Source organism: Bubalus kerabau, chromosome X (assembly GCF_029407905.1).
Source record: "Bubalus kerabau isolate K-KA32 ecotype Philippines breed swamp buffalo chromosome X, PCC_UOA_SB_1v2, whole genome shotgun sequence".
Lineage (NCBI taxonomy): Eukaryota > Metazoa > Chordata > Mammalia > Artiodactyla > Bovidae > Bubalus > Bubalus kerabau.
The window spans coordinates 18,194,121-18,266,209 of record NC_073647.1 but is presented as its reverse complement, the minus strand read 5'-3'; the positions used below and the strand labels follow the sequence as shown (position 1 = coordinate 18,266,209).

Genomic DNA, 72,089 nt, shown 5'->3' with positions numbered 1-72,089 from the left:
TGTTAACAATCTCCCCGTATCTATTTAATTTATAAAAGAGTAAGATACTATTGACTTAAAATGTAAAAACTTTCAGATTGGATGACAAAACAAAATTCAAATAATATAATCTGTACAGGAGACACACTGAGAACAAGATGACAAAGAAAGGTTAAAAATTAAAAGTTAGAAAAAGATATATCAAGAACACCTAATTTAAAAAATGGGTGGTAGTATTAAGATCAAAGATGAATTCAAGGCCAACTAAAGAAAACATTTAAATGTGACTAAGAGGGCTCTTTTACACAGGAAAAAGGTCCTAATACATAAGTCATGAAATTTTATACACAAATTAACACATCCAAAATTTTAATTAAAAATACAAAGAGCAACTAAGAGTGAAAGTTATTAGAGATTTTAACACACCACTGTGAGTTCACAACACATAAAATTGAGAAAAATAAGTCAGAGGAATTAATATAAAATTATATAACTACAAATAAACATATACTTAATAATATAACAATTACATTGTTAAAAATATTAACATCAGACTAGTAGATATACAGATATATTCGATTGTACAAAGAGTTTCTTCTCAAGAATCCATGAAACACATATTAAAATTGACTGTAGACTAGATCTCAAAGTAAACCTCAATCATCTCCAAAAACAGCACAGATCATGTTCTCCAATCATAATGTGAAACAGCTGGGAACAATAATTTCAAAACAAAAAATGCCCTAACTAGAACTTGAAACCTATTCTCCAGGCTAACTACTGGATGAAAGAGAAAGTGAAATAAAATAAAGAAATCATGGTAGAGTATTTAGAAAACAACAAAAATGGGAATATATACCAAAACTTAGTGTGTGTTAGTCGCTCAGTCTTGTCCGACTCTTTGCGACCCCATGCACTATAGTCCACCAGGCTCCTCTGTCCATGGAATTCTCTAGGCAAGAATACTGGAGTGGTTTGCCATTTCTTTCTCCAGGGGATCTTCCTGAACCAGGAATCGAACCCAGGCCTCCTGCATTGCAGGCAGATCCTTTACCATCTGAGCTACTAGGGAAGCCCACCAAAACTTACAGGATGTGGCTAAAACCACACACACTCAGGAAAATCTGTAACATTAAAGAATTTTATTGTTAAAAAGGAAAGGGGAAATCCCTGACAGTCACAGTGGTCAGGACTTGGTGCTTTCACTGCCAGGGTCTAGGTTCAAACACCGGTCAGGGAACTAAGATCCCACAAGCCACAGGGGAGCAGGGGAGAGTAAATCTAAGGAAGGTACGTGGAAGTTAATAAAGACATAATTTAATGAAAAAGAAAACAGAAAAAATTCTACCTTACTCATTATATAAAAATTAATTCCAGAAAAGTTAAAGCTTCATAAATTTAAAACTACAGTCATAAAAATACAATAGTAACTGATGGAAATGTCATAACATGATCACATACATATACTTCAGACCAAAATCTAGAATCTTACTTAAAAGAAAACACTAGAAATGATTCAACTATGGTATTCAGCTATTTAACACTATTTAATATTGTAGGTATTGGCCCATGCGATTAGACAGGAGAAAACAGATATAAAAAAAGAGTAAATGTATGTGTACGTATAACTGACTCATTTTGCTGCACAGCAGAAACAAATACAACACTGTAAATCAACTATACTCTAATTTTAAAAATTAATTAAAAAAGTAAAGCTATCTCTGTATGAAGATTATATATGATGATATATATATAGAAAACCCAAGAGAAGCAATGATAAACAATGATAAAAACAAACTATATAACAAATCTGTAGGATAACAAGATATAAAGACAACAAAAATAAACCACCCTCTTACAAACAATGATCATAAAATATAAGGAAAGAGGAGCCCCATTTGTAACAGCAACAACAAAAAGATAAAATACTTAAAAATAAATATAACAACAAGCAACGTACAAGGTCTATGCAAAGAAAACTCTTAAAAACTACTGAAAGACACAAACACAGTTTTCAATAAAGACACCTCTTTTTCTTGCATAAATCACCTCCCAAGTTAATACTTCTGTATAAGGGTGACACTCCAATTTGCTGGGGGAAATATGGAGTTTTAAATAAATGCTGTTGGGACAACTAGATAGCCATTTGAAAAAATATGAAATTGGGTCCATATTTCACACTATACATCAGAATAAGTCTAAATGGATCAGAGATTTCAATGCATAAAACTGAAACTATACAAGTATTAGAAGAGAACGTGGATGGGTGGGGAGAAATACTTTCTAATTATGACTCAAATCCAGAAGCTTAAAAGACTGATAAATTTGATCACTGCTGCTGCTACTGCTTAGTTACTTCAGTCGTGTCCGACTCTGTGCGACCCCATAGACAGCAGCCCACCAGGCTCCCCTGTCCCTGGGATTCTCCAGGCAAGAACACTGGAGTGGGTTGCCATTTCCTTCTCCAATGCATGAAAGTGAAAAGTGAAAGTGAAGTCGCTCAGTCGTGTCTGGCTCTCAGCGACCCCATGGACTGCAGCCTACCAGGCTCCTCCATCCATGGGATTCTCCAGGCAAGAGTACTGGAGTGGGGTGCCATTGCCTTCTCCAGCAATTAGAGGACAGATTTTACAGGGGCAGCATGAGGGAGTCTGGGGGATGATGGAATTGTCCTTCATCCTAATTGTAAGGGTGATTACACAAATCTATTCAAGTATCAAAAAAAAAAATCTCATAGGACTGTACATCCCCTAAAAAGTCAATGTTACCATAAGATCATTTAAACATATGAATAAATGAACACATAAAAATTTAAAAATAATAATTTTGCAAAGAAAAAAATTCACAATAAACAAAGTCAAATGACAAACCAGGAGAAAACATCTGCAATTTACATCACAGATTAAGGCTAGAAAGCCATTTTTTTTCCTTTTGCTATAAAGGACATTATCAGGACAACTGGAAGTCAAATAAAGTCTATAGATTATATAACAGTGTAACAGTGTTGATTTCCTGAATTTGATCACTATCCTGAAGTTAAATGTCCCGGTATTTTGGGAAATACACACTGAAGAATTTAGGGGTAAATGTGCATCATGTCTGCAATTGACCCCCAGATGGTTCAGAAAAAAAATAATATGCGTATAGGTGGAGAGAAATAATAAAGCAAATGTGATAAAATGCTAACATCTGGGGACTCTGAGTAAAGGGGATATAGGTATTCTTCATTCTATTTCATAACTTTCCTGTTTTAACCCAGAAATTATTTCAAGTATTTCAAAATAAAAAGTAAAAGAAAAAAGAATACATGAGCTGGCTTGACAGGATAACTACAGACCAAACTGGGACAGTTTGAGCATCAAGAAATAATAATAATGGCAATGTAGTATAACACATCAAATTAAAAAAATAAGTCCACAGCAATACAATACATGATAAAGTGTTAAAAACAATAAGTTAATATCCTTGATACATGAAGGGCTCTTTTAAAATCAGTAAGAAAATAAGGAACACACTAACAGGGAAAAAATAGGCAAATGATCTTAATAGACAATTTACAAAGACAAATAATAAGGGCCTATAAATCTATGAAGAGATGTTCAACCTCCCTGATGATGAAATAAAGGCAAAGTAAAATAATAATGAGAAGTCATATGGCAATATTTTCTTAAAATAATCATTACTGATTAGGATTCAGGAAAATGAGCATTCCAGTCAGAGTGAAAACTGACAACCTTTTCAGAGAGTAATTTGACAATGTTTATAAATTAATTTCATGAAGGAAACCATCAGGGAGGCATACAAAGATGCATATATCACAATGTACACTGCAGTATAATTCATAACAGCAAAATATTGGAAATAATGCCCAACATTGAAAAGAAGACAATAAATACACAAAGATGTTAACATTTTTTTCTTAAAGTACATTCTTATTTTATTCTTCGTACTTTTTTCTTTTTCCCAAATGTTCTACAACAACTATACATTACTCTGATAATCAGAAAACAAAATATTTTTTGAAAGCCACTGTTATCAGTGACACAGGCAATCATCACGGAGAGCAATGTGTGGAGCCAAAACAGAGAACTGGAATAAACACACACACTAGTGATCATCACTCAATGCAAATAAGACAAAAACAGCTCCCAGGTGGGAGACTGGACTAGGCAGAGCTACCACAAAGGCGTGGAAGTTACAGGCTGTACCTACTGTGAACTTCCCAATACCCAAGAGTTGGAAAAAGCAGCCTCAGGCCCTACCAGGGCCCTCTACCATGGCCTTTTTCTTGCCCAATTTCTTTCCCACAGCCTTCTGTCTTGTATATGGCCCAACCAATCAGCCAGGGACCTCTGCCCACTGGATGGTCCAACAATTCCCTGCCGTGGCAATGCCTCTGCTAGGGTGTGCCAGCCACTGTCTGCTTGCCCAACCTCTTTTATCATGGTTCTCTGCCTGAGGACTCCACAGTCCAGGGGTCATGGCTCTCTGCTGCTCTGAGCTGCCAAGGCCTTCTGGCACCTATGGACTAACTACCCTGTGTAGCTTTGAGGTTGTACCCAACCCCTTTACTACCTACTACCAGCTGCCACTACTAATGTGAGCTACCAAGACTCTCTCCCACCTAGTGCTGCTGCTATCATCCCGTAGCAGAATGAAGAATATAAGATTCTCCTATTCATCTTATCCCTCATCAGCCTGTGATTCTCAGTCTCCAGTTAAAGAGACTGGCTCTGCTCACTAACCTTATACTCAACTAGAAACAAACAACAACAACGAAAAAAACTACTGCCTAAACCTTTTGCTTTTTTCCCAGTTCCTCTGTGCTTTGCCCTAATCCTACAGTGCCACACAGGTGTGGGCCCAGAATGGCCCCATGATCATGAGTTACCCCTAGTTTGTAAGAGCCCAAGGGGATGGGCCAACAGAGTACCTTCCTAGGAGTTCCAGTCTGTTCCAGTGTAGGCTTCAGTGAAAAGACAATAAAAATAGACCAGAATCTCCAAGACAGGCTCCTATATCAACCAACTTCTTGGATTTGGCACATTGGAGAGTTCCAGAACCATGTCCTGGGACTGATCCAGACCAGAACAGAAGCTTCAGGCCCCCCCATTGCAGGGATGCCAGTCAGTCTACAGTTAAAATAAATGGACTTTTGTGATGCCATAAAATGCATTACAACTTCCTGATGTTCAAGCTGGTTTTAGAAAAGGCAGAGGAACCAGAGATCAAATTGCCAACATCTGCTGGATCATGGAAAAAGCAAGAGAGTTCCAGAAAAACATCTATTTCTGCTTTATTGACTATGCCAAAGCCTTTGACTGTGTGGATCACAATAAACTGTGGGAAATTCTGAAAGAGATGGGAATACCAGACCACCTGACCTGCCTCTTGAGAAATCTGTATGCAGGTCAGGAAGCAACAGTTAGAACTGGACATGGAACAACAGACTGGTTCCAAATAGGAAAAGGAGTATGTCAAGGCTATATATTGTCACCCTGCTTATTTAACTTATATGCAGAGTACATCATGAGAAACGCTGGGCTGGAAGAAACACAAGCTGGAATCAAGATTGCCGGGAGACATATCAATAACCTCAGATATGCAGATGACACCACCCTTAGGGCAGAAAGTGAAGACGAACTCAAAAGCCTCTTGATGAAAGTGAAAGAGGAGAGTGAAAAAGTTGGCTTAAAGCTCAACATTCAGAAAACGAAGATCATGGCATCTGGTCCCATCACTTCATGGGAAATAGATGGGGAAACAGTGGAAACAGTGGCAGACTTTATTTTTGGGGGCTCCAAAATCACTGCAGATGGTGACTGCAGCCATGAAATTAAAAGCCGCTTACTCCTTGGAAGGAAAGTTATGACCAACCTAGATAGCATATTCAAAAGCACAGACATTACTTTGCCAACAAAGGTCCGTCTAGTCAAGGCTATGGTTTTTCCTGTGGTCATGTATGGATGTGAGAGTTGGACTGTGAAGAAGGCTGAGCGCCAAAGAATTGATGCTTTTGAACTGTGGTGTTGGAGAAGACTCTTGAGAGTTCCTTGGACTGCAAGGAGATCCAACCAGTCCATTCTGAAGGAGATCAGCCCTGGGATTTCTTTGGAAGGAATGATGCTAAAGCTGAAACTCCAGTACTTTGGCCACCTCATGCGAAGAGTTGACTCACTGGAAAAGACTGTGATGCTGGGAGGGATTGGGGGCAGGAGGAGAAGGGGACAACAGAGGATGAGATGGCTGGATGGCATCACTGACTCGATGGACGTGAGTCTGAGTGAACTCCGGGAATTGGTGATGGACAGGGAGGCCTGGCATGCTGCGATTCATGGGGTCACAAAGAGTCGGACACGACTGAGTGACTGAACTGAACTGAAAATGCATTACGGAAGCAAACTACTCTGATGACCCAGAAGGTAAGAAATAAAAAAGTGACTTACTAAAAAGAAGGAAAAAAAGGTGACTTACTGTGAGAACACACAAATGATATCCCCTTCAGTCAATTCATAAGGAAGTCCCCCTCAAAAAGAAAAACACATTTCAGTTCAGCAAACACTTACCAAGTGTCTACTATGTACCATGCATGCACTAGGCCAGGCACTGGGATGCAAATCAGAATAAGCAACAGGGCCTTTCCTCAAAGAACCTAGTCTAATGCAATGACAGAAGCACACAGAAAATGCAGCAGTAATACAGAAAAAGGAGTGATTAACTTTGAGTGGAAAAGCTGGGGTCACCCCTAACCAAACTAACCCCCCTCACATCCAAAATCTTCTGGACAAAGCAGATAGTTTCCAGCACAAAACTTGGCTTCCAAAAACATATCTTGAACTCATGTGCTCTCTATCTGCAAATTCACAGCTAAGGTCCAAAATCAGTTTAAATATGCAAATATTAACCCCATCTCACAAAGACTATGGATTTATAAAGTCAATTGTTAAGCATTTCATAGGAAATAAATTTCCCTGCAAATGTTTCCTTCCTCATCAATAGAATGGGGATATTACAGTTCTAACTTCACAGAATTGTTATAATGGTTAAATAAATGGAAATAAAATGCTTAACACAATGTCTGGTCCAATAACCTCTTTGAATAAACTGTCAAATTACCGCATATGACACAAAGTGAATATAGAGATGGTGATATGGCCACGGATAGCAGGCAGGACATAATTAGATGAGGAAAATAAACTCTGAGGGAAGGAGAATGAGGAGGGGAGGGAGTTGGGAGTAATATGAGATAGGGGCTAAGACCATGAGTTCTAGAGTGCCATAGTTCTGGCTGTTCCACTTCCTAAGCTATGTGACCTGAAGTCATTAACTTCTCTGCACCTGTTTCTTTAGTTGTATAAATGGGGAGGGACAGGGGGATGGTAGTAACGGTATCTGAGAAACCAAGTGGCACGATTCTCAGCACAGTGAATGGCCGGCAGTACCTATTATGAGCATTGACTTGGCAGGGAGAGCAAACTAGAAATGGGGAGAAAACAGACAAGGAAAACGTATTTACAGAGACACAGCGGAAGGGAATAGATGTGGGTGGTGAATGTCGGGAGGAATCAAAGGCGGGAACGCTGAAATGTTAGGAAGCAGGGCGGGAGGGAAAGAGGAGCCCTACGAGAGGAAAACGTGGGCCTCACCCAGGAAGATCCAAGCGCTGTCCTTGTACTCGTTGTGCCAAGACACCTTCTCCGCCACCCCCAGTTCGACCTCACGCTCATTCAGCTCATTAATCAGCTTCACTTTAGTTAAAGGGCTAAACCGAAAGGAAAAGCGGGCATGTAAGCGCGCCCCGGCCTGAGGTAGAACAGAACAAAACCGAGAGACTAATTTTCTAGACTCCCCGCCTCTCCCGCCCGTCAGCCCCGCAGATGCTCTACCACCTCAGCCCCGGTGGGCTGCCCCCGGGCACCAGTTCCCCCGACCCCTCCTCAGAGGACAGTCGAGGCCTTACTTCATCTCCGTGGGGTCAGGCGCAGAACCTAGGAAGCAAAGTCCCAGAGAAGCTGCAAGACGCATGCGCGGTCCCGGCGCCTCGCGCCCATTGATTGCCGCGGAGCTTGCGCCGCGCCGGAAGAGCGCTGACGCGCCGGGGGCGTAGCGCTTGAGCACTAGAGCTAGCAGCGGCTTTCCCTGTTCGGCGGTGCTCGCTCTTTAATCGGAGAGTTTTTCTCTGGTCCATTTGTACGTTCCTCCGAAAAACTGGGCAAGGGTGCGAGCCTGGTCTGTTCAGGACTCCTAGCTTCTGGACGACACCTGGCATTGATTAGCTTAGCTACAAATGTTTGCTGAATTAAGACTGAAAAAGTGCCTGATACGGCGACTTAAGTCGTAGCCTTCGCTCCCAAATTCCGCCTCCATCCTTCACTCCCAGTCAGTAACTCACAGGCGCACCCCCAACAAAGCATCCTTGTTCAAGAGTGACGGCAGAAAAGTAAAGATATCTGAGAGGGTGAATGTTTTTTTTTTCTCTCTCTCTCTCAAATCCCAATGCATAGGCAACTGACAAGTATACCGCCATAAGCTGAATTGCATACCCAGATTTGTGTGAAAAGCTGCTACCCCTTTTCCACAGTCTCCTAGGGGAGGTAGAAATTCGTATTGTTAAATTAATAGCTAACAGTTGAGCAGACAATACTAAATCGTGTGCTAATCAATTCATATGCATTGGCTTTCTATCCTCACAACAGCCCTGTGATGTCTGTGATACAATTATTCTCTCCATTTTATAAAAGAAACTGAGGTTCAAAGGAGTTAAATATTAATGGTTTGAAAGGTACTCTGTCTACCCATCAGGTCTGGTTGATTTATGAATCCATACTGAGCATCTATATATGTTTTGTACAGCAAGTCTGTAGACAATTGTAAGGTTGGGTTCTTTGTCTTCAAAGAGCTGATAATATTGAGCATACAGGATATATCTGCTTTATAGATTTCACTGCAGAAATAATCAGGAACCTATAGAAGAGGTGGTGACATATAGTGTGTAAATAAACCATATTGAGGATTTAATCCATCTTGCACATGTTCACATCACTATCTGGTCTTAGACCATGCATGGTCTAAAAGTGAAATTCCAGAGCTGTGTAGTTCTCTGTGTAGGCCTAGCTCAGAACCCCTGAAACAGGCACTTCGTAAAAGTACTTTGATGATGACGGTGATGATGACAACTGTACCCTCAATGGTTCACCATGTACCCAATGTCTCGCTAAGAAGCAGAACAGAATCTGCCCATAAATGACAGTTTCTCTTCATTCATTCTGTGTCTCTTCCCTTCCCCCACTCCAACCCAGCTATTCATTAACTTGGTAGAATTACATTGGCAATGAAAACTAAACAGTGACAGATTGCATAGGGGTTTTATCTGCTCCTAGAAACCTTAGGTTGCCTAGTTGTAGGGTTGAAGTAGTCACTGCAAAGTGGTAAACTAGCTTGCAGCATTATCTGGCTGAATTCTTCCAGCAACTATGAAATGAGAGAATTGGAGCAAACCTAGGCCTTGGTCATCAGAGTTCAAAGGGAAGCTGAAGCAAAAGAGGAGAGTAAAACCAACCAAATAATAGACATCTGGGATGGCAAACTCTGGTCCTCCTGTCAGACATTAAATTCAGAAGGTCCTCTGGATTCTCATCTCCTTTCCACTCAGACTTATGGAAATCTCTAGGCATCATCTTACCTACCAATTCCTACCAATTGGAAGTATATCCGTGGAGATGTCCCAGGCAAACTGGGAAGGTTTTCAGCTCTCCCAGCTTCTACTCCTTTCTTCACCAATAACATTCATTTAGCACCCATTGTATGCAGAGCTCATTTCTAGGTTCAGTGGGTAATGCTAAGGAAATTGACGGCAGTCCCCACGTTCAAGGAAAGGCTCAACAATATGGCTAGTCAAATTCATCTCTCCACTTCTGACCACCGCACCACATCTGCATACACTTTCCCTCCTGACTTCTCTGTTTCAGGGAATGTTATCACCATTTTCCTTGTTATCCATGTTCAAAAACAGGGATGTCATGCTTGTATTCCCTATTCCTATTTACCCAAGGATATCTATCCAATCACCAATTCCTAATAATTGCGCCACTTCAGTGTCTGTCAAACACATCCTGTCTACTCTCAGTGATGTTCTGAGTCATCATCACATGCCTTCTAGCTCTTTCAGTACTCTTATAGCTGCCCCAGCCCCTATTCTTCAGTCTTTTCTCCAACTGCTCCCCCGTCTCATGAAGCCTCAGTTTCAGCCAGGCTCCACTTCTATCTGTTATCTCAAGGGCCCCTTTCATTATCCAACCTAGATACCTCTTCTGAGAGATCCATATATCCCTGGGCCACTCACCTCTCTCTGACTGAAACCTGCCCGAGCTCCAAACTCCAATCAAGGCATTTCTCGTTCAGGAAACTTTTCCTGACCTCACCAGCCTGCAGTGATGGCCCCCGCTTCTGAACTCTGCAGTTCTTTACGGCTCTTTTATGTTCTCCCCCTAGAAAGACTGTGAGGTCCTAGAAGGTAAAGACTGCATCTTTAAGCTCTCAGTACCTCAAACCTCAAACACATAGCAAGTACACAATACAATTATTGGTTAATGAAACTGAAAATACAGCTATGGTTACCTTTATGGAAACAGATGAGGGTAAAGGGAAAGAGGCTTTTATTTTCCCTTTGTCCCTTTCTACACCGTTATCATTTTCTTACCTTTACCCAGGTATCTTTTCTTTATCACATTTTCATTGCCATGTTACCTTGGCAGAAAGAGCATGAACTTAATTTTCTTGCTTTTGTCTTTTATTCACCCATTCAACAAATATTTATTGAGAAATTATTATATGCTAGACACTGGTATAAGTGCTGGAGATATAACAGCAATCAAGGGAAGTGGAATTCCTGTCCTTATGGAGTTTACACTCTTATTGAAGAGAAGGAAAATTACATGAAAATACATCCAATCTTGATAAATACTATAAAGGAAAAATAAAGCAGCACTGGTGACAGAGAGCAGGAGAGTGTTGCTATTTTATAAATGATGTCAGTCAAAGAAGCCCCTTCCCCAGTAAAGTGACATGAAGGCAGAGATCTACAAGAAGATGAGGAGCAACAATTGGAGATATCTGGGAGAAGAGTGTTGTAGGCAGCAGGAACAGTACGTGCAAAGGTCCTGAGACAGGAGTGTGTTTTAGAAACAAGCATGCCAGACTGGCTGGAGAGGAGCAGGCAAGGGGATGACAGATTTTTGTTTATTTAACAAAATCTGATTTAGTACCCACCACATGCTAGACACTTTTATAGGTACTTTATACATATTAATTCATTTACTTCTCACAGCAACCCTATGAAGGAGATACTATTGTCCCCATTTTGGTGATGAGGAAACTGAGGCACAGAGAGGTTAAGTCACTTGCCCTAGGTCACATAACTGATAAATGGGGGAACCAGGATAGTGTGGCTCCAAAGTCTGTATCTTTAGCCTCTATTCACAGGATAAATGGGGGTCAGGGGAGCAGATCAGGCATGAACATATTGGGTGGCAACTTTGGATTTTACTCAATGTGAGGTGAGAAGCCACCAAAGGATGTTAGTCTGACTTATATTTTAGCAGGATCACCTTAGCCGCAGACTGGAGGTGGCCAAGGGTGGGGAAGTCAGGGGTGGGGAGGATGCGTGGAAATGCCCAGGATAGAAGCAGGAAGACAAGTTGGGAAGCTCCACAATAATTCAGGCAAGAGATGATGGTGGTTTGCCTCAGGGAGATAGCAAAGGAGGTGATATTCCATGCTGGTATCTTTTTACACTAAAAAAAAAATAAGAACACGTCTAACCAACATAAATCATATCCTGTGTTAGTGTTAAGGTGCTGGTCTAGATGCTGGGGATACTACAGTGAACAAAACTACATGATTCCATCTCACAGTGTTGGCAGACACTTACATATGTGAATAAATATACAAAAGGATGAGTGTTGCAGTGAAGACATGAGTGAAATGCTATTGGAACTATATAAGGCATCAATTCATTCTGACTGCTTGGGGTCAGAGGAAACTGGGGATGGAAAGCAGATTGTTGTGTACTACAGAAAGGCAGGTAACAGTTGAACTGGACCTTGAAGGTAGTCACCTTGTAGATGGAAGATAGGGAATGGGCAAGAGCATCTCAAGCAGAGGAACCAGCAGAAGAACTACCAAAGGCAAAAGATTTGCATTTTTACAAAGTTGTCAGGTCATACCAATGTTCTTGATCTGTTTCACCCTTTGATGCACAAGAGACTAGAAGACAAGGCTTCCCTAGTGGCTCAAACAGTAAAGAATCTGACTGTAATGCAGGAGACCTGGGTTAGATCCCTGAGTGGGGAATATTCCTTTGAGTAGGAAATGGCAACCCACTCCAGTATTCTTGCCTGGAGAATGCCATGGACAGAGGAAGCTGGCAGGCTACAGTCCATGGAGTCACAAAGAGTTGGACACAATTAGCTGCTTTTGGAGAAGGCAATGGCACCCCACTCCAGTATTCTTGCCTGGAAAATCCCATGGACGGAGGAGCCTGGTGGGCTGCAGTCCATGGGGTTGCTAAGAGTCGGACACGACTGAGTGACTTCACTTTCACTTTTCACTTTCATGCACTGGAGAAGGAAATGGCAACCCACTCCAGTGTTCTTGCCTGGAGAATCCCAGGGACGGAGGAGCCTGGTGGGCTGCCCTCTATGGGGTCACATAGAGTTGGACATGACTGAAGTGACTTAGCAGCAGCAGCTGCTTTATTTTTCCTCCATGTGCTGTGCTTAGTTGCTCGGTCGTGTCTGACTCTTTGCGACCCCATGGACTGGAGCCCGCTAGGCTCCTCTGTCCATGGGGGTTCTCCAGGAAAGACTATTGGAGTGGGTTGCCATGCCCTCCTCCAGGAGATATTCCCAACCCAGGGATCGAACTCAGGTCTCCCACATTGTGATCAAACCCAGGTGTCCCACATTGCAGGCAGATTCTTTACCATCTGAGCCACCAGGGAAGCCCTTTTCCTTCATTGTATTTATCAACATTGGATGGATATTCATGTCATTTTCCTTCTCCTCAATAAGAATGTAAACTCAACGAAAGCCTTTCCATGGACTTCCTGGTGGTCCAGTGGTTAAGAATCCTCCTGCTAATGCAGGAGTCATAGGTTCGATCCTTGCTTCAGGAAGATCCCACATGCAGCAGGGCAATTAAGACCATGTGTCACAACTACTGAAGCCCACAGGCCCTAGAGCCTATGTTCCACAACAAGAGAAGCCACTGCAATGAGAAGCCTGCACATCGCAATGAAGAGTAGCCCCCTGCTCATCCCTACTAGAGAAAGCCCTCATGGAGCAACAAAGACCCATTGTAGCCATGCTGCTGCTGCTGCTAAGTTGCTTCAGTCGTGTCCGACTCTGTGCGGTCCCATAAATGGCAGCCCACCAGGCTTCCTCGTCCCTGGGATTCTCCAGGCAAGAACACTGGAGTGGGTTGCCATTTCCTTCTCCAATGCATGAAAGTGAAAAGTGAAAGTGAAGTTGCTCAGTTGTGTCCGACTCTAGTGACCCCATGGACTGCAGCCTACCAGGCTCCTCTGTCCATGGGATTTTCCAGGCAAGAGTACTGGAGTGGGGTGCCATTGCCTTCTCCATTGCAGCCATAAATAAATACAATCTTTTAAAAAGCCTTTTCATATCCATCATAATCTCGTTTTCATCATCCCCACAACACTGAGATGTAGGTATTATCGTCCCCATGTCACACATGAGGAAGCCAAAGCTAAGTCAGAGAAGTGAAGTCATTTGTCCACACAAAAGCACAGGAATTAATGTAGGGGTAGCCTCCAAGTGTCCTGAATTCAGAGCCTGTGCTTTTGCCATTGGACAGTGGTCCCCACCCCTGGCTGTATATTAGAATCACTTGTGGATCTTTTAAAATTCCAGATGCAGAAGTCACATCTCAGACTAAGGACATAAGAATCCCTTGGTGTGTGACCCAAATGTCAGTACTTTGGGAATCAACAAATGTTTCTACTGCACAATTAAAGTTAAGAACCATTTCCCTGGAGCATTTCACTAGAGGAACATAAACATCACCTGGGAGCTTGTTAGAAATGCAGGTTCTTGGGAACACCTCAGAACTAATGAATCCGAAACTCTGGCAGTGAGCCTCAAGAATCTGGGTGTTAACCAGCCCTCCAGGGGACTCTGATACACTCTTGAATTTTAGCATGGCCTTGAAACAGCCATCTTGACTTTGCACATAGAGTCAAGGGGCTGGGGAAACAAAAGCATGTCTTAGATCCAAGTATAAAATTAAACCAAGTGCTAAGCGACTGAAACCAGCCTCCTAATGGATGTACCAAAGAATAAGAACTGTTCAGGTTGGCAACCGGAATACCACCCCACAGGTTTTCTGATCCTTGCAAGAGAGACATCTGCCAAAGGCCCTCTCAGACTGTCAAAACATCCTGGAATATAATATTTGCTTCCAATTCTGCACCCTGCTTTCCACGCTCTCACTTAAAACACTAACCTTTCCCATTTGTGCTCTGACCTGAATTGAGTAAATAAGCTTCTAATCACTCTTCTCCCCACCCCTCTCTTCTTGGTATCCAAGATGAGAGTAGCATGCAAAAGGTTAGTTCTAATGTACCCGAGTAAATGGATATACAATCTAAAATAAGAATGAGCTACACAGCCACTCTCCCTGGCCCCATCTCACCTACCTCAGCAACACTGCTGTCCTTTGGTCTAACTCTATCGCTGGAAAATGGAAAATTCCACAACCAAACATTAGAGCAGACACTTTGCAGAGTACAGCTCACCTCGTCTCCTGTCCCAGAGATAGCTCAAGTCAATAGGATCAAGAAAAACAAGGCTAATGTGATCCTGCAATCCCACTTCTGGGCATATATCTGGAGAAAACTATAATTCAAAAAGATACATGGACCCCAATGTTCATTGCAGCACTATTTACAATAGCCAAGACATGGAAACAACCTAAATGCCCATCAGCAGATGAATGGATAAAGAAGATGTGGCATATATAGACAATGGAATATTATTCAGCCATAAAAAGGAATGAAACTGTGCCATTTACAGCAACATAGACGGACCTAAAGATTATCACACCAAGTGAAGTAAGTCAGAAAGAGACACATAAATATCATATGATATCCCTTATATGTGGAATCTAAAATATGACACAAATGAGCCTATCTATGAAACAGAAACAGACTCACAGACACAGAAAACATACTTGTGGTTGCTAACAGGGAGCGGGGAGGAGGAGGGAGGGATTGGGAGTTTGGGATTAGTAAGTGCAAACTATTATATGTAGGATGGATAAACAACAGGGTCCTACTGTATAGCACAGGGAACTATATTCAATATCCTATGATAAACCATAATGGAAAAGAACATGAAAAAGAATGTGTGTGTATATATATGTAAAACTGAATCAATTTGCTGTACAGCAGAAATTAACACAACGTTGTAAATCAGCTATACTTCAATAAAATAAAATTCTTTTAATTTTATTTTATTTTTAAACTTTACATAATTGTATTAGTTTTGCCAAATAAATAAAATTTTTTAAAAAGAGAGGCAAGGTCACAGGATCAAGAAAGTACAAGGCAGGCACTTTCCTGGCAGTCTGGTGGTTGGGACTCCACACTTCCACTGAAGGGGACACAGGTTCAATCCCTAGTCAGGGAACTTAAGATCCCACATGCCACTTGGCACAGCCAAAAAGAAGAAAGTACAAGGCTGGCAGCCACAACTCTTGACCAGAGACAGGGTCCAACATAAGGCAGAAATTTTCTCAATGAGTATACCCAACAGACAGCAGCTTTCAATAGGGAGTGGGCTCTCTTCTAAACTGAATGACAGCTAGTAACAATTCTCTTTTGCTTCTCTGGCCTTTCTGAATCCTCAACTAATCAAGCTTTAAGGGACGAGAAATAGGGGACCAGCACACCCTATTTGAAAGAATTAGAATCTGAGGTGTTAGGAAATGAAAGATAAGAAACCACCAACATGTGTATAACTCTCCTGAAAGTATGCTGGACCCTAAAACAGCTTGCCTGACCCACTTCCCACTTCAATGGATTATGGTCATCTTGCTTGATTAAAAGCAGTCATAATAGTAACAGAATTCGTTATCCAGAAAATGCTTAATTCAGCTGAGATTAGTTGTCAAGCTAGTATTTGAGGTTTAGGAAGAAAAGAAGTGGACATTTAAGATCAAGTTATGGAGGAAAAAATGTATGATTAGAGTCAATTATATCTTCTGCGAGACAGGAGACCTGATGAATGCCCTGGTCTCTCCAAACAAAGTCCTTGAAACATTAGTGAAGGGAGAGAGCCTGGCGAGACAACAGGAGGCAGGTACTTGGGAGTTGTCTAGTAACTTGGTTGTTGGAGGAGGGACTAGCTCAGGGCCGAGGGATACATCTGCGCTGGGGTTGCTTCCTTCAGATCACTGGAGAGGCAAGAGGCTGAGGACTGAAAACCAGAGAGGGAGTGATTCTCCATGACCAGCAGGATCCCAAAGACAGCCAGCCGCCAGCCTGGACTGCCAGCTCTGAACACACAGCTCCGTCTCACCCAGCCCGTGAGAATTTGAGCTAGAGGGCCAGTATCCCCTGGTGAGTGGAAATCCTGCCACTTCAAGACATGGAATCATCTGTCTCATTTGGAGTGATCCTTGCTGTCCTGGCCTCCCTCATTATTGCTGCTAATGCCCTCGTGGCCATGGCGGTACTGTCGTTGATCCTCAAGAATGATAGCATCAGTCTCTGTTTCACCTTGAATCTGGCTGTGGCTGATGCCTTGCTTGGCCTGGCCATCTCTGGCCTAGTCACAGACCAGCTCTCCAGCCCGGCTCGGCCCACAGAGAAGACGCTGTGCAGACTTCGGATGGCATTTGTCACTTCTTCTGCAGCCGCCTCTGTCCTCACGGTCATGCTGATTGCCTTCGACAGGTACCTTGCCATCAAGCAGCCCCTCCGCTATTTCCAAATCATGAATGGGTTCATGGTCGGGGCCTGCCTTGCCGGGCTGTGGTTGGTGTCTAACCTCATTGGCTTCCTTCCCCTCGGGATCCGTGGATTCCAGCAGACCACCTACAAGGGGTCCTGCAGCTTCTTCGCTGTGTTTCACCCACGCTTCGTGCTGACCCTCTCCTGCGTCGGCTTCTTTCCAGCCCTACTGCTCTTTGTCTTTTTCTACTGTGACATACTCAAGATTGCCTCCACGCACAGCCAGCAGATCCGCAACACGGAGTATGCGGGAGCCCTGGCCAGGGCTCACCGGCCCCCACGGACCCCCAGTGACTTCAAAGCTGTGCGCACGGTGGCCATTCTCATTGGCAGCTTCACTCTGTCCTGGTCGCCATTCCTTATCACGAGCATTGTGCAGGTGGCCTGCCAGGAGTGCCACCTCTACCTGGTGCTGGAACAGTACCTGTGGCTGCTCGGTGTGGGCAACTCCCTGCTCAACCCACTCATCTATGCCTATTGGCAGAAGGAGGTGCGGCAACAGTTCTCCCAGATGGCCCTGGCTATGAAGAAGGGGCTCGCCGCATGCCTTCTTCTTCTCTCGGCCAGGGATGGGGGTCCAGAGGGGCGCAGGGAAAGTGTGCGTTACATCACCACCATGTCCCACTCAGAGCTTGAAGGCTAAGATGGTAAAGGCAGACCAGTTTCAAAGTGCCTCTCCCTCGCTTTGCAGAGCCCCAACTAGGAGATCAGATGGAGCTATAGGGGAAAGAGAGCACTTGCTTCTGGCAACTGACCACCCACTGTACCCCTGCATCCCCTCACCCTCTATAATCAGCTTCCCCATTTGCAAATTTCCATTCCTCCCTGCCCTTCTTTTGCAATGAGTGTGTTTCTCCTATACAGGTATACTTACTTAAAGCAACAAGTGTACTACTGGAAAGATGCTTAAACTCAAATCTTATTTTTGAATGCACTAAAACAGCATTGTCTAATAGAAATCTATTGCAAGCCACCTATGTAATTTTAAATGTTCTTGTAGTCATGTTAAAAAGGTAAAAATAGAAAGAGACAAAATTAATGTTTCATTTGCCTCAATATACCTCAAACTTTATTATTTCAACCTGTAATCAATATAAAATATCATACTTTTTTTCATGCTAGATCTTTGAAGTCTACTGTGTATCTTACCTTTACAGAACATCTCAATTCAAACTAGCCATGTTCCAAATGCTGAAGAGCTACACATGGACAGTGGCTATCAGATTAGACAGCACAGTATTAGAAAAATGAGGTTCTGTTCTTTGTAACTGCTTACTATAGTGATTGCTTTGATAAAATGAGGAGTCCTGCCCTCCCTGATATAATCAGACATTTTATGTAGTGAGGTTGTATAAATGTAGGAACCTGAAATAGATACTAAAGCTGGTCTTTTCCCACTCTTCATGGTGTTCAAAAGAGTGTTTCTTTGACAAATAGCCAGTCTTGTGATTAGTTCTTCTGTTAACCCCCTACCCACCCAGCCCACCACCTTCTTAACTCTGTGGTGCCCCTTCCTCTCAGTTGGCCTCTTACATCACTTGTAGCTTCTTGCTGGTGATGATGCTGAACCACAGATTCCAAGACACTTAAAGGGAAGAAAAGGGCAGGTACCAAAACACGGCACTGCCAAGCTCTCCACACTGGGCCCACTTTGCTCCTCAAAGCTTGACCTTCTGCCATTTACTCCCAAATTTGCATTTCCCTAAGAAATTCAGTTGCATAAGAGGATGCCTCCAAAATGGCCCAGGAGACTAGCCTCATCCTGCTCTCTTGTGGGTACAGAAAATGACAGTTGGCAACTGGGAATTATGCTCAGGCTACCTCTGGGCAACCCTGGCAGCAGAAATTATAAGAGCATAGTGGGGAAGAAATCTAGGAACCATGTTCAGCCATCTTGAGTTTCCTATAACCCTTTATCCAACCTCCTAGTCTCCACAATACATTCCTCGGAAGTTTGCCGCCTAAGGCTCTAAACTAGATTATTTCCCTAGAAAGCTGCCAAGTGGACAACAAAAATGGGAAAGGAAGAAACCAAAACAGTACAGATTGATTTGTCTGGGACTTGGTGCCAAACAACCTTGGAAGGTTAACCCCTCAATATCTCTAAAAATGATGACTTGGGGATACATCTGAACCTAATGTGTAATGCCTAACTCTAAGAGGCCTCTGACAATTTTCATTCCAATCTCAAACTATGATGCTCAGAACCTGGATGGAATTGGCCTCTCAGAAGGATGCTTCGCACTTGGGTTTTCATTCCCCTTCAGTCTTAGATTAACCCCCAGTTTGCTCTCCTCAGTTGTTCTGAAGTTAGCGGTCATCCCTTTTCATGTCCATGTTCTTGAAAGTTCCCTTCTCCCTTTCTTCTCTTACCTTCAGACCAAATGGCACATTTTTCTCTGATCTCTTCTAATACACATCAAGCCTCCTCTGGTAGATCATTTTGCAAGTTGTTCTGTTTGCTACTCTGACCTAGAGAAGGGCCGTGCTTGCCTTTGCCAGAGTAACCTTTATGTTCCTACAACTGAAGAACTTTCTGGCTCTCGAGTGGACGATGGAGTCCAATATGCCTTGAAAGGCTGAGCACCCAGCAAGTACCAGTTATGCCAGCTTGGACTGGGTTATGAGTTACTGGGAATGAGGTAAAACACAAAGAGTAACTGGGTTTGAGGACAAAATTGAAAGCAGGCTCAAATCAATGGTCTCCTTATTAGTGGTTCAAAGCTTAATTTTCTGGCCTTGCTGCAAAGGCCTGATTTTGCCAAGGTAATACAAGCAAAGTGGAATGGAGTTTAGTTACAGGAGAAAGGCGGAGGCCAGCTGATTGTTGTGCTATGAGGTTCAGCCTAAAAAATTCCTGCTATTCCTGGGAGTCAGTGTGTCCAATGGGAAAATCACAGGTTTTGAAATCCAACTGACCAGTATTCAAATTATGATTCAGTCGTTTAAGTTTTCAAAGCCACAGCTTTCTCATTTGTAACGTTGGGGGTAATTATACCTACCTTATTTGGTTATTAGTGAGGATTAACTCAGACACTGTATGTGAAAATGCCTAGTAAACCACAGCACACTGTTAGTGCTCAGAAAATATTCTCTTCCTCTTCCTTAAAAATCCTGAGGAATAAAATATCCAGCTAATCGATTCAAGGGAATCAGTCATGTTTGCAGGCATTGTGACCTCTAGGACAAGGACTATCAGGCTCCAAACCATGAATTCCTCAATCCCTGAATAAAGGTTTTGAAAAATGAGTGATGAGAGGTGACTCAGGCTGGAAAAGACAAACATAAATCTAATACCTTAGCAGGATCAAGACAGAGGAGATATAAACAGGGCACTGTTACCATATACTTGGGTTTAAGAGTAACCGCAATCAAGATCCCTGTGTTTGATAAGCCACCAAGAGCAGAGATACAGAAAGCTCTGTACTAGTCTAATGGCTTTCTTTGATGCAAGTTCCTGTACAGAAAAGGGAATGCACTGGCGTGGAAATATTTAGATTTCATTCATGCATCCAATGTTGTCTCCCGATGCACTTGCAGAGAAGCCAGATCCTGTTCAGCAATTTGATCAAAATAGCCAAAAGATATTAATACCTTGTAGGACAGAATGTAGATCAATTGGGCTCATAAATCATTTCCATGAACAGCTTACTATGAATCTGTTTAAAAAAAAACACTGTGACATGGCTAAGTTTTATACTAATTCCTTGGGTAGCTCATGTTATGCATAGCACACCTCTGTTTCAGACGACAACCCTCAAAAACAGAACACACAGCCCTCTGGACATGGGCATTTTGAGTTGTCTCACAAATGTTAGAGGCAGGTTTCCATGATCCATCACCACCCCTCTGCTTGTCCACATGACCAACAGCCATCTCTGAGAGCTGGCTAGCCAGACTTGGCCTTGGGATACTGTCGCCCTGTATGAAGAAGTGTTTGCAGGTTCACACGGGAAATGAACTTGTGACTTTGATTTCATCTGTACTTGCTCAGTCACTGGCCAAAGTGAACAGAGACCAGTGAAAACAGCAGGCTCGAGAGATACTTCGAGGATGCACAGAACGAGAAGAAAGATGGTGCTGACAGCTGGGCGACAAGAACAGCAACTGGCCCCACACCTTAGCTGCCTTCAGCCACTCATTTTGTGATTCCTTCAGTACCTTCTATGTCATCCTTCAACCTGCTGGCTGGTCTGAAATTCTTCTCCTTTTAATTAATAAATCTTCACTTGTTACTTCTTGCAATCATATAAACTCAATGATGGTACCTATAAGTGTCAACTGCCATTTATTCATTCATCTGTCTACATACCCCATGAATGTTTATTGAGAGCTAGGTGCTAAAACTACCCCAGATTTCCTGGATTTCTTTTAGAGATATATTCATGCATACATGATGGTCATTACTCTTTTCTGATTATAATTTTTATTCATTTTAGAAGTTTTTAAAAATATAGAAAATTATAAAGGTACCTATAATTATACCATCCAGAGATATTCACTGTTACTTTCCTTTATCTGTTTTCTTCACTTAATATTATATTGTGCTATTTTCCTGTCATTAAACTTTCTTCAAAAACACGAGTTGTAAAGGTTGCATGTTTTTCAACATGAGTATATAATATTTTAACCATTTTTCTATAGTTGTACATCTGTTATTTCTAATTTCTCACTGTTATAATACCACTTCAAACACCCTTGTGTATAAATCCTTGTCAGGCTTCCCAGGTGGCTCAGTGGTAAAGAATGCACCTGCCAATGCAGGAGACATAGGAGATGTGGGTTCAGTCACTAGGTTGTGAAGATCCCCTGGAGGAGATAATGGCTACCCACTCCAGTATTCTTCCCAGGATAATCCCATAAATGGAGGAACCTGGTGGGCTACAGTCCATGTGGTTGCAAAGAGTTGGACATGACTGAATGACTGAGCACGCATACAGCCATAAATCTTTGACATGTCTGTTTAATCCCTCAGGATAAAATTCTCCAAAGTAGTATTACTAGGTCAAGGAGCATTAAACACTTATGAGAATTTTGATTCACACTTTTGCTGGCATTTCTTGGAGGGTAATGTTTCCCTGGGGGCTTACCAGGTGCCTCAGTGGTAAAGAATCCGCCTGCCAATGCAGGGGACGTGCGTTCAATCCCTGGGTCAAGATCCCCTGGAAAAGGAAATGGCAACCCACTCTAGTATTCTTGGCTGGGAAATCACATAAACAGAGAAGCCTGGTAGGCTACAGTACATGGCATCACAAAGAGTCTGACATGACTTAGCGAGTAAACAACTAAAACAACAAAATGTTTCCCTAAGATATTTGCTACAAGAAGTCAAAAGTGAGCCATAAATGAACAGGTCACACTGATATGAATATCTCAAAGAAATGAATGTGCATGGCTTCCTGAAAGCATAATCCATACCAAGAGGGCTCGTCAGTTATTTTGTGTTTACAAAAGAAAACCTGTCGGTATGTTCTGCCACGGGGTTAATCTGCAAATCCAGAAATCTGGACTAATGAGACACAGCAGTTTAACAACCCCCCTCACAGGACAAAGGCATCTTTGATACAGCGCCATGTGATATAGATACTAATTTCGGTGTGTTTTCACTCTTAAAACCTTCTGAGGGAGTTGCTTTATGCAATACCATAAAATGCTAAGCAGGCATGAGAATGAGAAAATGCGATCACATGGAGCCAGGAGTCAGCTCCCGATGCAGCTGAAGCCTCGAAGCCATAGTCTCGCAGCCTGGCTGACCGGGAAATATGTGTTCCACCTAACAGATCCACGGTGGCAGGCTAAAGTGCGGGAGGGCTTCACAGGCAACTAGACGGCTGTATGTTCACTGGATTTCCAAGCTGTTGGGACCATAAGCCGCCATTGAGCTCAAAGAGCCCTCTCATGAGGAGTCCTAGAAATGACTGATGCAGCTGCTAAGGGTCTCAGAGTCTGTTTTAATGCACAAAGCAGTGCCTGTTTCTTTCAAATGCCTTCCACACAATGGGGCGAGCAGCATTCATTTGCTCCAAAGCACCAGAGGGACTAAAATCACACTAAGAACCTGGGGGATGGCGGGGGAGGGGGGCGGTCTCTATTTTTTTAGGTTTGCTTTCATTTGGTGCATGTTACCCAATAGTTTCATGATTGAATTATATTTCCCATTTACTATAATAAATCCATATTGGTTCCAGTTCTGTCTTGATTGTGTTAACATTACAGCACTAAAACGATGGGGACTTCCCTGGGTCCAGTGGTTAAGACTCCGCACTTCCACTGCAGAGGGTGTGGATTCAATCCCTGGTTGGGGAGCTAAGATGCTGCATGCTACACGGTGCAGCCAAAAAAAAAATCAGTAAAATTAATTTTTTAAAAGATGATGAACATGCTGAGATAACAGTCACTGGCCCAATAAAATGCCATGCTGTCTTACAAATGTGCTTTTATGATTCATAAAATTTGCAGATTTTCCCACTGAGCCATTATACAAATACTAAAACACATCACATGGAAAAGCAAACTGATGTCATCTCAGAGGTGGTTTAAATGGTTAAGAAAATTGAACCAAGAAATTAGAGCTGAAGGCTATGAGGTTATTTCAAATGTGGAAAACAGGCTCATAATCCAAAATTCCAACTACCACCTTAAAATTATCAGGTCCCCTAGAAATCTTATGCAATGATGTGTTAAATTGTTTTTCTTATTTACTAAATAAATGGGAGAGCCAAGGATGTATGAAGACTGCTTATAATGAGTTAGGCACAGCCCCAAATGCAACTGAATTCTGATGCTGAGACACTGAATAGAGAGAAGAAATACTCTTTACTGAAACCTCAGGAATTAAGATTAATGCGAGTAGCCATTCTCACTGAGAAGATATGATGGTATTTTTAAAAAGCAACTTTATCACTCTGACTTACATGCAATATTTTGATTGTGCTAGGCTAACGAAAACATTAGTGGATACAGTAACAGGCAAATTTGGCCTTGGAATATGGAATGAAGCAGGGCAAAGACTAATAGAGTTTTGCCAAGAGAACCCACTGGTCATAGCAAACACCCTCTTCCAACAACGCAAGAGAAGACTCTACACATGGACATCACCAGATGGTCAATAGCCAAATCAGATTTACTATATTCTTTGCAGCCAAAGATGGGGAAGCTCTATACAGTCAGCAAAAACAAGACCAGGAGCTGACTGTGGCTCAGACCATGAACTCCTTATTGCCAAACTCAGACTTAAATTGAAGAAAGTGGGGAAAACCACTAGACCATTCAGGTATGACCTAAATCAAATCCCTTATGATTTTACAGTGGAAGTGAGAAATAGATTTAAGGGCCTAGATCTGATAGATAGAGTGCCTGATGAACTATGGACGGAGGTTCGTGACACTGTACAGGAGACAGGGATCAAGACCATCCCCATGGAAAAGAAATGCAAAAAAGCAAAATGGCTGTCTGGGGAGGCCTTGCAAATAGCTGTGAAAAGAAGAGAAGCAAAAAGCAAAGGAGAAAAGGAAAGATATAAGCATCTGAATGCAGAGTTCCAAAGAATAGCAAGGAGAGATAAGAAAGCCTTCCTCAGCAATCAATGCAAAGAAATAGAGGAAAACTACAGAATGGGAAAGACTAGAGATCTCTTCAAGAAAATTAGAGGTACCAAGGGAACATTTCATGCAAAGATGGGCTCAATAAAGGACAGAAATGGTATAGACCTAAGAAGCAGAAGATATTAACAAGAAGTGGCAAGAATACACAGAAGAACTGTACAAAAAAGATCTTCATGACCAAGATAATCACGATGGTGTGATCACTCCCCTAGAGCCAGACATCCTGGAATGTGAAGTCAAGTGGGCCTTAGAAAGCATCACTACAAACAAAGCTAGTGGAGGTGATGGAATTCCAGTGGAGCTATTTCAAATCCTGAAAGATGATCCTGTGAAAGTGCTGCACTCAACATGCCAGCAAATTTGGAAAACTCAGCAGTGGCCACAGGACTGGAAAAGGTCAGTTTTCATTCCAATCCCAAGGAAAGGCAATGCCAAAGAATGCTCCAACTACTGCACAATTGCACTCACACACTAGTAAAGTAATGCTCAAAATTCTCCAAGCCAGGCTTCAGCAATACATGAACCGTGAACTTCCAGATGTTCAAGCTGGTTTTAGAAAAGGCAGAGGAACCAGAGATCAAATTGCCAACATCCGCTGGATCATGGAAAAAGCAAAAGAGTTCCAGAAAAACATCTATTTCTGCTTTATTGACTATGCCAAAGCCTTTGACTGTGTGGATCACAATAAACTGTGGGAAATTCTGAAAGATATGGGAATACCAGACCACCTGACCTGCCTCTTGAGAAACCTATATGCAGGTCAGGAAGCAACAGTTAGAACTGGACACGGAACGGACTGGTTCCAAATAGGAAAAGGAGTACGTCAAGGCTGTATATTGTCACCCTGCTTATTTAACTTATGTGCAGAGTACATCATGAGAAACACTGGACTGGAAGAAGCACAAGCTGGAATCAAGATTGCCGGGAGAAATATCAATCACCTCAGATATGCAGATGACACCACCCTTATGGTAGAAAGTGAAGAGGAACTCAAAAGCCTCTTGATGAAAGTGAAAGTGGAGAGTGAAAAAGTTGGCTTAAAGCTCAACATTCAGAAAACGAAGATCATGGCATTCGGTTCCATCACTTCATGGGAAATAGATGGGGAAACAGTGGAAACAGTGGCAGACTTTATTTTTGGGGGCTCCAAAATCACTGCAGATGGTGATTGCAGCCAGAAATTAAAAGACGCTTACTCCTTGGAAGGAAAATTATGACCAAGCTAGATAGCATATTCAAAAGCAGAGACATTACTTTGCCAACAAAGGTCCATCTAGTCAAGGAAATGGTTTTTCCAGTAGTCATGTATGGATGTGAGAATTGGACTGTGAAGAAAGCTGAGTGCCGAAGAATTGATGCTTTTGAACTGTGGTGTTGGAGAAGACTCTTGCGAGTCCCTGGACTGCAAGGAGATCCAACCAATCCATTCTAAAGGAGATCAGTCCTGGGTGTTCTTTGGAAGGAATGATGCTAAAGCTGAAACTCCAGTACTCTGGCCACCTCATGCGAAGACTTGACTCATTGGAAAAGACTCTGATGCTGGGAGGGATTGGGGGCAGGAGAAGAAGGGGACGACAGAGGATGAGATGGCTGCATGGCATCACCGACTTGATGGACATGAGTTTGAGTGAACTCTGGGAGTTGGTGATGGACAGGGAGGCCTGGCGTGCTGCAATTCATGGGGTCGCAAAGATTCGGACACAACTGAGTGACTGAATGAACTGAACTGAGAGAAGTATTGATAAGCAGGTTCTTAGAAGTTTTATCACTCCTCCCATAAATTTGTTTACAAGCCTAACAGCATACTTCTTTGCATGGGAGAAGAGAGGGTGAGAAGTCTAGTCATATGTCCAGATTGTTAAATTTGAAACTCGTGACATACATCTTTATCAATAACTCCAAGTTCTTCAATCAGTAGTATAACATACAAACAACAACACACCCCTGTGTGTATGGTGTGCTCACTTAGACTGGGGAAGAAGAGTGGGTTAGTGATGAAGCAGGTCATGGAGAAGAAAGGTCAACAAAGGAAAGATGAAGAAAAATAAAGTAGAAAGCAGATAATAAGAGGAAAATGATATATTTGCAGCCCCAGTTCTCCTGGGAAGATTTTAAAATCTAGTATTACAGTCAAGTGCCCAAGAGTGACCAACCACAACAACTACTTCTCTCTCCAGAGGTGCTATAAAGACACGGAATGAAATCTGTATTCTTTGCTGCTCACCTGCCATAAACTTTAAGTGACCATGGATAAGGCTGAGTCAGTACACCTCTAGCATGGTACCATAAGCATGGGCTCATGAGCCAGACCGCCTAGGTTAGAACCCCAGCTCTGCCATTTTCTAGGATCAAACTGTTTTACCTTTCTGTGCCTGAGTTTGTCACCTGAAAAATAAGAATAGTACCTATCTTATAGGGTGACTGAAAGGATGTAAATAGTTTTATAAACATAATACACTTAAAACGGTGTCTGGCACATAATAAAAGCTGTAAGAGTTAGCTATTACTATTATTATCTGAGTTGTCTCACGCTCTACCTTCTCAAAAAAACGGGGGGTAGAAGTTGAAAATTTGTTCATCTTACACCATGCAGATTTTGATCATCATTTTATCCCCTCAAACCTGAGGTTTCCTGATCAGAAATTTCAGTTGTTTGAAGTTTCACATTACTGGTAACATCATAGATTTGCTTATTCCAGAGGAAAATATCCGTGTGGTCATCTGGAGTTAACATGAAATCAGTCTGTAGTTTGTTACCAAGCAGCTTCATTGAAACCCTTCACTAGTCATCCTAATCAAGATAAACCACATGATGGATTTTTTTAAGAGTTTTACTGAAATATAATCTACATACTATAAATATCACCTGTTTAAAACATACAATTCAATGTTTCTTAGTATATCTACAGCATTGTACAACCATCACCATAATCTAATTCAGAATATTTTCATCCCCAAACAAAACCTTATACCCATTAAGCAGTGCCTCCCTCTTTCCCCCCACCCCTAGGCAGTCATTACTTTATCAATACTTTCTGTAAAGAAATACTTTCTGTCTTTATAGATTTGCCTATCCTGAACATTTAACTGGAAACATATAATATGTGGCCTTTTGAGTCTGACTTCCTGCATTTAGTATGTTTTTGAGGTTCATCCATGTTGCAGTAATGTGTCAGCACTTCATACTCTTTATGGCTGAATAATATTCCACTGTATGGATGTACATCTGTTTATTCATCCATCTGTCAGTGGACACCTGGGTTGTTTCCATCTTTTAATTATTGTGAATAATGCTGCAAAGAACACTGGTGTACAAGTGTCTGTTTGAGTCTCTGTCTTCAATTCCTTTTAGTATGTATATAGGAGGAATTGAAGACAGAGACTCAAACAGTTAGAACTGGACATGGAACAACAGACTGGTTCCAAATAGGAAAAGGAGTATGTCAAGGCTGTCTATTGTCACCCTGCTTATTTAACTTATATGCAGAGTACATCATGATGAACGCTGGGCTGGATGAAGCACAAGCTGGAATCAAGATTGCTGGGGGAAATACCAATAATCTTAGATATGCAGATGACACCACCCTTATGGCAGAAAGCGAAGAAGAACTAAAGAGCCTCCTGATGAAAGTGAAAGAGGAGAGTGAAAAAGTTGGGTTAAAACTCAACATTCAGAAAATGAAGATCATGGCATCTGGTCCCATCACTTCATGGCAAATAGATGGGGAAACAGTGGCTGACTTTATTTTTGGGGGCCCCAAAATCACTGCAGATGGTGACTGCAGCCATGAAATTAAAAGATGCTTGCTCCTTGGAAGAAAAGTTATGACCAACCTAAACAGCATATTAAAAAGCAGAGTCATTACTTTGCCAACAAAGGTTCGTCTAGTCAAGGCTATGGTTTTTCCAATGGTCATGTATGCATGTGAGAATTGGACTATAAAGAAATCTGAGCACCGAAGAATTGATGCCTTTGAAGTTTGGTGTTGGAGAAGACTCTTGAGAGTCCCTTGGACTACACTGCCAGATCCAACCAGTCCATCCTAAGGGAAATCAGTCCTGAATAGTCATTGGAAGGACTAATGCTGAAGCTGAAACTCCAATTCTTTGGCTACCTGATGCAAAGAACTGACTCATTTGAAAAGACCCTGATGCTGGGAGGAGAAGGGGATGACAGAGGATGAGATGGCTGGATGGCATCACCAACTCAATGGACATGAGTTTGAGTAAATTCCAGGAGTTGGTGATGGACAGGGAGGCCTGGTGTGCTGCAGTCCATGGGGTGACAAATAGTCGGACAAGACTGAGCAACTGAACTGAACTGAATTGAACTGATGGCAATTCTATGTTTAGCTTTATAGAGGACTCATCCAAGTGTCTTCCAAAGAGAGCTGCACCATTTTACAACCTCTCTAGCAATTTGTAAAAGTTCTGACTTCTTCATATCCTTGCCAACTCTTGTCATTGTCTCTTTTTGATATGTTGGACTTTTTACCTGGGAAAATAATTATTTCTCTTCTGAACCAGTGGTGCCTGGTCATCTTTGTGTTGCCCTTTCATTAAGAGCATTTAAAAATTAATAGGCTTTATTTTTTAGAACAGTTTAGGTTTATAGATAAATTGAGCAGACAGTACAGTTTAGTCTTGTTTTGTTCCTTGACATACAAGATTTCAACTGAGGTCCTTAGTCTCTTTAAAGACGGTTTCCTTGTACTCATTGACTCCAAAGATTTCCTTCTCAGTCTACCTTCAGAAGACCCTGGGTGGATCTAGTTCACATCTGACATACCCTTGTAAGTTTTTTTTCCAATCAAAAGTTGCAATTCAAAAATACAACGGGGAGCCTCTACTTATAAGAATTCTATGGTGAATATTTTTGTGAAACATTGAGTTCTTCAGGCATGTGAAATAATCCCCTTCAAATGTGATATGGCCAGAGGCAGACTCTGACTCACTGAGGTGCCCTCACTGTAACCTATTTCACTATAGAAATGGGTTAGCCCTTAAGTGTGGAGAAGGCAATGGCAACCCACTCCAGTATTCTTGCCTGGAGAATCCCATGGACGGAGAAGCCTGGTAGGCTGCAGTCCATGGGGTCGCACAGAGTCGGACACGACTGAAGCGACTTAGCAGCAGCAGCAGCAGCAGCCCTTAAGTGTTCAATCAAAATGCTCTATTCATCATACTGGTTACCTGGGGGGATACTGTATTTACCCATGACTATGATAAGATAGGAATACTACACCAAAAATTAAAAAAGCAAGTCAAATTCTTGAATTTGAACTATCTGCTCATGATATGGCTACTTAAAGGCAACAATCATTAAAGCTTTGGCAATTTGGCTAAAGATCTCATTAGCTTCAAACTCTGTTTCTTCAAATTTCATGTTGAAAATAATTTACCTCCTTGCCTCCTTCACTCTTTTTCTATCACCAGAATATTGTTCTTTTTTAGACAACTGTTTTATGAAGGACTGCCCCAGGTTCAGTTCTTGAACCTCATCTATTGACGCTTACTCCCTTAGTGATCTCATTCATTATCACAGCTTTAAGTACCATCTACACATACTGATGATTTCCAAATATACATCTCCAGCCCATATCCCCCCTGAACACACTTCAATGTCTCACTGCCTAAACCACATCTCTCCAAAAGTCTAACTGGCTCTTCAAACTTAACATGTACAAAATTATTGCCCCCCACCCCTGCCAAAAAAGCCTTGTACCTTCCAGTCTTTTCCACTTCTATGACAATACTGCCCTTCTCGTGGCCCAGGCCTTGGAGTTAAAACTCCAATCTCTGCTCTTTTTCTCTTTTAAAGCCCAAATCCTATCCCTTAGCAAGTCATTATTCACTCTTCTCCAACATACAGAATTTCAACCACTTTTCACAGCCTCCACTGCTACTACTCTCATCAAAGCCACCATTAGTTCTTGCTTGAATTATCACATTAGATTCCAGGCACAGTCTCACCTGAGGGGTCTTACGTTTGCTTTAACCTTAGATTGGCTTCTTCTCTCAACCTATAGACTTCAATCCCATTTGGCTTTCTTAGTGTGCAACCCCACTCCTATATTCCCCATATCTCTCCCCCAATTTATTTTTCTATAAACCTTTTACTGGCATCTAATATACTATGTATTACTCATTTATCTTTTTATGATGTCTCCCTTTGTAAACTATAAGCTCCATGAGGCGTAGATATTTGTTGAATGAATGAAGGAACAGATAATCAGTTTAAAAGGTGACATGCATCTCCCCAAGCACCTCTATTATCTCTTAAATAACCTATCACCCACCATTATCTATAATTCCAAATTTAGTTTCATTTCATTTAAATCCCACAGCATTTGCGAACCTTTGCTATGCTTTAGACATTTTATCAGGTCTTTGGATACAGATCAATTTATTTAACAAATACTTGCTGAGTATATATAACTGTACTCAGGACTGAGAACACAGCAGCAAATGAAACTGACAGAATCCTTATTTTTGTGGAGTTTGCAGACTAATGGGAGATATAGATATTATTAATTAAATAATCACATAAATATAATGTGTAGTTATAAATTCATGGTCTAAGGAATTACAATGATGAAAGTGATTTAGATTAGTGGAGAGGAAATCAATGGAAGGTTTCTCTGAAGGAATAACATTTAAACTGAGCTGAAAGTCAATTTCCAATATATACACACCCTACAAGAAATTATACTGTGAAATTATACTGTGAAAAAAATTATACTGTGAAAAAATTATACTGTGAAAAAAAGTGGCTTCCTTTTCGTTCACCTATTTGGAAAGGAGTAGAGTATCTGACTGGTGTAGTAGTCTTAAAAATAAACAATGATAGCTAGTGGGGAGCTGCTGTATAATACTCACTCAGTGCTCTATGATGACCTAGAGAGGTGGGATCGGGGGAGGGAGGTTCAAAGGGGAAGGGATATATGTATACTTATGGCTGATTTACTCTGTTGTATGGCAGAAAGTAACACAATGTTGTAAAGTGATTATACTCAAATTAAAAATACAAAATACTATGCATCTAACCTGGACTGGCGATTCGTTTCATATATGATGCTCGGGGCTGGTGCACTGGGACGACCCAGAGGGATGGTACGGGGAGGGAGGAGGGAGGGGGGTTCAGGATGGGGAACACGTGTACACCTGTGGAGGATTCATGTTGATGTATGGCAAAACCAATACAATATTGTAAAGTAATTAACCTCCAATTAAAATAAATAAATTTATATTAAAAAAATAAAAAATAAACAATGAGATATCATTACACACCTATAAGAATGACCAAAATCCAAAACACTAACACCAAAAGCTGGCAAGGATGTGGAGAAATAGGAACTCTCATTTATTGCTGGTGGGAATGCAAAACGGTATGGCCACTTTGGAAGATAGTTTGGCAGTTTCTTACAAAACTAAACAGACTCTTCCCATACCATCCAGCAATTTCACTTCTTGATATTTAACCAAATGAGCTGAAAACTTGTGTCCACATAAAAGCCTGCACATGAATATTTATAACAGCTTTGCTCGTAATTGCCAAAACTTGGAAGAAGCAACCAGGAGTTCTTCCATAGGTGAATGGATAGATACATTGTGGTATGTGCAGAAAGAAAAAAAGAGAAAATGAGCTGTAAGCCCATGAAAAGACATGGAGGAATCTTAAGTATATATTACTAAGTTAAAGAAGCCAATCTAAGAAGGCTATATACAGTATGATTCCAACTATATGACACTCTGGAAAAAGCAAAATCACAGAGACAGTAAAAAGATCAGTGGATTCTGGGGGTTTGGGGGAGAAGGAAGAATCAATAGACAGAGCACAAAGGATTTTTCGGACAGTGACTCTCTACCGTATGATACTATAATGGTGGATACATCTCATTATACATTTGTCAAAACCCACAGGATGTATGACACTTACGGTGAACCCTAATATAAATGATGGATGTGAGGTGATAATGATGTGCCAATGTAGATTCACTGACTCTAACAAATGAATCACCCTGGTGAGGAATTTTGACGAGGGGGAAGCTGCACATTTGTGGGGGTAAGAGGTATGCAGGAAATCTCCACCCCTTCCACAGGACTTTGCTATTAACCAAAAACTTCTCTAAAAAAATAGTCTGTTAAAGTTTATTTTGAAAAGGCAGTACTTTAACAAATAAGAAGGCACTGTGGGGTGGTAGAATGAGACAGAGAAGGAATCTGACAACTATGTGCTAGCCTCAAACCTGCCACAATCAGACTATGTGACTTAGGACACATTTTCTTAGCTTTTCTGGACCTTGTACATAAAGGGGAGTAGATCTCAGTGGATCCTAACCTGGTTTCGGTTGCTTCCTTCCAGGCTACCCTCCACACCAGGGTTATTATCCTAAAAATCACAAGCTGGTTATATTATCCCCTATTTTCAGCTTCCTTTGCCTGCCTCCTCCAGGATAAAAGCCAAACTCTTTCTTAGGGATATATAGAGAGCCTTCATAATTTGACCCTTTTGGCCACACTATAATTTCCTTTCATTCTAGCCCATATTTCTTTACAAATGCTTCTCAAAGTGTAATCTAAGGATCACCCACCATCGAATGCCTGTGACAAAAGCAAATACCTCTTCCCCACATAAGGTTAGAATCTCAGGTGATAGGACACAAGAATCTACAGTTTTTGCAAGATCTTCAGGTGATTCTGTGTCACATGGTATTTGAAAACCAAAACCCTGTATTTTAGCCATGCTGAACGTCCCCCCACCCCTCCTGCAATTCCCCTGCCTGGAATGTCCTTCCCTGCCTTAATCTACATAGTAACATCCGCTTTTTAACACAAATATCACCTATACTGTGAAGCCTTTAGCCCGGCCCCTAGGCAATGGACTGTTCCCTCCTCTGTGCTTCTACAGCACTTAGTTCATTTGTCAGACAGTACTTAGTACCTATTGTACTCAGAATCTATTTATGTGTCTGTTTCTCCTTGGATGTGACCTCTAAAATAGTGATTATGTCTTAATATATTTTTACACCCCCAGCATCTAGGACATACTAGACATACAATAAATGTTTGCTTAACAAATAAATGGATGGATAAAGATGAAGAACTAAACTATTCCGGATGGATAAAGATGAAGAACTAAACTATTCCTTTCACAAGTATTTGAGTGCCTACAATGTGGTAGATACTATTCTAGTGTAAGAAAGTAGCCAGAAATTTTTGCCTATAAGGCAATTAGAACCTTAGACACAGGGTTCTATTTTAAGCCTCTTTCAGCATTTTATCTGTGGAAACTGTCCAAATGAGCCCCTTGTTTGCTTATTCACTCTTTAGGTTAGAACCACGTGTCTGATGTTTACAAGCGAGTGGCATGATGAGAATGAATGGCAGTGGGAAAGCACAATGCACTTAGTCTGTTCCCATAAATGTGCTTTAAGAGTCCAGACTCAATTTCATAGTCACCTTATCTTTATCAATTTCCAGAGAATATAACCTAAAGAGTTGGCAGATGAGAGAACAGTAAATAAAGACAAAGTCAAAGTGATTCTGTGAATAAATACTTTAATGAGAACTGAGGTCTGTAACATACATAGCAGTAACTGCCCTGGCCTATGCCTTTTGCTCTAGCCCAAGTCTGGGGCTAACAAGCTACATTTAACCCACATTTGAAGAGAAGGCCATTTTGAGTATCATCCATCAGTATCCATCTTCACAGAAGATACCAATCTGGGGCCAGAGTCTCAATGTTAATACTTCCTCTCAGGGAACAGTTCACATGGCAACACAAACACATGAGCAATTTTGAACCATCCTATCATTCTTCCACCAGAAGGGCCTTGGGAGACCAATGGTTCAGTAAACACTTACAACTTGATCAAAATACATCAGAACACAGGAAAAAGGGGAAAGAGAGTAGAAAGGTTGGCAGGGTTTGGCTCACATCCTTAGATTTGAAGCCTCTTGAGCTGCTCATATGTAATAAAAAACTGAAGAGTAAGTCATGGAAGATCACTGGAATGATACTGAAAGTCAAACCTGGTTATAAATTGTACACTGCATTCTCTTACTGGGATACTTAGGCTCTGCTATTCTAAGTTGTACCTGCTTAAAAGTCTTTTTTCAAACTACATCTGGCAAATCAAGCATGTGTTGAGTGCCCATCAAGCACCCATTTTGATTGTTGGCATTTAGCAATATAAGCATATTAAAAGTCTAACATACTTCTATTCTTTAGGGGCAAATAGGCCACAGACATACACACACACACACACACACACACACACACACACATATCCAAGAACATCAACAACATAAAATTCAGTGCTAGAGTAACTGTCACAGACATTAGATGATCAGGAAGAGGAATGGAGACACTATCTCCCTCAACCTCCACAAGGACAGGGAATGACTTTTCAACCCTGCAGTGCTCACCACAATACAAACACCACCACACACACCATCCAACTCATGGCTCTGCACACAGGAGGCACTCAAGCACAGCTAAAGGAAGGAAAGTTACCCAGGAGGAAAGAGTCCCCCTTGGCTCTGGAGTCCTTTGTCCTATGAGTATTTTCTGTCTTATTATTTCCCCAGCTACTCTGGTCCTATACTTAGGGGTAGGAAATGTGGACTCCATAGACCTTCCTGTGGATACCTCATAGCAGGGTTTTCAAAACCTTCCTAGCCCCTTCCAGATTTGGTTGTGCTTGTTGTTGACCAACACAATATTGTAAAGTTAAAAAATAAAATTAAAAAAAATTAAAAAATAAAGAGGAAAGAAACTTTGGCATTTCTTTTCTAATCCCTTTAGTTTGTATTAGACTCCAACTGAAAGCCATTTCTGTACTTAGTTCCATCTGCAATGGTCATCACTAGAATAGATTCTCATTTGCCTAAAAGGCTCCAATAATCAAAATTGTCCTTCCCATAGCCTCGAATTACCTGGGAGCTTGAACCATGTGCTTTCACTCTCATGTTCTAAAAGGATACAATGATGTTCCAGGGTCCAAGTCGAAGCCAGTTTGGCCAAAATCCTTTATAGAGTGCAAAAAAGCCCTCATGTTTCCACATCTGAGGGAAAGATATAAAAAAATAAGAGTGAATTCTCCTTGCACTTTACATCTGACAATTACTGTTATTATAGAACTCATCGTCCACGCCCCTCCCCAACAACTTAGGATCCATGAATGGTCCTTTTTGCTATAGACATACATTTTTAATTAGTATGGTATTGTAAATCCATCCACCCACTCATTCAACAAATATTTACTAAGCACCTACAATATGCAAGATACTCTTCTCAGTGTTGGGATAATAGTAATAATAGTAAACAAGAGAGAAAGTAGCTGTGGTAGCTAGCCTCCAAGATGGCCCCCGATGATAACCATCTCCAGTTATTCATACCATTGTGTAGTCCCTCCCACAACATATCAGGATCGGTCTGTGTCACCAATAGCACATGGCAGTAGTTAACAATGCTATGCTATGCTATAAAAGATAGTTTGCATTTAAGAACGTTTTGCCTTGTTCTCTCTTGGATCATTTGCTCTGGAGGAAGCCAGCTGCCATATCATGAAGAGAAGCCACGTGAGGGGAAACTAAGGCCTCTGGCCAACAGCCAAAGAGGAACAGAGCCTTCCTGCTGACAATAACATGAGTGATCTTTGAAGTAGATGTCCCAGCACCAGTCAAGCCTTCAGATGATTATAGCCCTAGCTGACATCTGGACAATTACCTCATGAGAGAGCCTAAAGCTGAAATCATTCAGCTAAGCTGCTTCTTAATTCCGAATCCACAGAAATTGTGGGATAATAAATGTATGATGTATTAAGGCACTGAGCTTTGGAGTCATTTATTACACAGCCATAGATAACTTATACAGAGAAGGCAATGGCACCCCACTCCAGTACTCTTGCCTGGAAAATCCCATGGATGGAGGAGCCTGGTAGGCTGCAGTCCATGGGGTCACTACAAGTCAGATACGACTGAGCGACTTCCCTTTCACTTTTCACTTTCATGCATTGGAGAAGGAAATGGCAACCCACTCCAGTGTTCTTGCCTGGAGAATCCCAGGGATGGGGGAGCCTGGTGGGCTGCCATCTACAGGGTCACACAGAGTCAGACACGACTGAAGCAACTTAGCAGCAGCAGCAGATAACTTATACATTCTCTGCCCTCATAGAATGCACACGTGCATGTGTGTGCTCAGTAGCTTCAGTCATGTCCAACTCTTTGTGACTCTATGGACTGTAGCCCACCAGGCTCCTCTGTCCATGGGATTCTCCAGGCAAGAATATTGGAGTGGGTTGCCATGCCCTCCTCCAGGGAATCTTCCCGACATAGGGAATGAACCAGCATATCCTGTGTCTCCTTCACTGCAGGTGGATTCTTTACCACTGAGCTACCAGGGAAGTCCCATAGAATGTATACTCTAGTGGAACTGATGAACAAATATACAAATTAATAACATTATATTAAGAAATTATAAGTACTAATATGAAAACTAAAGCAAGGTAGAGGAATAGGGAATTGGGCAAGTCACTATCCTTTCTGAGTCTGTTTCATCATTGCAAATTCTGCGTATGTAATGCCATGGCTGACTTTATAGGAATGGCTAGAGGATTAGGTGAGGGACAACGTGAAATGTTTTGAATTTAAGTTTTCTGTTTTATACGATGGAGGTCCTACATCTACCAACTGAATGGTTATTAGAATTAAATGACAAATAATGCATACCAAAGGTCATAAACTGATGATGTGTGTTAAATTCAGTCAACAGAAACAGTTCCTGTTTAATGGATAAATATTAAGTTACTCCTGTGTGTAAGCTATCATGTTCTACATTGAAAAATGTTATTTTGCCCTCTCACTGGTGAAGTAATACCCACCACTATACTAAAAAATGAATATATTTGGATAAAATAACAATATGAGAATCCAGACTTCTAAATATCCCTTATCCTATACTATAAATTAATAAGACTTGATATGATTATCCTTACTAATCATTTTTGAAGCAAATAGTAACATAAAGGCACTATTTATGAAAACATAGTGGTAATATGCTTGTCCCAATGGATCATCAGCAAATGCTAAAGGTCTCAGACCAAAATTGATGTTGGAAAATTGTGAAAATCAACCAAAATAAATCCTGGATGCAGATAACCTAGAATCAAAGACTGCTAAGACAAGGGACCTTAGAGATTCAAGCCAATCTCATCACCTCTCACTTGGAACACCACAACAAGCCTCCTAACTGGTCTATGATCTCCACCTAGGAAGCCAGGCAATCTTTCAATATTATAAATCAGTAGTGTCCCTTTCCTGCTTAAAGCTGTCCAATGACGTCCCAGTGGATTTGATTCTAATTATAAACTTTCTTCAGTGACCTGCATGATCCTACATGATTTAGCCCTGCCTCTCTCCAGTTTCATTTTCTACTACTTTTCCCTTCATTCATCACACAGTCACACCAGCACAGCCTTGTTTTTAACCCTTTAAAGTGTCCAGCTCATTCCAAACTCAGAGCCCTTGTACCCATTCCCTCTTCCTGAAATGCTTTTCTCTCAGATTTTCTAGTGACCACCCTCTTCTCATCATTCAGACCCCTGCTCAAATAAATGTCACCCCCTCACACCCTTTTCCTCACCATCCTAGCTGAAGTAGTTCCCCACCACCATCACAGAGTCACTATCTCATTACGCTGTGTTAGCTTTTTCATAGCATTTACTTCTTTATGAAATTACACCATTTATTATCTGCATGTTTATTCTCTGTCTCCCTCAACTAGAATGTAATCTCCAGGAAAGCAAGAGAGCAGGGACCATGTTGGTCTTCTTTACCATTCTACTCCACTACTGAACACTCTCTGGCATAGTGAAGTCTCCACTAAATATCTGAATAAATATTTGTTGAGTAAATGAACACACAAACTTCACACACACACAGTCACTAACAATCTTGTGAGCTTAATGATTCCTTGCTGAGTTCCAAAACAGGGACCAACGTCCAAACATTAGAACTGGGATGCACCACTCTTTGGCTTGAGGCAGTTGAGTAAAAACAAACAAGAACTTCTGTAGATACACAGAGACAAGAGGCTACTTTATGAAGTTATACATTCATTCAATAAATAATTTGCTGTGGATAGAGAGATAAATAAGATATGCCCCTGCCTTCATGGAACTTATGTCTACTGGGCAGACAGACATTAAAAGCAACTACAATTGACTCTTGAACAACACAGTTGTCAGGGACACCGACCCTCCGTGCAGTCAACACTCCTGGTATAACTTTTTGTCAGCCCTCCGCAACCACAGATTCAACCAACCACAGGTCGTGTAGTACTGTAGTAGTTACTACTGAAAAAAATCTGCATATAAGTGGACCTGTGCAGGTCAAACTTGAGTTGCTCAAGGGTCAACTGTACAATAAAATGTAACAAAAGTCAATAAATGTGATACAGCCATACAACAGAATGTTACCCAACCATTAAAAGGAACAAAGTACAGGCATACTTCATTTTATTGCACTTTACTACACTTTGCAGATAATGGATTTTTCACAAACTGAAAGTTTGTGGCAACCCTGAGTTGAGTGAATCTATGGGCACCATTTTTCCAACAGCAGTTGCCCATTTTGTATCTCTCTGTCACTTTTGGTTATTCTCATCATATTTCAAACTTTTTCATTATATTACCTTTGTTATGGTGATCTGTGGTCTGTGATCTTTGATATTACTATTGTAAAGAGATTATGACTCACTGAAGGCTCAGATGATGGTTAACATTTTGAGGTATGTACATTGTTTTATTCAGACAATACTATTGCACATTTCATATGCTATTATGTAATGTAAAAATAATTTTTACATGTGCTGGGAAACCAAAAAGTTCCTGTGGCTCACTTTGTTTCAGTATGGCTTTATTGTGGTGGTCTGGAAGCACATCTCCTCCAGAGCTATGCCTGGATTGACACATGCTACAGCATGGATGAACCTTGAAACATATTAAGTGAAAGGAGCTGGTCAAAACCCTCACATATTGTATGATTCCATTTATATAAGATACCCAACAATAGGCAAATCTACAGAAATAAAAGTACATTAGTGGTTGCTTAGGGCTGGGAGGATAGTGGGATAATAGCCAAAAAGTACAGGATTTCTCTTGGAGGTCAAGAAAGTGTTCTAAAATTGACTGTGGGGTTGATGGTTGCACATAGCTCGGAACATACCAAAGGCCACACAAATAGATGAATTTTATGAATTAGTGAGTTGACCCTCAAAACGATGTTTTTCAAAATATAATAAATGCTATGAGAGAACAAGAACATAAAACTACACACATATATAGTTTAATGGTCAGGGAAGGCACTTATGAAAATAACGCAATCTTATGGCGGAAACCAACACAACATTGTAAAGCAATTATCCTCCAATTAAAAATTTTAAAATAATTTCTTTACAGTATTATCCTTCAATTAAAAATAAATAAATTTTAAAAAAACAAAGCAAAGAGAGAAAAGATCCCACATGCCATGTGGCACAGCCAAAAAAAAAAAAAAACTGTTCAAAAATGTTTTTAAAAAAATAAAAAGGAAGAGAATTCTCACACATGCTAAAAAATATTAAAAAATAATGCAATCTGAAGAATGATAGGAGCTAGCCATCTAACAAAGTACATGGCATGGGTGAAACTTGGCAATGAAACAAAGTCTAGTACTAGAACCTGTTCAGTCTGTCTGGAATATAGAATAAAGGTAGCAAAGATAAGGCTGTAAGAAGTAAAAAGGGATCGAATAATATGAGCTTTGTGTCAATGAGAAGCAATTCAAGTGTTTGCAGATAGAGGTTAAGAGGATGAGATGTACAGCTGCTCATTTCTAAATCAAAGAGGAATGCATCATTCCATTCACCCAAGTGTACTCTTACAGATAAAATAATAAAGTATGATGACAATATAGAGCAAAGTTGTTTTAATAGCAAATAAATGAATGGCTGGTAAATATAAGTACATAAAGGTTACTGTCAACACGAAAATATGTTTCTGACGATACCATACGGCATAGTAGTTACGAGTATAAACCTTGGAATCAGACGAACCCTGATTTAAATCCCAGATCTGCTACTTACTAGGTATGTAATCTTGGGTAAATACTTAGCTACTCAGAACCTAAGTTCTCTCATTTCTAAAATGGCAAAGATATTATCTACTCTACATGGTTGCTGATAGTTAAAGGATATACTCTAGTGTGTGGTACATAATAAGCACTCAATAAATGCTAACTATTACTATATTACCGTACCCTCTATCTCCTCTTAGCCAACCTTCTTGAAAGAGTATTTTACACTTGTCTACTTATCCTCACTTCCTATGTGTTTATCTGTCTCTTCCTATTAGAATTAAAATGTCACGAAGGCCGGGACTTTTTTGTTCACCAACCTAGAACAGTACCTAGCACAAAAGACACTTGAACAATTTTGAAAAAAATGAATGAAGGATTAAACACACTCTCCAGTGGACAGCAATCTGGCTTTTGCAAACACCAATCCAGCAAACCTCCTCTAGAAAACATGAAACCCAACAGACTTTGCAGCCCTTATACTGGATCTCTCTATCCCAGTTATTTAGTATTAAATAACTTCTCATCCATTCTTGAAACTCATTTCTCCTTTGGCTTCTATGACAATAGTATCTCTTGTAAGTTCCCTCATATCTTTTAACTGTTATCTTTTGGTGTCTTTCCTGAGTTCCTCATCTGTCAAGCCCTTAAAAATTGGGAGTTCTTTATTTGGCCCTACTCTTCTCTCTCTATACCAGTGATTGGCAAGTGGAAGGGTGAGCATGTTAGAAATAGAAAGGAGAGCTTTTGCCAAATTCTACTCTTCAGAGTATGAGAATCATTGCTTCTGTGAATCACTAGTAATGAAAGGAGCTTTACAATACTCCAGTGTGTGATGAAAGCAACAAACTTGTGAACTCTTCTTCCTGCTCTCCTTGGTCTCCCCCTCCAGTTATGTAACACCTGTACACTACTGTTTCCTCAAGTTCTTACCTCCACCCCTGAACCTCCAAGTTAAGACTAGGATATCCAAATATATTCACTGGGTATTCCTCACGCACCTCAAACTAAGTATCTCAGAACTGTGATGTCTCCCACAAAACCTGCTCCTTTTCCTGTGATATCTCTGTCAATAAAAGTCACCACATGGTCACCAAAACCAAAAACTGGGAAGTTATCTCTGACACCTTCTTTCTCCCCCACCTCTCCACACCAAGTCAACCAAATCCTGTTGACTTTATCAATTAAATTATTCTCAGCTCTATCCCTACTATTCATGCCAAGTTCAGCCTCTCATCACCTCTTGCTCAGCCCACTCTAAGAGCCTTCCACTAAGTTTCCCTATCCCTAGGTCAGCAGTTCTCTAAGTGTGGTCCCAAACTAGCAGCATCAGTATTGCCTGGGAAATGGTTAGAAATGCAAATTCTCAGGTCCTACTCCAAACTTGCTAAATCACAATCTGGTGATGGGGCCTAGCCATCTGCATTTTAACAAGCCCTCCAGGTGGGCTTCCCTGGTGGCTCAGAGGTTAAAGCATCTGCCTCCAATGCGGGAGACCCGGTTTGATCCCTGGGTCGGGAAGATCCCCTGGAGAAGGAAATGGCAACCCACTCCAGTGTTCTTGCCTGGAGAATCCCATGGACGGAGAAGCCTGGTAGGCTACAGTCCACAGGGTCGCAAAGAGTTGGACATGACTGAGTGACTTCACTTTCACTTTCCAGGTGGTACAGATGCATGTTAAAGTTTTCAGGCTTATTCCCTTGGTTTTATGGTTTTCAACTTTGGGTGAACATTGCAATCACCTGAGGAGTTTTGAAAATACTGACAACCTGGCTCCTACTCCAGACATTCTGAGCAGTGGTCACCATCGTTTTTGGCACCAGAGATCAGTTTTGTAGAAGACAATTTTCCCATGGACTGGGAGAGCAAGATGGTTTTGAGATAATTCAAGTGTACTACATTTGTTGTGCACTTTATTTCCATTACTATTACATCAGCTCCATTTAAGATCATCAGGCATTAAACCCCAGAGGGTGGGGACCTCTATTCTGATGTCAGTAGTCTAAGGTGAGCACAGAAGCTGAGAACATTCCCCAGGTGATTCCAATGTGCACTTAAGATTGAGAACCACTGTCTTAGATCCACTCTCCACAAAGCCAGCATGATCTATTTAAAACATAAATCTGACCTGATTAAATCTACAGCTCCTCATCAACTAAAAAAAATAAGCCCAAGCATCTCAACATAGCATTTAATATCCTTTATAACTTAACTAACCCTCAGCCACCAACATAGGGAAGGCACCACAGTGTAGTTAAAAATGTTGGTTTGAAACCAATGGTCTGAGTTGAAATCCCAGCTCTCCCACCTATTAGCTGTGAAACCTTGGGCAGGTTAGTTAACCTCTTAGTGCTTCAGTGTGCTGTAATTGTGAGGATTAAATGAATGAATACATGTAAGTCTCGTTAGAACAGTCTCTGGTACATAGTAAAGCACTCAACAGATGTAAGTTATTATATTCAGTATTCTTCCATCTACAGGAAACCTATCCCAAATTTCCAAACTAGACTACAATTTCCTCCCATAGAGCCCTGAGTTTATCACTTAACAAGATGTGTTGATTATCTGTTTGTATACCTGCTGCTGCTGCTAAGTCGCTTCAGTCGTGTCTGACTCTGTGCGACCCCAGAGAAGGCAGCCCACCAGGCTCCCCCGTCTCTGGGATTCTCCAGGCAAGAACACTGGAGTGGGTTGCCATTTCCTTCTCCAATGCATGAAAGGGAAAAGTGAAAGGGAAGTCACTCAGTCGTGTCCGACTCCTAGTGACCCCATGGACTACAGCCTACCAGGCTCCTCCATCCATGGGATTTTCCAGGCAAGAGTACTGGAGTGGGTTGCCATTGCCTTCTCCGTTTTATACCTGCAGTACACTGTGGTACATTGTAATTTCTCTGTTTCTACTAAAATGGTCCCTGGGGACTTCCCTGGTGGTAGTGAATAAGAATCAGCCTGCCAATACAGGGGACATGGGTCTGATCCCTGATCCAGGAGGATGAAGACCCAGCACAACCAATACCTAATTAATTAAAAATAAAATATTAATAAAATAAAATGTGTATACCTGTGGCGGATTCATGTTGATATATGGCAAAACCAATACAATATTGTAAAGTTAAAAAAATGATATTAATAATTTTTTGAAATAAAGATGAAAAAGGGACATTCTCAGTTGGAGGAAAACTAAAATATTTAATTGCCAATGTACCTGCACTAAAGTAAGTGCTAAAATAAATTTCACAGGTGGAAGAGAAATGATACCAAAGTAATTAGAAATTCAAGATAGAAGGAAGAGCAACAGAAATGGTAAATATATGGACAAATGTAATAAACTGGCTTTTCCCCTTTAAATTTTTGATATGAGATGTGCATGACTGAAAATAAAAACTGTAACATTGTCTAAAAAAATATAAAATGGTATCTGATAGGTAATAATTAACTAAACTGATAACAGCAGAGAAACCATATGATAGTATATTTTAGCTCCAAATTTGCTTTTTTAGAAATATTATTACTAGTGGTTATATAATGCATAATACCTGTATGATTCTCAGCTTCCTACAAATATAACACAGCAGAAACTTTCAAAGCCAAACTGGGAACAATAGTACAATACTGAACTAGAATCAAGTATCGGATTTTCTATTACAGCATCTCTGCCTTGTCTGAAGTGGGCAAATGTGGAATATGTCAGGTCCTTTTCATCAGTAATTCTACATTGTGCTATTGATAAGGTATCCTGCAGTCTTAAGCATTCAAACTGGAATAATAATATCAAGGACCACTAAGCATCAGCAAATTACCAAGGAGACAGTTTTCCTACCTGGGAATTACTCTGAGAGGCTACTAAAATAGATATAATGATTCTTCCATCTTCAGAGCAGCAACTAAGAGTAAGGACTGCAAGTCTGAGACATCAAAGAAAATAAAAAAATACGATCCAAGTTCACTATGCACGTACCTTTAAAATGCCATCCAAAGTGCCCTTATAGAGGTCCACATGTCCCACAATTGCCCTCTGGTTCATCATGCGAGTTCGTACCACATCAACTGGATTGGAAGCCAGAGCCCCAGCCAAGCCACATGTAAAGCTGGAACTAAAGATAAAAACTGTAAGAAGACAGACTGCCCCACTTCCACCTCTGCCCGCGTAAACAGAAATTAGGTCAAACATAAATGTACAATGAGTCAGACACCACATAAAACCTGGCACTTGCTCTTTTATTACAATCTAAAGAGAAAGGAAATCTTTACTAAAGAGACATTAGTCAAAAGCTGTCCCCTTCACTTTTCAATCCAAAATTCAGATAGCCTTTTCTTTTTTTTTTTTTTTTAAAGAGTTCGTAAGTCTAGCAAGTTTCCTAAGCAGGAAGTATTATGCATCATCTATTAGTTACGTAAACTTTTCAAGTCACAACATCATATGCAAAAGGCATTTGAGTATTAAATATCATAAAAGTTGCAAGATGAAGAAAATGTAAGACGAAATGAGCAACATTTCAGTCCAAAACTGTGGTCTTGCTTCACAAGCCCTATAAAATTTCACCCTTTTATTCTGTTTATCATTGAGAAAATTTGCTTTCTGACCCAAAATTAATCAAAGCAAATAATGGATGAGTTTATTAGGTATAGAGTCTATATATGAACAAATGCAAATGCTGCAGACATCTGGAATTAGACACTGCTCCCAAGTACGAAAGTGCCTATTGCATCTGGAATCTCTGTACGTTTATCAGAAGGCTTGACGTTCTGGTGATGAGAGAGAAAAAGGTATTTAGGCCATATGTACTCATTATCAATTCTAGATGAGGACTTCAGTGAAAGATGCTTTTTGTGCTTGAAGTACTGACAATATGGAATGAACACAACCTATCAGACTTACACAAAGTGAGTTAAGATTGTGTCTCCCATCAGCCCTGACAATATCAAGTGTTTCTTCGTAATATCATAGACTGGTAGCTCTACTCCCACGACGATGGCAGCCCGCTGAGCAGTTGGGACAACACCCTACAAAACATAAGTGACATGAGACACTGGGGAAATACATTGGTAGTGAGTTAAGTCAAAGGGTGAACAAAATAGGTCAGGAATTTTAAAATGGCAGAAAAAAATCCAAGTCTGCAGCATAAGATCACTATTTCACATCAATTGCATATACTGAAACACTTATAAATTCCCAATTCACTTACTGTACTACAAATAAAATCATTGATATGACACCTAAAACACAAACAACGAAAGAAAAATAGACAAATGGACTTCATCATAATTAAACATTCTTGTGGTTAGAAAAATGACAACCCACACAATGAGAGAAAATATTTGCAAATCATGTATCTGGACTAGTACAAAGCATATATTATATTAATATATGGACTAGTATCCAAAATATATAAAGAACTGTTACAACTCAACAATAAAAAGACAAACAACCCAATTTTTAAAATGTGCAAAAGATCTAAATAGACATTTCCCCAAAGAAGATATACAATTATATACTGCTGGTGGGAATACCATATAGAGTAGCCACTGTGATAAACACTTTGGCAATTCCTGAAAAAGTTAAACACAGAATTACTATATGACCAATCAATTTCGCATCCAGATATACCCAGGAGAATTAAACATGTATTTATGCAAAAACTTGTACATAAATGTTCATAACATACATAATGTACATATGTAACATTCATAATAGCCCAAAAGTACAAATAAATACTTATTAATTGATGAAAGGATAAACAAAATGTGGTATGTACAATACAATAGAATTATTATTCAGCCATAAACAGAAATGAAGTACTGATAAATGCTAAAACACAGATGAAACTTTTCGAATAGTATGCTAAACTAAAGAAGCCAGTCATAAATGCCACATATTGTATAATTACATTTACATGAAATGCCAGAATTGGGAAATCTAGAGACAGAAAGCAGATTAGTGGTTGCCTAGGTCTGGGAGGGTTGGAGGTTGTGAGAAGTGACTATGAATGGGTATAGGGTTTTTTCCTCTGGTGATGAGATGTTCTAAACTTAGACAGTGGTGATGGCTGTACAAGTCTGTGGATATCCAAAAAACATTAAAATATATACTTTAAGATGGCAAATTTTATGGTCTGTGAATTATCTCAATAAAGATGTTGGGCTTCCCTGGTGGTCCAGTGGTTGGGAAACCACCTGCCAATGCAGGGGAAATGGGTTCAATCCCTGGTCTGGGAGGATCCCACATAGCCAGCAGTAACTAAGCCTTGGAGCAACAACTGTTGAGCCTGCCCTAGAGTCCGTGCTCCACAACAGGAGAACCCACCACAATGAAAAGCCCACACACTGCAATGAAGAGTAGCTTCCACTTGACACAACCAGAGAAAGTCCACGCACAGCAACAAAGACCCAGCAAAGCCAAGAATAAATAAAGAAATAATTTTAAAAATAAAAGCACAAAGCAAAAGTCAGTAGGGAGAGGAGAGCTTTTGAGTTTAATTCACAGAATTTAGGATGTGCAGAAAGGATACATTAGGATCACACAAAAGGTATGACACAGCCAGGGAGAAGGCCAAGGCAAAGTGTACTTCCTTCCAAGTCCTCCTGCAGTAACACTACCAGCTTTTCAGTCACAAGCACACTATTCCCATCACAGCTTACATTACAACACAGGGTTGCTAGAGCATTAAAAAGTCACGTTTTTGAAGAATAAGAATAACACAAGAAAATGCTTATAATGCTAAAGAAGGGAAGAGATAGTGTTATTCTAACTGGGTTTCCCAGGTGGCTCAGTGGGTAAAGAATCTACCTGCCAATGTAGGAGACATGGGAGATGCAGGTTCGATTGCTGGGTCAGGAAGATCCCCTGGAGTAACAAATGGCAACTCATTCCAGTATTCTTGGCTGAGAAATCCCATGGACAGAGGAGCCTGGTGGGCTATAATCCATGGGGTCGCAAAGAATCAGACATGACTGAAGTGACTGAGCATTCTAACTTTAGGAGGAGAGGTATATACACAAATGACAAATTTATGTAAAATTTTTTACAAGGAATATTTTACTTTTATAACTGTGTTTAAATATCATTTAAAAAAACTGAGGGACTTCCCTGGTGGTCCAGTGGTTATGACTCCATGCTTCCAATCTAGGGGGCATGAGTTTGATCCCTGGTTGGGGAGCTAAGATCCCACATGCTGTGTGATGTGGCCAAAAAATAAAATTTAAAATAATTTGATAAAAAACTGAAAATAATATACCAGGAGGAATAACTGCTTTCTGAGATACCTGTTAAAATTAGAGTTCAATCCTCTCTAACTTCCCAAACGCAATTCATAAAGTGGACATGATGGAGCTGTGCTATCATCGGATGCTTGATTCTGCTGGTCAGGCTGGTTTGCCCAGCAGTACCTTCCTCTCTGACCCTTCCACCTGCTCAACTCTGTTAGAAGGTAGCCCCAGAAGATTAATTTGGTGAACAGTATGGTCCCACGGGGTGAATTTTGGTCACAGACATGTTTTGTGTGGCCTACACAGTATTTCCTAGAAGGCTGAATTAGCTGTCAACATAAAAAAAAAAACAAACAAACACCAATTAAAAAAAAAAAAAACTACCACAGGAATGCAGATTTTCAGCTCTCTTGAAAGTGCCATGGACTCCCATGGCGCACTGCAGCAATGAACAGGGCAAGTGCTCTCCAGGTCACCGCTCTACTGTCTCTCCAACCCTGACCTAAGCGCCAGTCACTTTCTTACTGTACTCCTGCTGTTATTTCTTACAATGGAGTTAGGAAGAAAGGGAAATGCTTCCAGTGAAAATGAAATGTTTCCAGTACCCATTTTATTACAATCAAAGCAAGAAAATAGAATACAGACGAAAAGGGCCCTGTGTTTGAAGAAAAACACAAACATACTTCCCTGTTGAAATGAAAAAGATTCCTGTATTTTAATATGTAAATAATACGTGTCTGTGTCAAAAGAATGTGCTAAGTTGCTCAGTCATCGCCCGACACTTTGCGACCCCTGGACTGTAGCCTGCGAGGCTATTCTGTCCATTGGATTCTCCAGGCAAGAGTACTGGAGCGGGTTGCCATTTCCTCCTCCAGGGGATCTTCCCGACCCAGGGATAGAACCCACGTCTCTTATGCTGGCAGGTGGGTTTTTTACCATTAGTGCCACCTGGGAGGTCAAAAGAATACATAACACAATGTATTTCACTTCTTTACCTTACATGTCTGGATGATGTACATAGCCTGGATTGTAAAAGTAGCCATTTTCAGTTCCTCAAAAAATTAAACAGAATTATCATACTATCCAGCAGTCCCACTTCTGGGTATATACACAAAGAATTGAAACCAGTCTTGAAAAGGCATCTGCACATCTATGTTCACAGCAGCATTATCGCAAGAGCCAAAATACAGAAACAAACTAAATGTTCATCAATGGATGAATGGATTAACAAAATGCAGTGTATGTATATAATATTGTTCAGCTTTAAAAAAGGAATTCTGACCCATGTGACAACATGGTTGAACCTTGAGGACATTATGCTAAATGAAATAAACCAGTAATTAAAAGACAAATAATGTATGATTCCACTTACACGAGGTACCCAGAACCATCAAATTCATAAGGAGATAATAAAAGGCTGGTGGCCAGGGGCTGGGGGAGGACGAAATGGCATGCTGTTGTTTAATGGGTACAGAGTCCCAGTTTTGCAGGATGAAAAGAATTCTGGAGACTGGTTGTACAACTATGTAAAATTGTGTTATATATATTTTATTACAATTAAAAGATTATTTTAAATAAAAATAATGTAGTTGTACAACTATGGTAAAATTGTGTTATATATATTTTATTACAATTAAAAGATTATTTTAAATAAAAATTAAGTAGTTATATTCCCCTGACAAAATCTCCAATTCTATTTATTGCTCTGTCTTTGTCTTTCTCCTAGCATTAGTTTGTGAAAGAGTTCTAGTTAGTTTCATTTTCTGGTTTTAAATTAGACTAATCAAGACAGGGTACCTCAAAGGGCCTTTTTATCAAAAAGCAAACTTCAAGTATCATTGATGGATGCCACTGATGAAAGGTTATTACGTAACAGAATATATACATGATGATGTTAAATATATCACCATAAACATTACCTGCTAATTGCAAAGGGGGAAAGACTTATCTTTTATTATGGTAAGAGGTGGTGGACAGTATCTTAACAAGTGAACAAACTTGGCATCACTAATTTGGGGACAACCTAACATTATGTGCCTCTTGCTGTGGTGCAATGTGACATACAGGGTCACCTCTGCAGCTCTCTTACCAAAAACAATTCACATGCATCTAATGAAGCCAACAGATCTAACCTCCAGCACACAGGAAATACAGGGGAAGTGCAAGGAAACATTTTATAAGAAAACTGAATATGGACTGGGTGTTAGGTATTAGGGACTTATAAATTTTCTGAGGTGTGACAATTTGTTGTTGTTGTTCAGTCACTCAGTCGTGTCCAACTCTTTGTGACCCCATGGACCACAGAACGTCAGGCTTCCCTGTCCTTTACCATCTCCCAGAGCTGCTCAAACTCATGTCCATTAAGTCAGTAATGCTATCCAGCCATCTCATCCTCTGTTGTCCCCTTCTCTTCCTGCCTTCAATCTTTCCCAGCATCAGGGCCTTTCTAATGAGTCAGTTCTTCACATCAGGTGGCCAAAATATTTGAGCTTTTACTGTCATTATGTAGAAGAATGTCCTTATTCTTATGATATGCATAATGAAGTACTTAGGGGAGTACTATGATGTCTGCAACTGCCTTTCAAATAGTTTAGCCAAAAGAAAGAGTGTGTGTGTGTAGGTTGGTACGCATATGTGTGTATATATATACGTAAGTAGATAAAGCAAATATGACTAAACTTTGAGTCATTTAATCCAGGTGTGTAGGTTCTGTTCATTGTTGTGTTCTTTCAGCTTTTCTGTATGTTTGACATTCCCTGGTGGCTCAGAAGGTAAAAATCTGCCTGCAATGCAGATGTGGGTTTGATCCCTGGGTTGGGGAGATCCCCTGGAGGAAGTCATGGCAACCCACTCCAGTATACTTGCCTGGAGAATACCCATGGAAAGAGGAGCCTGGAGGGCTACAGTCCATGGGGTCGCAAAGAGTCAGACACGACTGAGCGACTAAGCACAGCACAGCACAGTTAGGGAAAATTATAAAGAAAGAATAAAAGTGAGTCTCTCCCTTTTAAGAACCTATTAACGAATTTCCCATTATACTCTGTACTACTAGTAGTCTTGGACGAGGACAAGGGGAGAGGTAAGGAGCAAGGTCCTTACGTCCAAGGTAAGGAGCAGCGGCTGTGCTTTGCTGGAGCAGCTGTGAAGACACCCTACGTCCAAGGTAAGAGAAACCCAAGTAAGATGGTAGGTGTTGCGAGAGGGCACCAGAGGGCAGACACACTGAAACCATAATCACAGAAAACTAGTCAATCTGATCACACGAAACACAGCCTTGTCTAACTCAATGAAACTAAGCCATGCCGTGTGGGGCCACCCAAGATGGGCGGGTCATGGTGGAGAGGTCTGACAGAATGTGGTCCACTGGAGAAGGGAATGGAAAACCACTTCAGTATTCTTGCCTTGAGAACCCCATGAACAGTATGAAAAGGCAAAATGATAGGATACTGAAAGAGGAACTCCCCAGGTCAGTAGGTGCCCAATATGCTACTGGAGATCAGTGGAGAAATAACTCCAGAAAGAATGAAGGGATGGAGCCAAAGCAAAAACAATACCCAGTTGTGGATGTGACTGGTGATAGAAGCAAGGTCCAATGCTGTAAAGAGCAATATTGCATAGGAACCTGGAATGTCAGGTCCATGAATCAAGGCAAATTGGAAGTGGTCAAACAAGAGATGGCAAGAGTGGATGTTGACATTCTAGGAAATCAGCAAACTCAAATGGACTGGAATGGGTGAATTTAACTCAGATGACCATTACATCTACTACTGTGGGCAGAAATCCCTTAGAAGAAATGGAGTAGCCATCATGGTCAACAAAAGAGTCCGAAATGCAGTACTTGGAAGCAATCTCAAAAACGACAGAATGATCTCTGTTCATTTCCAAGGCAAACCATTCCATATCATAGTAATCCAAGCCCATGCCCCAACCAGTAACACTGAAGAAGCTGAAGTTGAATGGTTCTATGAAGGCCTACAAGACCTTTTAGGACTAACACCCAAAAAAGATGTCCTTTTCATTATAAGGGACTGGAATGCAAAAGGAGGAAGTCAAGAAACACCTGGGGTAACAGGCAAACTCTGCCTTGGAATATGGAATGAAGCAGAGCAAAGGCTAATCGAGTTTTGTCAAGAGAACGCACTGGTCATGGAAAACACCCTCTTCCAACAACACAAGAGAAGACTCTACACATGGACATCACCAGATGGTCAACACACAAATCAAATTGATTATATTCTTTGCAGCCAAAGATGAATAAGCTCTATACAGTCAGCAAAAACAAGACTGGGAGCTGACTGTGGCTCAGATCATGAACTCCTTATTGCCAAACTCAGACTTAAATTGAAGAAAGTGGGGAAAACCACTAGACCATTCAGGTATGACCTAAATCAAATCCCTTATGATTATACAGTGCAAGTGAGAAATAGATTTAAGGGACTAAATCTGTTTATATAGAGTGCCTGATGAACTATGGACGGAGGTTCGTGACATTGTACAGGAGACAGGGATCAAGACCATCCCCATGGAAAGGAAGTGCAAAAAAGCAAAATGGCTGTCTGGGGAGGCCTTACAAATAGCTGTGAAAAGAAGAGAAGCAAAAAGCAAAGGAGAAAAGGAAAGATATAAGCATCTGAATGCAGAGTTCCAAAGAATAGCAAGGAGAGATAAGAAAGCCTTCCTCAGCAATCAATGCAAAGAAATAGAGGAAAACAACAGAATGGGAAAAACTAGAGATCTCTTCAAGAAAATTAGAGATACCAAGGGAACATTTCATGCAAAGATGGGCTCGATAAAGGACAGAAATGATAGGGACCTAACAGAAGCAGAAGATATTAAGAAGAGGTGGCAAGAATACACAGAAGAACTGTACAAAAAGATCTTCACGACCAAGATAATCACGATGGTGTGATCACTCACCTAGAGCCAGACATCCTGGAATGTGAAGTCAAGTGGGCCTTAGAAAGCATCACTACGAACAAAGCTAGTGGAGGTGATGGAATTCCAATTGAGCTATTTCAAATCCTCAAAGATGATGCTGTGAAAGTGCTGCACTCAATATGCCAGCAAATTTGGAAAACTCAGCAGTGGCCTCAGGACTGGAAAAGGTCAGTTTTCATTCCAATCCCAAGGAAAGGCAATGCCAAAGAATGCTCAAACTACCACACAATTGCACTCATCTCACACACTAGGAAAGTAATGCTCAAAATTCTCCAAGCCAGTCTTCAGCAATACATGAACCGTGAACTTCCTGATGTTCAAGCTGGTTTTAAAAAAGGCAGAGGAACCAGAGATCAAACTGCCAACATCCGCTGGATCATTGAAAAAACAAGAGAGTTCCAGAAAAACATCTATTTCTGCTTTATTGACTATGCCAAAGCCTTTGACTGTGTGGATCACAATAAACTGTGGAAAATTCTAAAAGAGATGGGAATACCAGACCAGCTGACCTGCCTCTTGAGAAATTTGTATGCAGATCAGGAAGCAACAGTTAGAACTGGACATGGAACAACAGACTGGTTCCAAATAGGAAGAGGAGTACGTCAAGGCTGTATATTGTCACCCTGCTTATTTAACTTATGTGCAGAGTACATCATGAGAAACACTGGACTGGAAGAAGCACAAGCTGGAATCAAGATTGCTGGGAGACATATCAATAACCTCAGATATGCAGATGACACCACCCTTAGGGCAGAAAGTGAAGAGGAACTCAAAAGCCTCTTGATGAAAGTGAAAGTGGAGAGTGAAAAAGTTGGCTTAAAGCTCAACATTCAGAAAACGAAGATCATGGCATCCGGTCCCATCACTTCATGGGAAATAGATGGGGAAACAGTGGAAACAGTGGCAGACTTTATTTTTGGGGGCTCCAAAATCACTGCAGATGGTGATTGCAGCCATGAAATTAAAAGCCACTTACTCCTTGGAAGGAAAGTTATGACCAACCTAGATAGCATATTCAAAAGCAGAGACATTACTTTGCCAACAATGGTCCGTCTAGTCAAGGTTATGGTTTTTCCTGTGGTCATGTATGGATGTGAGAGTTGGACTGTGAAGAAAGCTGAGCACCGAAGAATTGATGCTTTTGAACTGTGGTGTTGGAGAAGACTCTTGAGAGTCCCTTGGACTGCAAGGAGATCCAACCAGTCCATCCTAAAGGAGATCAGTCCTGGGTGTTCATTGGAAGGACTGATGCTAAAGCTGAAACTCCCAATACTTTGGCCACCTCATGCGAAGAGTTGACTCATTGGAAAAGACTCTGATGCTGGGAGCGATTGGGGGCAGGAGGAGAAGGGGATGACAGAGGATGAGATGGCTGGATGGCATCACCGACTCGATGGACATGAGTTTGAGTAAACTCCGGGAGTTGGGGATGGACAGGGAGGCCTGGCGTGCTGCGATTCATGGGGTCGCAAAGAGTTGGACACGACTGAGCAACTGAACTGAACTGAACTACTAGTCTTATTTAATATTACAAACTTAAGTGATTAACATAGGATAAAAAGTTATAGGAACAAAACAAAAAACCCAAAGTACATATAGAAGACTGGAAGATAATATGACAAAATGTTAACAGTGGTATTTCTAGTTAGGATTACTGGATATTTTTCTTCTTTATATATTTTCTCAATATTTTATAGTATATCTTTTAATTTTTATAGTGTTAAAGTGATCAATCCAAAGAAATGGAGACAAGCAACAAAATGGGAATGACCAGAGACATCTTCAAGAAAATTAGAGATACCAAGGGAACATTTCATTCAAAGATGGGCTCAATAAAGGACAGAAATGGTAGGGACCTAGCAGAAGCAAGAAATATTAAGTAGAAGTGGCAAGAATACACAGAAGAACTATACAAAAAAGATCTTCATGACCCAGATATCCACAATGGTGTGATCACTCACCTAGAACCAGACATCCTAGAGTCCAAAGTCAAGTGGGCCTTATGAAGCATCACTACAAACAAAGCTAGTGGAGGTGACAGAATTCCAGTTGAGCTATTTCAAATCCTAAAATACGATGCTGTGAAAGTGCTGCACTCATTATGCCAGCAAATTTGGAAAACACAGCAGTGGTCACAGGACTGGAAAAAGTCAGTCTTCATTCCAATCCCAAAGAAAGGCCGTGTCTAAGAATGTTCAAACTACCACACAACTGCACTCATCTCACATGCTAGCAAATTAATACTCAAAATTCTCCAAGCTAGGCTTCAACAGTACATGAACCAAGAACTTCCAGATGTTCAAGTTGGATTTAAAACAGGCAGATGAACCAGAGGTCAAACTGCCAACATATGCTGGATCATAGAAAAAGCATGAGAATTCCAGAAAAACATCTGCTTCTGCTTCATTGACTACGCTAAAGCCTTTGACTGTGTGCATCACAACAAGCTGTGGAAAATTTTTCAAGAGATGGGAATACCAGCCCACCTCACCTGCCTCCAGAGAAATCTGTATGCAGGTCAAGAAGCAACAGTTAGAACTGAACATGGAGCACAAGACTGGTTCCAAAGTGGGAAAGGAGTATGTCAAGGCTGTATATTGTCACCCTGATTATTTAACTTATATGCAGAGAACATCATGCAAAATGCCGGGCTGGATGAACCACAAGCTGGAATCAAGACTGCCAGGAGAAATATCAATAACCTCAGATATACAGATGATACCACCCTTATGGCAGAAAGTCAAGAGGAACTAAAGAGGCTCTTGATGAAAGTGAAAGAGGAGAGTGAAAAAGCTGGCTTAAAACTCAACATTCAGAAAACTAAGATCATGGCATCTGGTCCCATCACTTCATGGCAAATAAATGGGGAAACAATGGAAACAGTGACAAATTTTATTTTCTTGGGCTCCAAAATCAATGCAGATGTTAACTGTAGCCATGATATTAAAAGACGCTTGCTCCTTGGAAGAAAAGCTATGACCAACCTAGACAGCATATTAATAAAGCACAGACATTACTAGCTAGTGGGATTACTGGATATTTTTCTTCTTCATATATTTTCTCAATATTTTATAGTATATCTTTTAACTTTTATAATGTTAAAGTGATCAATCCAAAGAAATCGAGAAAAACAACAGAATGGGAATGACTAGAGATCTCTTCAAGAAAATTAGAGGTACCAAGGGAACATTTCCTACAAAGATGGGCACAATATGCCCATCATATTGTGGTTCCTCTTGAGGTTCAAGAGGGAGGGAATATATGTATACCTATGGCTGATTCATGTTGAGGTTTGACAGAAAACAACAAAATTTTGTAAAGCAATTATCCTTCAATTAAAAAATAAATAAATTTTTTTAAAAAGCAGAGACATTACTTTGCCAGCAAAGGTCCGTCTAGTCAAGGCTATGGTTTTTCCAGTGGTCATGTATGGATGTGAGAGTTGGACTGTGAAGAAAGCTGAGCACCGAAGAATTGATGCTTTTGAACTGTGGTGTTGGAGAAGACTCGAGAGTCCCTTGGACTGCAAGGAGATCCAACCAGTCCATTCTGAAGATCAGCCCTGGGTGTTCTTTGGAAGGAATGATGTTAAAGCTGAAACTCCAGTACTTTGGCCACCTCATGCGAAGAGTTGACTCACTGGAAAAGACTCTAATGCTGGGAGGGATTTGGGGCAGGAGGAGAAGGAGATGACAGAGGATGAGATAGCTGGATGGCATCACTGACTCGATGGACGTGAGTTTGAGTGAACTCTGGGAGTTGGTGATGGACAGGGAGGCCTGGCATGCTGCAGTCCATGGGGTTGCAAAGAGTCGGATACAACTGAGCAACTGAACTGAACTGAAAAACAACTGATAAGTTTTGGTCCTTTCAAAGGTGATAAGGAGCTTCTTACCCTCTTATCTTTTTGGGGTTATCAAGAATCTTACATAGTATAAGGTGACAATTCACAATTTTATGCCTTTATATTAAAGGTCTTCTTCACAAATTCCAGGTGTAAAGAATAATACCAAGAGTACTCACCCTCCACAAACCCCGGGTACCTTCTTGTTGGTATATATCAATGAAGCTGCCAATCATGCTGCCTTGGAACAAGCTTCCTTGAGCCTGCATTCGAATCTAAAATCAGAAGAGGTGCAAATTTTGTTTTGACGGAGAACCAAAATGAAACGTTTCACTCATTTAAAATAAAGAAAACAGTATTTGGGAATTATCCAAAAAATCAGCCTGCTATTATGATGAAATTAATGACTTAAGCTATGTATATACAGCATTATTTGTGCCAAAGTATATTTTATAAAGATGATTTTCATCAGCCTCACATTCTTCATACTAAGTCCATCATTTCTGGAGTTGGAAGAAAATTGGGGGAAAAAAAAGAACATGTACTCAGAGAAGGTAGAAAAGAATCCATTTAAACTATGAGTAGTTTAGTGAAAAACTAGAAACAACCTACATGTTCAAAAATAACAAAGGATTAGTTGCATAAAGTATGAAACATCCATTTAATGGAATAGTATACAGCCATAAAATTTGATTGTAGAATAATATTTGTGGATATTTGAAAATGTCAACAATTAACTGCTAGATAGAAAAAGCAGGTTGCAAAGCAGTATGTATGGCATATTATTTTTATCAAAAATATGTAAACTTAAAAATAACCATATGCAAAACCAAATGCTGATGGTAGCTTAAGTTTAAGTGATGAAGCCACAAATGGGCATTTCTCTCTTTTGTGTTTTTCCTTCCTTCCACTTTTTGCTACACTGAACATGCACTGTTTATTGAGGTGTAAAAAGCAGGCAGGAAAAGTTTTAAAATATAATCTAATGCTCACAAGACCTCACATTGAGTTTTACTTGTAAAAAGCATGACACTGTATTCTGCAAAGTAGCCTCTGAGAGGCACAAGAAAGGGGAGATAACATTGCCAGGCCATGTGAAAGATCTGATACAATTCACCACTGAGAGCACACACAGATCATAGTAGTCAGTCACTAAATTCTAGTGGACCAAATGCAGGCCTGACTTTCATGAAGCACAACTCTAGGTTTTAATAAATGTTCTTGGTAAGTCACAGTACAGCAATATGTTTTTATGTGGAAAGTCAACTGCTACTACTAAGAGTGTAGAAATAAAACTGAAACCATATTAAAATGAAATAGAAACTATCACAAAGACAAACTGAAACCATAAATATCCTATGGTAAGTAGAGGACTTCTTTATGGAGGTAATTCTTGAGCAGGGTTGAGATGACATTGAGGTAAGTGTGGTACTTTCCTCAGCCACAGAATGTAGCAGGGGGGTGTAAAAAAACCTCAGTAATTCAGATAAATGATATTTGAATGCAATATTTTTCAAAATAAAAATGAATGCACAAAAACCTACGATGAACCAATCATCAAAATTGTAACTAAAGACAGGATCCAACAGGGCAGGTTAACGTAAGCAAGTGAGATGGATTGTACAAAATATGGCTATTTTGTTTCATCATAAATTTTTTGCACTCATTTGAATTTTTAAAAAAGATTGCACAAAAAGTTATTTCCTCTTGATTATTGAGGTTTTCTTTGGCACATCCTGACATTTTGCACCCAAGCGGAGTATCTCACTTGTGTTGTCCTAGTCCTGACCCTGTTTCTGAGCTGTCTTGAAGGACAAATTCCTGAGGAAAGGGGGGGAAATCATTGCAGGCAAAAAGAGAACTACATGCACACAGGCAAGAAAGCAGCATATAGTTCAGAGAGAGAACCCTTTAAGGATAAGTGAAAGGATTAAACAGATCAACAGTGATTGTAACTCCTAATAAGATTGTGACTACCCTGGTCCCCCACTCCCCAGGACCACTCACCACTCAGCCCTACCTAAGTATAAGAAAGGAAAAGGTAGACTGTAGCATTGGTCAGTGGTTGCAACTGTACCAGACAGGTCAGAGGGACAGGAAACGGAAGTGAATCTGAAAAGCACATTCTAACAAGTGTAATTACATGGCAAATATTTTAGAGTTTTAGGATACAGTCAGTTATCTTTATTTTTTTTATTTTTTTTTATTTTTTAATTTTTTTTTAATTTTATTTTATTTTTAAACTTTACATAACTGTACTTGGTCTGTATACTCTAAAGTGATATAAAAATTCTGTAGGTAAAATTTTCTCAATTTAATCCAGAAATATCATTTTCATAGTTTCTTCATCAACCACCACTGGTTTCTTTCATGTGTTTTTCAAGTCACTCTCTCAGTTCTCAAAGCTCTCTGAATCACAACAGATGCCCTTTCCACTTAACCTAGCCACCTGTGGTTTCAAATAAATAAAGTATATGTTCTCCTATTTTTTTTCCTTCACATTTCCCCTAAAATAATTTTTTTAAACTTGGGATCTTCTTACACATTTTAATCATATATTTAGTAATTTTAATTATCATAAGTTTAAATGAGTTAATAAATTGGAAATGTTTACCACTCTATCTCAAATATAAGATATAGATTGATACTATTAGATCAAATTAAATTATTAGATTAAATAAAATATACATTAATATTACTGATATAATTAAATAAATGTTTCATTCTGTGTTCTGATAAATACTGAAAGAAATCCAATTATATTGTAAAAAACTCAGTACCACTAACCTATAATGTTCTGGTCCTGAATTCAGAATATTTCAACATAAGCCAAAATATATAATTTTAAAGCTAAATCTCATCCTTAATAGAATTATGGATAGGACAGGAAAAGACATCGACATTATCGACTTAAGATACCTCAATTAGTCATTAAAAGAGGTTTCTCTAAAACTGTATTTCAGTGTATCCCTTTGTTTGATATTCCAGGTTACACTATAGGTCGATATACCATACTAAGATTTGGGATGGGTGGGGGAATATAATATGCCTTTCTCTTTTAAAGTGGAGAAAGGGTTGTTATAAACATAAGTTCATTTTTAGATCAGTTTTTGAGAAGGGTATAAAGAAAGTAAGGGATCTGGAAACTGATTCCCTTAAAATTGCATAGCTCTTGGAAAGAACGTTTAAAGGTTTGCTTACTCTATAGTCTGAAGACCAATGGATTAAAGCATATCATAATAAACTGACTACTATTTATTGAACATCTACTACCTACCATGTGTAATGATAGTTTACCTATATTACCTTTAATTCTTAACAACTTTATGTATTATATACTGAATTATCTTCATTTTACAAATGAGAAAACTGAGGCTTAAAGCAGTTTAGTGATCTGCCCAAGGTTTTACAACTGGCAAGTGACACAGTAGGGATTTGTGACCAAATCTGATACAAAGCTCATGCTCTTTTTGCTTCACACTGAATACACCCAATGCAACCAGACTTTCCTTACCTTCAGCACATCGGTGGGATTGGCTATAGCAGAAGATATCACTCCTGACACTACTCCACATATCATATTAATTAAAAGAGTTTCATCTGTAAAAAGGAACAAGGAAAAGAAAGGTCTGCTTATAAGAGGCACTGAGAAGAGAGTTTCTGAAAAGAGAGTACTGAGCTATCAGAGGAAGGGAAGCATGGTCAGAAAAATGACTGTAGAAATGAACTACAAAGCTTATGAAAATAAAGAAACTCAAATATTTCTAGGTTCCAAATGAGTACTGAAACAAAAAATTTGTAAAACATAGATTATTTTAAAATATTTCTAAAATACACTGGAATATATCCTATTATTCTATATAACTGCCAATATTCCATATAAATTCAGAAAGTGCAAATAGCACTTTAATCACTTCAAACATCTAAAGAAAAAATTTTAAGTCTCTTTCTAGAGAATTATCAACTCAAAAGACTCAGAACCAAATCTTAAAAAATAAAATCTTATGTCTAAAAGAAAAAAATTTCCTAAATACTAATTTCAATTGGCCTTGATAGCTACTAGCATCTATTTATTTACAGAAGATTTCTGTAGTTAAATGTGAAAAACTAGTCATTTGGAACTAAATTCTCTCAGCTAGAAAAAAGAACAAAGAAACCACAGAGCATATTATTCTAAAATTCAATCTTCATCATGCCTCCTCACCATGAAGAACATACGAAGAGAAACTAGGTAAACCCAAGTGAAGAAAATGTGAGAGGAAATTATTTCAGGACTAGAATACTTCAGGATCCTCAAAGAAGAGGCTTCAGAAAAAGCTGATTTAGAAAATAAAGCAATTCAAAGGACATTACTAACCGAAAAGCTCTCCAGCTGTCCCCAACTATGCAACAGCCTCAGGCCTGTAGTAAAATAATCATTTTAGTACAGTATTTAGCTGAAAAAGCTATAGCAGCAAATAGACAATGGTAATGCTGAATGTGGGTTAAGATGACCATATTATATGTATATATAAAACCACTCTATCTAACCAAAGCTTATCAAAACCCACAGCTAGAGGATTCCTTATAGTTGAAGTTCTCTTATAGATGAGGACAGCATTAATTTTCTCAACAAGTTTGTTCCATGTTCTCTCTGTGATGACCAGAAGCCCTTTTTTTTGTTTGACAGGAAAACGGACAAACTTGAAGAGCAGATCCCTCAAACCTATAGTGGGATTAATCTCAAATCAGTGCAAGCTTACTTTGACCTTGCAATGACTGTTATCCATTCTCAGACACCCCATGATTAACACTTCTCACTAAGCATAATTTTAACAATCCCTTTGAGTGTTATCTCGAAAGAGAATGAGGAGTCTACACTGACCTTCTAAACGTTCTACAAATAATCTCTTCAAGCTCTGGTAAATGCCAATTTTAATGGTGCCATATGATGCCTGTCTTAGTAAAGCAGGAGCGATTCTGCCAAAGAGAAAGAAAGAAAAAAAAGTTATCTTTATCATATACTTGCAGATTATACATATCTAGACTGCCTATTCACTTCCATCACCCACCTCATTCCATAAAAACAGCAAAATATGCATTGTTTTCATGTATCCATGGAACATGCACCGAGAGAGCATATTTGGGTCATAAAACAAACCTCAAAAAATTTAAAATGATTGATATTATATACAGTATGTTCTCTAACCATAATGGAATTAAACTGGAAATCAGTAGGGTAAGGAAAACCCACAAACACTTGGAAATTAAATGGTACTTCTAAACAATCCTTGGGTGACATTGGTGTATTTTTTAAACACATAAAATTGAATGAAAATGAAATTTCAACCTTTTAAAATATGTGGGATGCAGCCAAAGCAGTGCTGAGAGAGAAATTTATAGCACAAAATGCTTACATTAGAAAAGAGGGAGAGTCTCAAAATCAATAAGCTAAGTTCCTACCCTCACGAAACAAGAAAAAAAAAGAGCAAAGTGAACCCAAAGCAAGCAGAAGGAAGTAGATAATAAATGGCATAAATTAATAAAATTGAAAACATGAAAATAGAGGAAAATCAATGAAACAAAAAGTTATTCAGAAAAAAGTCAACAAAATTAATAAACCTCTAGTAAGGGTCATGGTAGTTATAAGAGAAAAACAGTAAGTCACCAATATCAGGAATGACATGGGGAATAGCACTACAACCCTGCAGTCATTAGAAGAATGGTGGCCCAGTGGTAAAGAATCCACCTGCCATGCAGGAGACCCGGGTTTGATCCCTGGGTTGGGAAGGTCCCTTGGGAGAAGGGAATGGCTAATATTCTTGCCTGGATAATCCCATGGACAGAGGAGCCTAGAGGGCTATTGTCCATGGGGTTTCAAAAGAGTTGGACATGATTTAGCGACTCAACAACAACATAAACAACCTTATGCTATAAATTCAACAACTTAGAAGAAATGGATTAATTCTTTGAGAACCACAAACTACCAAAATTCAATCAATATGAAATAGATAATCCAAATAAGCTCATAACATCTAAAACATTTTTATTTATAATTTAAAAGTTTCCAAAAAGGAAATCTCTAGGCCCAGATAATTTCACTAGGGAATTCAACCAAACATTTAATAAATTAACATCAATCTTACACAATCTCTTCCAGAAAACAGAAGAGGGAACACTTCTCAAATTATTTTATGTAGCTAGTATTACCCTGATAACAAAACCAGAAAAAAACAGTACAGAAAAGGAAAACTACAACCCAATATCTATCATAAACTTAGATATGAAAATCTTTAACAAAATATTAGCAAATTGAATCCAGTAATGCAGAAGACGTATACACTATTACCTGCTTCATAGCTTTTTAAAAAAAATCCACCTTAATTCCTAGCAGTTGCAGATACAACTTTAATCTTATCCAGGAGACACCAGAGCCAAGATTTCATTCTATTCAAGTTCTGCTTATTAACTGGAGATATTCTCACTCATACCTCCTTTGAGATTCTTCCATATTGCAGAATTAAACTTTAGCAGTTATAAATAGAAAGACAGCAGCAGTTCAAACAGTTAAGATTTTAAAATGATGACAAAACATGCATATTTCTGACTTTATTGCTTGCTATCTGAAAAAAGTATCTTGTGATTATCTGTGCCGATGAAAGAACAAGGTGAAACACATGATCCATGACTCATTTGCTTCAGGATGTAATTCTTGATTTTTTCCCCAAGTAAATTATCTTTGAAATTAAGTCCAACATAAGTTAATAATAAAATTGATATCCATTCCCAGAGCAATGAACTGGGACCCTAGATGCAGAAGTGAACTAGTAAATTGGCAGCAGATTAAACAACACAGTGGACAATAAGCCGCCAATTTATGAATAATCAAAAGATGATTCCCCCCCCAAAAAATGATGGGTCTCCCTCTCTCTTATTCTTCATGTTATGTTTAAACTGCCAGAATAGTATTTCTTTAAAGAGGAAAAAATAATTTAAGTCAGGATTTGGCAACTCAGGAAGAGTATCACAGAAATATATACTGTCAATTGGTGCTCTGCTATTCATGGTGGCTATGGATGACTCTCAGGAAAAAAGGAGAAAGCCAGGGCTACACTGAGATATCTGTTTTTAAAATGTATCACTTATAGCCAAATGAACACAAAATCCAAAGCTCAAGATTTACAAGCAAGTGAAATATAAATTGGCACATCAATATTGAATTACATTTTGTGACAGCATGGATGTGACAGGAGTTTGGGGGCATATGGATACATGTATATGTATGGCTGAGCCCCTTCACTGTTCACCTAAAACTATCACAACACTGTTAATCAGCTGTACTCCAATATAAAACAAAAAGTTAAAAAAATATTGAATTACAAGTTGAAATGGTGGATATAAACGGCACAAACTATCTAATGCTGAACTACATGGCTTCTCAAAAAATTATTTCTCTTCATGATGTAAGGAAAGAATCCATTCTCACCCCGAATACAGAGCCAATACACCTTCTTCTTTATAGATTCGGAACAAAGCATGAAACATTCCTCGGTATTTTATCTCTTTGAAGCGGACATCAATACTTTGGCCTTGAACTTGAAGTCTTGTTTTGGTCAGGTCCACGGGGAAAGTTCCTATGAAGTAACACACTCATTTGTAAGTTTTTCCAGAGAGTCATAGTTAAATTTTGGATGATTCAGGCCAATGGTAATTTTTAAAACATAAGGCAAAGTCCTTTTTATAACAGCTAGATCTTCACTAAAATATTACTATCAGAGGACAAGGGCTATATATGATAAAGTGAAATGTACTATATCTGCTGCTGCTGCTGCTAAGTCGCTTCAGTCATGTCCGACTCTGCGACCCCAAAGACGGCAGCCCACCAGGCTCCCCCGTCCCTGGGATTCTCCAGGCAAGAACACTGGAGTGGGTTGCCATTTCCTTCTCCAATGCATGAAAGTGAAAAGTGAAAAGGAATTCGCTCAGTCGTGTCCGACCCTCAGCGACCCCATGGACTGCAGCCCACCAGGCTCCTCCATCCATGGGATTTTCCAGGCAAGAGTACTGGAGTGGGATGCCATTACCTTCTCCGGGTAAAGTCCTATACAGGACTAAATAGCCTACTCATCTGGTTCCTTGGGTAATTCAGGACTAACCAGCACAGTGTTTAGCAGGAAAATTTCTTTAACCAAACTTCTTTCTCTTATTATATCAACACAGACAAAGTAGTCATTATATTGGCAAAATGTTTCAAGGACTATTTCAAGGTCTAAAACTAACACAGTGATTATGCAACTCTGGTCACTGATGACCCTGATATCCTAACACCAGAGTTCATGACAAGAAAGTCAAGAAAAGCTAGTGGGGTCACTCAACAAACAATTTAGGAAATAGAATCTGGAAAATGAAAAATAATCTAAAAGTACTCCAAAATTAAAATCAAAAAGAGAAGAATCTGGTTTGATCTTGTTGGTCAATTTTCTTCCAAAATGGGAAAGAGGTTTGACAACAAGGAGTTTGAATACTTACTAAGAAATTTATGAACAACTGAGCACAAAGGAAAGGTCATTAGTATAAGAATATAGCAGAAACCGCTATCTTATCGAACTCCTCTATATTTTCATGCACACTTCTTAAGCCTAGCAAATTAAATCATTAAACCACCAAAACAGCGTCCTAAGTTTGACTTTTCTTAACATCACTTGCAGTAGTAGTACTTTCCCAGAAAATATTACTTGATAGAATTGAGACAAGTTTTTTTCTTATTTTTAATTGAAGGATAATTACAGTATTGTGTTGGTTTCTGGATGATTCATGTTGATGTATGAGACAACAGTTTTTAAAGCAAATAGGCAAGCTTCTTTTTCTCCACTTTTTACCAAAAATAACATTACCATATCTATACCCCAAAGGAGCAGATATGTTGGTTTCCACATTCTTACCAAACTCAGCAACAATAGAGGCAAGGCCGCCATATACAAAGGGTTTCCAGTTCAGACCAGACATCTCATGGCTTACAGTGGCACTTTTCTGGTGCTAAAAATAAACACAAATCAGAACAAGGCACAAGAGTGAGGAGCACCTGTCAGTGTATGATCACAACTTAGAGCAAACAAAACAGACATAGAGAAAAACCCTACCAAGTGGAATGACACAAAATGAAGGCTCCTCTTATGTGATAGATGACCATGAACGTGTTCTTTACTGCCTTTCTGTAGGGGTAAGTGTGCGATTCACTCAAATGTCAACCTGTGCACTTCACGTTCTCTAGTTTCTTTAGTGTTTTATCCCCATCCCACCCGAAGAAGAGGTTTCAGTCCATCTAGCACACCCAACTTAGACATTCAATTAGACAATTACAAGTGAAGGAATCTGGAGTTTAAATTACATAGGCTGAGGCATCTCATAAAAGCAGTTCATGGTATTGTTAGCTTGATTCAGGTGCAAAGCACAGACTGGCATCACTACCTTCTCATATTCTTAGCCCTCTCATCTCTCCACTAAACTTTATTTCATCTAGCTACTTTCCAGCTACACAAAACCTCCTCCCACTAGGCCCAGGCCAAGTTAAGCACCTTTTCACCTTCCTTTGTTTCTCTGAGGAATGACAGCAACATGGATGATGTCCCTCTTCTCCCTGACATTTAACATATATCCATCTAGTGAATCTCCTTGTCTCTGTCCTTTTAAAGCTGCTAAGTCACTTCAGTCATGTCCGACTCTGTGTGACCCCATAGACGGCAGTCCACCAGGCTCCCCCATCCCTGGGATTCTCCAGGCAAGAACACCGGAGTGGGTTGCCATTTCCTTCTCCAATGCATGAAAGTGAAAAGTGAAAGGGAAGTCGCTCAGTCGTGTCCGACCCTCAGCGACCCCATGGATTGCAGCCTACCAGGCTCCGCCTCCATGGGATTTTACAGGCAGGAATACTGGAGTGGGGTGCCATTGCCTTCTCCACCTTTTAAAGCACATAAATATAAATACTGTTTCTCTTTGATGTTTGAGTTCTTTAACAAAGTATTCTACTCCCAGTCCTCCTTACCTCCCTCCCCTCCTGCCCCCATTAGACCTGTCCCCCTCAATCTTTTCAGCCTATTTTCTTTTCCTGCCACTCCCAGCTATTTCTCTCTGGAATTTTATTTTCCCTACAGCTCTGCCTTCTCCAAGAGTGGTTCTCAAATTTTAATGGGCACCAGAATCACCCAGAAGGCAGATTAAAACACAGATTGCTGGGGCTTACTTCTGCAAGATTTTGATTGGTGGTCTGGGTCTGGCCTGAGAATATGAAAATTTACAAACAATGCTGATATTTTCAAGCTTTAAGACCTTCTGCTCTAGGCCTTGCCTACTAAATTCTGGTCCAGCTGGAAGCTATTTTCTTAGGATGGCTTCTCAGATTTCTCTTAAATATTCCTTTTTTCAGATCTTCAAGGTCTGCCTACTATTGAATTTCAAAAGCAACTTCAACTGGTCTTTGGCCAGGGATGAGGATTCGAAAAGTTAGACTTGCCTAGGTTTAAATCCTGGCACCACCACTTATTCATTCTGAGACCTTGGGCAAGTTATTTAACCACGTGTGCCTGAGTTTGCTGAATTGTAAAATGGGAATAATAATAAGTACTGTATTATAGGATTGTTATGAAAATTAAATAAAACACATAAAACTCTTAGAAAAGTACCTGGCACCTAATTCAACAACTATTAGTTACCATTATTACATTTTTTGAATAGTTAAGTACTCAAATATATATATTTTAACAGATAATACTTACTGCCCACCTCCCCTACTGCCCAATCTGGGATTAGCACTGAATTGACAGTCTCTTTTAAGAGGAGAAGGAAATGGCAACCCATTCCAGTACTCTTGCCTGGAAAATCCCATGGACAGAGCAGCGTGGCAGGCTACAGTCCATGGGGTCGCAAAAACTTGGACACGACTGAGCGACTTCACTTTTCGGTTTTTCGCTTTAAGCGGAGACAAGGTTTTGCTTTGTTTCCGCATAAGGAATCCTCTGTAACTAAGCACAGAAAAACAACTTTCCAGAAAGGATAGCTAACATGCAGACAAATGTTTAAGAGGCCACAAAAATAATTACGGAAACTTCCTTTCATGCATAATATGATCAGCCAGTCCATCTGACATACAGAGTCGGCAATACATAGCTCTTTTGGAGGAAAACTGTTTAAAAGAATTCTAAAAAGCAAAGTAGGAATAAGTACTTTAAATATCAGCTGCAGCTTGAAAGAAGAGTCTTGAGTACTAAATACTACCTTATCAACATTTTCAGTTATGCCCATATTTTAAAACTACAAATAATAGCAACACATGACACACACAATGAAAGGGTAGACATGGAAAAGCAAGGAACTGGCATGTCCTTTTTCTAAGTTTAGAAGGGGGAATCCCCTTTCCATTCACTAATTTAGAGATTTCCCCAAACAGTCAAACATTTCAAAAGGCAGCTATGCTTCTCTCGAAAGCTCTCTCTTCATCACTTCTTTCAACTCTTCATTATAGAAGAAGCCTGACTTGACTACCTGCTACCTGCCTTTTAATAAAGATGTACTCAGGGTTCAGAGAATAATACTAATGCAGTTAAAGGCAGGGGGCAAAGCCACAGCAGGGAGCAGAAAGACCAGTCACAATCTCTGGTCAGTTAGCCCAGTAGTTCTTTAATGAAATTTTCACAATTCTGAATTGAAATAAAAATAAGGGCACCAAGTGCCTTTTTTCAGCTAAATGTATCTCATTTAAAGGACTATTAGAAGATCATGTTCTTCCTACTCCTGGAGCATTTTTCAAAAATCACCTTTCTTATATGAAATGTAGTAGCTGGTAGTTGATTTTGTTCAGTGTTCTTATTTGGCAAAATAAGACTGGGTACCCTAATTTGTGCCGCCTCCCCACACCTTCATTTCAATTTTACTGGTCCATGAAGACTAAAAGTCTGGGACCACTGCCATCTTCCCACTCCCATCTGATAGTAAACTTTCTTTCCCTCCAATGCAGGGAAAGAATCTTGTTATGAAGAAATCCTGTATCATCTTTAAGTCTGATTTTAGACATTCCCTTCTCATACTGAGCCAAAAGTCTGTCTTCCTCTAGTTTTCACTCATATTTTGGAGGCAGTATGAACAATTTATTCTTTTCTCCTAGGGGAGTCCTTCAAACAGTTAAAGACAGCTACCATTTTCTCCTACAACTTATTTTTTAGGCTAAATATCTACCAATAATTTTTGTTGTTCTCCAACACTTCAATTACTATAGCTGAAAATTGCAGTCACTTTTATGGGAGTCATATCACACTACTGAATCATTAAAATGTCAGCTATAATCTCCAAGTCTTTTACATAAGGCTGTATACATGCATGCATGTTATGTCATACCTATTCCACAGCTGTGTAATGCTCTTTTGAGCCTTCATTTATCTCCTCTATATCTTAAATCTCAGGCATACAAATAATGACTAGGATGAGGTTTTATATTCTGGTTGCCCCGTGTTATTTTCTCTCTTAACTAGGTAAGATCCCTGAAGGCTGGCACCTGGTCTCACGGTACTTTTTATAACCCCTAAAATAGCTTACACAGAATTGGGTACACATCCATTAAATACTTGGTTGGCTCCACCGTGATGTCCATTATAAACATATACAGCCTGTATGTAAAAGGTTACAGGGGAAATCAGAAAGATAACTTGCTGGACCCGACCAATACTACACACTCTGTACATGACACTTTGCTGATCCTCAGAGACTCTCTCCCTAGGTTTTGTTGCAGAAAATTATTTGTGTAAAATACTCCCCAAAGGATTTTGATTTGTGGGGTCTATCCCCAGATATGGGTAAAAGAAGCCACATCTGAGTTAAAATAGAAATACAGTACCTTAAGTATTTTCATTGTGTAAAGAAGCCAATGAAAAATGCCTTCAAACTGCAGACATGTATTCTGAAATCTGACTAAGGAATATTTGATAGCCTAAAGAATGAGAAGAATGTCCTAGAACACAAGTTACATAATCCTGTCACACTACTGCAAAGCTCTGGTCAGAAAAATCCAGGCGCTTTTCTTGGTTTCCCCTTTAAGAAAGAGTAGGCATTAGATATTCTCAGATTCAGAAGATAAAATAGAGACTCAAGCAAATGCTTATTGAAGGCATACTAAATGTCCAATGTGCTACAGGTACAAATGCCATGTTTAAAAGAAAACCACATAACATGTTCTAACACCATAACGATATTTATGTTTCCTGGATAATTAAGGAGATGGGTGTGGGGATAAAAGTTGTATGAAATACAGTACTTGCCTTTCAAGAGCTTATAATCCGGTGGAAGAAATCAAAGTAGTTCATCAGAGAAAAAAAAATAAGTGCTAAACTATATAGCACAAACTATAAGAGCAGGACAAGCATGGAAAAGGAACCAATCCACATGAGCTTGAATAATTCGAAAAAGCTTATGGAGATGAGAGAACTTAAAGTGGGCCTTGATAGAGGGCAGGTAGAATATTCACAGGTGTAGGTAAAGGAGAGAGTAAGGGGAGAACAGGCTGTAGAGACACAAATTTGGGGAAAAACACAGGATGTGGAGGCAAGCATCAGTATGGTTTGTTCTCAGAAGAAAGAACGCAACCTAACTGGAACAGAGAATTATTCTATATTGAAACAATATGTTGTTTACATCTTGCTTATATTGAAACAATATCAGACAAACAGTATGATAAGGAACAGATTCAGTTGAAAGGCATGAAATCAAAGTGAGTGTGGCAGGGTGGAAGGGATACTGTAAATTTTTGAATAGACTAGTGACCTGATGAAATCTACCACATTTTAGTTAGCCTACTAGGGTTGCAGCAAGCAATGGATTACAAACAGGAGAGGCAAGGAAACTAGCTTAGGATGGTGTGAAGTAAAGCAGACAAGATGTTTGTTGGCAGCAAGATTAGAGATAAACTTCTAAAATGGAGACACAAAGGAACTTGATAATGTAGGGAATGAAGGTGAGGGAAGAGTTGATGACTTGAAGCACCCCTGGTCTGAAAAAAAAAAAACAACAACAAGGAAACACTGACAGAGAACTACAAATGTCCCTGCTTTTACCTTATCTGAGAAGCTAATTCATATTCATAATGGCTGTCATCCCAATCAGTTAGCTGAACTGCATTTTAATAGATGCCTTCAATGCCTTGATCTCAAGGAGTGACAGGGGGTAGAAATTGAAAGGGAGCACCTTTCAACAGCATCCCTCACACTAGTACAATGGAGGTGTTTGCTTACTCCGCTTACAATCACGGCCGCCGTTGCAAACTTCACCCTTAGAAAAATTAGGATTATTCCGGGAAAGATACCCATTCACCCTCTGGGTAGCAGGATCTTGCCAGTTCCTCAGCTGTCAGAGCGAGTTCGTGGAGAGAAGGGAGGCGCCTTAATGAGGCGGCCTCCCTGGGGGGTCGAGGAAGCAGGGTTCAATCGAAGAAGTAAAACCACCGATGCCAGAAGAGTGAAAAACAGGGAAGGGACTCAGCTGAGGGGAGAGAGAGATCAAAGGACCGTTAAGCCCCTCCCAGGTCGGGAACCAGGCCAGCCCGGCCCCGCGCGGCCTGGCGCGGCCCAGCCCCGCTCCCCAGCCTGGAAGTGCAGGAGCTCCCCCTCACCTGCTCGGGCTCATCTGACGACTGGGAAGCCGAGGCTCCCACAGTCGGAAGTGCCACTGCAACGCCAACCCGGAAACATTGATACCAACGGAAGTAATCAAGCTGTCGCCCCGGCAACGGTGGTACAGCCATCCCAACTCCGCCCCTCTAAGCCTAAAAACGGAGGCGCGAAGGAAAAGGCGGAAATGACAAGGGTCTTAACGGGGGAGTCGGGCAGGCTACTGGCGCAAAGGCCCAGAGGGGGAAACCTGACTTGAGGGAAGTGCAGGGAGAAGAGACTAAGGCATGAGAATGTAGCCGCTTCTGCAGCTAACGTGGGCGCAGTGATGCCTTGTTACAGTATCACCACCCACCTCGCGCGTGCGAGGTCTAGGGAAAGAAGAGGGGTGGGGCGCCTGCGCGCAGAGTATGGGAATGAAGGGAGCGTGAGGAGGCGGGGCAAAGATCTTAAAAGTAGGAAAAGGCATGAGCGGTATTTAGAGGGGTGCCTGAGCTGGGCTGCCCTCCGTGGGGTCTCGAAGAGTCGGACACGACTGAGCGACTTCCCTTTCACTTTTCACTTTCATGCATTGGAGAAGGAAATGGCAACCCACTCCAGTGTTCTTGCCTGGAGAATCCCAGGGACGGGGGTGCCTGGTGGGCTGCAGTCTATGGGGTCACACAGAGTCGGTCACGACTGAAGTGACTTAGCAGGAGCAGTTGAGCTGGGGGGACGGGGCAGGGGGAGGAGATGGGGGC

The 72,089-nt window shown here is 40.3% G+C and overlaps 3 protein-coding genes across 6 annotated transcripts in view; 1 reads left to right on the top strand and 2 right to left on the bottom strand.

The window, feature by feature from the left end:
- The window catches only part of RBMX2 (RNA binding motif protein X-linked 2), an 11,683-nt gene extending 3,559 nt beyond the window's left edge, over positions 1 to 8,124 (bottom strand). The window contains exons 1-4 of the mRNA XM_055562862.1: positions 7,940 to 8,124; positions 7,626 to 7,741; positions 6,454 to 6,505; positions 1 to 20 (exon numbers count right to left, since the gene is read on the bottom strand). The exon at positions 1 to 20 is cut by the window's left edge and continues 110 nt beyond it. Coding sequence (XP_055418837.1) covers positions 1 to 20; positions 6,454 to 6,505; positions 7,626 to 7,741; positions 7,940 to 8,004 — 253 coding nt within the window. The 5' untranslated portion in view covers positions 8,005 to 8,124. The remainder of the gene's footprint in view (positions 21 to 6,453; positions 6,506 to 7,625; positions 7,742 to 7,939) is intronic.
- Positions 8,125 to 16,646: 8,522 nt separating this feature from the next.
- On the top strand, positions 16,647 to 17,654 carry GPR119 (G protein-coupled receptor 119). The gene has a single exon (XM_055562867.1). The coding sequence runs from the start codon at positions 16,647 to 16,649 to the stop codon at positions 17,652 to 17,654; it is 1,008 nt and encodes a 335-aa protein (XP_055418842.1).
- Positions 17,655 to 34,159: 16,505 nt separating this feature from the next.
- On the bottom strand, positions 34,160 to 71,627 carry SLC25A14 (solute carrier family 25 member 14). Of its 4 annotated transcripts, none has more exons than XM_055562864.1 (11): positions 71,352 to 71,482; positions 70,975 to 71,221; positions 65,644 to 65,737; positions 64,188 to 64,335; positions 61,587 to 61,681; positions 60,237 to 60,322; positions 56,902 to 56,997; positions 45,614 to 45,738; positions 44,693 to 44,828; positions 35,605 to 35,685; positions 34,160 to 34,601 (listed from the first exon to the last, which is right to left on the bottom strand). In XM_055562864.1, the coding sequence occupies exons 2-11, from the start codon at positions 71,047 to 71,049 to the stop codon at positions 34,560 to 34,562; spliced, it is 978 nt and encodes a 325-aa protein (XP_055418839.1). In that variant the 5' UTR covers positions 71,050 to 71,221; positions 71,352 to 71,482; the 3' UTR covers positions 34,160 to 34,559. The 4 variants fall into 4 exon arrangements, with proteins under 4 accessions (XP_055418839.1, XP_055418840.1, XP_055418838.1 ...); XM_055562865.1 differs by having other exon boundaries at positions 70,984 to 71,221; XM_055562863.1 differs by lacking the exon at positions 70,975 to 71,221 and having other exon boundaries at positions 71,352 to 71,627.
- Between the last annotated feature and the right edge of the window lie 462 nt (positions 71,628 to 72,089).

Bases quoted from the DNA above. Each gene is read 5' to 3' on its own strand.
- GPR119 (XM_055562867.1), top strand. From the start codon at position 16,647: ATGGAATCATCTGTCTCATTTGGAGTGATCCTTGCTGTCCTGGCCTCC.
- SLC25A14 (XM_055562863.1), bottom strand. From the start codon at position 71,483: ATGGCTGTACCACCGTTGCCGGGGCGACAGCTTGATTACTTCCGTTGG. The intron at 56,998-60,236 runs GTAAGGAAAGTC...TTCTGATTTTAG, and splicing joins ATCCCACCGATGTGCTGAAG to ATTCGAATGCAGGCTCAAGG. The intron at 44,829-45,613 runs GTAAGTCTGATA...TTTTATCTTTAG, and splicing joins ACAATCTTAACTCACTTTGT to TTCCAGCTTTACATGTGGCT.